General features: G+C 37.0%; 3 protein-coding genes across 8 annotated transcripts; 2 read left to right on the plus strand and 1 right to left on the minus strand.

The window, feature by feature from the left end:
- Window positions 1–12,739: 12,739 nt before the first annotated feature.
- On the plus strand, window positions 12,740–18,697 carry LOC115951748 (AP2-like ethylene-responsive transcription factor PLT2). Its single transcript, XM_031068899.1, has 8 exons — window positions 12,740–12,811; window positions 14,115–14,563; window positions 14,657–14,794; window positions 14,922–14,986; window positions 17,007–17,095; window positions 17,186–17,259; window positions 17,602–17,652; window positions 18,670–18,697. The coding sequence occupies exons 1-8, from the start codon at window positions 12,740–12,742 to the stop codon at window positions 18,695–18,697; spliced, it is 966 nt and encodes a 321-aa protein (XP_030924759.1).
- Window positions 18,698–24,546: 5,849 nt separating this feature from the next.
- On the plus strand, window positions 24,547–25,008 carry LOC115951749. The gene has a single exon (XM_031068900.1). The coding sequence runs from the start codon at window positions 24,547–24,549 to the stop codon at window positions 25,006–25,008; it is 462 nt and encodes a 153-aa protein (XP_030924760.1).
- Window positions 25,009–37,075: 12,067 nt separating this feature from the next.
- Window positions 37,076–43,405, minus strand: LOC115952689. Of its 6 annotated transcripts, none has more exons than XM_031069896.1 (10): window positions 43,237–43,404; window positions 41,823–41,899; window positions 41,507–41,714; window positions 40,626–41,426; window positions 40,239–40,530; window positions 39,775–39,984; window positions 39,415–39,588; window positions 38,475–38,675; window positions 38,260–38,373; window positions 37,076–37,654 (listed from the first exon to the last, which is right to left on the minus strand). In XM_031069896.1, exons 4-10 carry the CDS (start codon window positions 41,387–41,389, stop codon window positions 37,313–37,315), a joined length of 2,097 nt encoding a protein of 698 aa, XP_030925756.1. In that variant the 5' UTR covers window positions 41,390–41,426; window positions 41,507–41,714; window positions 41,823–41,899; window positions 43,237–43,404; the 3' UTR covers window positions 37,076–37,312. The 6 variants fall into 6 exon arrangements, with proteins under 6 accessions (XP_030925756.1, XP_030925755.1, XP_030925751.1 ...); XM_031069895.1 differs by lacking the exon at window positions 43,237–43,404 and adding an exon at window positions 42,967–43,212; XM_031069891.1 differs by having other exon boundaries at window positions 40,626–41,714; window positions 43,237–43,405.
- Window positions 43,406–72,089: the final 28,684 nt, after the last annotated feature.

Here is a 72,089-nt window from a genome sequence, read left to right on the forward strand (position 1 = left end):
GACTAATAAGGTTTTTTCGCACCTTTTATGTTACTTAATGTTTGCAGATTAATAACGTTTTTAGCGCCTTTTATGTAGTTTAAATGTTTTAGTCTATCATCTTGAGGTGAATTTATTCAATGCATCGGATGTTCAAAATGTTTGCACAATTACTATTACATAATCATGCAATTCTATATAATATAGATTCTGAATAGTCGTACTTAGGTGTTTGATTGATGTACAGTTGCAATGACATAATTTGGCATAAGAAGAGCCGAAGAGTGTGTTAGTTAAACTGGTTTTGTTCAATTATATTTGAAACAACTACTCATTAAAATACAAAAGAATTATCCTATTATGTCGAGTCGTCAAAAATTGAAGAATTAACTGCACCAAATTAGAAACGTATAAAATAACATTAGGGATGTTTGAACGTATCTTGATATTTGTGTTCCTTCAATAAGCTATTTTGGTATGTATACTTAGTTGGGATATTTTGGTATAAAAGGAAGTAAAATATTCAAATGAATCTGGGTTGTTTACCAATTTAATAGGTTGCCATCTTTAAGTGTGCCACATCTTTGTTGAAACTTGAAATTAGCATGTAGTAAAGGGAATTACAGAGATTTACAACATGTACACAACAGAAATTTACAAAAAATACCCATTTGCACGCAATTTCTGTAACATAATCCCTCAATCCTATGAACTGTAAAACTAAAAAATGTCGTAGAAATTGTGATGAATAAACTCTAACAAAAAAAGGCATACTTTATTTCCCCCCAATACAATTCCACTTTTCCTATTTCTGTCCAATTATATATGAAACTCATAGATAGTCAATAAAATTGGACATAGAAATATATAAATCGTTAGTAGTGCCACGCTTTTTACTAGATCCATTTAAAAACTGTTATTTCATAGCAAGAAACCTCAGTTCACAAGAAGTGACTCAAGTTAAGACTTGTGTGTGATGAAAGTACACACTACTCCAGATTATGAAATAACACTAGTTGTAGAAAAGAAGTTAGAACGGGTAGAAGGAAGCATCTCGATCTCAAGGTTTGGTTAATGTTTGGGTTTAGAAATTAATTACTTGATCGTATAAACAACCACTACTTGCATGCATAACTACTTTTCCTTATGTTAGAATATAAGTCCAATGAGCTATTGCACTGCATCTGCTTGTACTGTACTTCTATTACTTATACAACACACATATCTTGCCTACATAGAAAGATAGTCTCCTGTACAATGTTCAACAATAATACAATAAGTCCTCAGTCTTTGACATGATATCAAAGCCAAAGCTTTGAGCTTCCGGTTTTTTCACAAGTAGGCTTGTCTATTGTCACTATTCTTTAGCTGCCCTAGCCTTCTCTTGTTCGCCTCCATAGCCATCATAAGAAGTGACCCACTATCGTCAACCAAAGCTACTTTCATTCTCAAATCCACTCCAATCGTACATTAACTCGAGCAACCATACACGGAAGTTGCGAGATCAAGGAAGTTGGAATCACCCTGATATGACGTTGCATGCATCGGAGAAAGTTTTGGACTGCCTCACTACGTGTCCAAAACTTATGACCACTCGCCCATACACCCTTACAAAAAGCCTGACATACGTCCACACGTGTTAGTTCAGTATCACGCCATGTCAATCCTAAGTGCATTAGGGTGCCACACAATCATGTCACATCAGCACCTACCACGTTAGCCTGCCCTAACTCGACTTGAATTTATGCTAAACTGCAATCTTAGATTGTGTATGAATTGCAATTCCAAACTGAGATCTGGACTGGCTTGAATCGTGATCCCGAACCAGCCAGCCAGGGTTTGACCCTGACTAAGAGTTGAATTTCTCTATCTAGGTACTTTTTTACTATTTACTCGCATATTGATTTCTATATGGCTACATTTCTCTATCCTATATTTGTCCATTTTTGCATTTGAGATTTCTTTATGGCTTAAAATGAGATCTCTCACCACATTCATGTCATCCTTACAACTACTCTCAATGGGCTCAAGCTATGTGTAACTTCCACAAATGTTGCCAAATGTGGTTTTATGTGACTAGCCAACGCAAGGCCCCTCGCTCAAAAGAGGGAGAAGTTACTATTTCCTTTGTTCTTCATCATGAAGATTGAGATGGTGCCAATCATCAAATCATCACTTGGCTCCTCCATAACACCCCCTCTCCTTTAATCAGTATAGACTTTTTGACTTTGGAGACTATATAATCGCTAGGGATGTTTGGAATATGCTTACTTCTCGGTACTCTAGATCAGTTGGCGCTTGAGAGCATAATCATATGCTCACTCTATATCGGCTCCACAAGATCCAGGCGATCGCGTTTCTACCTTCCATAGCTACATGAGGTTTCTTTGTGTTGGGTTATAGATTGTCTCTGGTTAATTGATTCAATTACTCAAGTTGATCAATTAGGTTAAATTATATGCAAATCGTGAAGGCACAAACAAATCACCAAATATGCTAATATGTAGTGAAAAATAAATTGAAACAGTGATTTGTTGACGAATGAGAAAAACCTCTTACAAGGCAAAGCCCTCTGGTGATTTTCAGGTCACTATTCCAAAGAATCCACTAATTAAGAATCAAGTGGTTACAAGTATAAAGAATCTTAACGCTACCTAGACTATCTCAAAATATCAACCTACAGTTGAACCTTTACTCCAATTCCCAACTGAACTTGATCTTGTAGAGACTTCTTCCTGTATGCATGAATCCTAGTATGTTTCTAATTTCCCAGCAACTGATTGATTGTTGTTGGATGCAAAGTTCTTCACTTCAAAGCACGTTAAAGATCTGGAAGCACTGCTTGGTTACGAAATCCTAAGGTGCACAAAAACGCAGTGGCTTCTCACATAGTGTATGAGTTTTCTAAATTGAGTCTTTGTGTCTTTGATAACTTTAAAATAAAGTTTTTATATGCTCTAGAGGTTTAGTGAATGAAACCCTAGCAATCCAAGTCATCATGGACTGAAATTCTGATATCAGAATTTTGGATCTGTGTAGCTCAATATACACAAGAATGCAGTAGCTTCTCACAGAGTGTATGAGTTCTCTAAGTTGAGAGTTACTCATTAAGTCTCAATAGATGCTAGTGTCAAGACTAGTGTTGAGCTTTGCCAAATTAGCTTTTCTTCACTTGTTTCTTGATTCAATCTTCATGTTTTTAATGATACCACTTGTTTTATCTTATTAACACACTTCTTGATATCCTAAAACACATTTTAGATCTACCTAATTACAAGTAAAGTGAATTTTTTCAAAGAATATGTCAATACATAAAAAATATGACCCTAACACTTTAGGATCAATTAGAAGCAGCTGAACCTATTATCAAGACACCTTCTAAGACCTAATTTATCGATGTTCATTGTGAGAAAGTACGTCTAAGTTAGTTCTTGATGGGGTATTCATGAAGAGTTTGAATTCGTACTCAGCCAGCTGTTCTGTATATCTCACTCCACTACCCACTATTAAGTTTTCAGTGAATTATTCAATGAAAGGTCCATTGACGGTCTAATCACTCTCCCTGACTCCACTTCCTATGGTTCTTTCTACTCCAATCTTTGTCACTACTGCACCTATAAACCTTGCTCCATCACAGAGACATGACAAAAAAAAAAGGTTCAATTAGAAGCTTTCCATTCGCAACTTCTATAAGGCTAAGGGGCACACCATGGACCATTGCCACATTCATGTTTATATCCTTTATAATTTTGCAACCTTGGCTAACTTTGAGCTAGTTCCACCATCGGTTGCATTATCACCTAGCCATGTTGAGTTTGCCTCTTCAACTGCCCCTACCTTTGTTATAGTGGATCTATAAGCTGTTCCCAACTAGGTCATTTCTAAACCTTCTAGTTATGCTTTTTTATGATACCAGCTAAATAATCTTTGTCGGACCATGAGCTGTACCATTCTACCTCAAAACCAATTGGTGATGAGAAAGATACACTCAAATCTTTTATGGCGTTTGACATCATACCACATGGGCCTGTTTATAGAGAGGTTGTAGGGAGTCAAATTGTGATCCCCCTTGAGGTGGTTGCTGCCATGTCTGAGTGCATCCCTTTTCCTAATTCAGTGGTAGAGGTTGAAGCAATGGTGTGCAAATGAGCGGTGAAGTTTACGTCTGAAGTTGGCATTCAATAAGCTATTTTTGAGGGTGATTTGTTGACAGTGATCCAAGCTTTAAACAATGGTGGTGCAAGTGAGGCCTCATATGGCAATCTGATTGACGACATTATATTTCTTGCCTCTCATCTTTCTAAAGTTGAATTTAGTCATATTAAACGGTCTTGTAATAGGGTAGCGGATGCTTCAGCTAAAAAAGCCAAAATCGGAGATGTTTTTCAGGCATGGATTGAAGACCTGCCAACTGACATTGCTCCCTTGGCTAACTTTGATGTTCATTAAGTTATTTGTATTTCGGTTTATGTTTTTCCAATAAATGCCCAGACTTTGAGTTTGGTTTCTCATTAAAAAAAAAAAAAAAAAAAAAATTGTGGTCCCCCCAACAATCCCTCCCTCACAATGACACTCTTGTAACTCGAACCCATGACTATAGCTCTAATACCATTTGTCGGACTATGAGTTGTGCCATTCTACCTCAAAATCAATTGGTGATGAGGAAGATACACTTAAATCTTTTATGCCGTTCAACATCATATCACGCGAGCCTGTTTTGAGAGTGGCTATAAGGAGTCAAATTGTGGTCCTCCCAAAAATCTTGATGTTGTAATCATTTAAGTATGCGTTTGGCATGAATTATTTTTGCCACCTTATTTTACTATTTAGCTTATTTTTGCTCCTATTCATGAGTCTCACTGCACTTTTTGCTACTATTCAAGGGTCTTACTGTACTATTTTAGCTAACTTTTACCTTTATCTACGATACTTTCACCAAAAAGTTTTCAATTTCAATAATATAAGCAGATCCTAAATCTCAATTCTGCTATCATGGCCGCACACACCCCTATTATATTACCTACTATTCACACAACCGATGGTTCCACCATGACTATTAGTCAATTAGGTTCCATCTTTGCACCTTATTTTCTATCTCAATTGTCTTCCAAGTTCCCCAATTAATTTCTACAAGAACACAAATCCTTCATCTCGAAGTGTCGATCAAAAATCCACTTAAGATTTCGGATACCAAACACATCATTACTTGTAGTAATCATGTCATCAACCTATAACAAGATATAAAATCTAGAACTTTCTTTAAATAGAAGATCAAAGATTTTATTGAATCAGAAAAGAGTAATACAAGCAACTGATCTTAATACCCTATATATACACGACTGATATTGACTAACACCGTAATTACAGGAAATCAGTTACTAACTATGCTAACTGTACAACAGGCTTTCATTATTTACATGATAGTCTAATTATTATAAGCCACGTGTATCATAGTCTCCAAAACTATGTATGAAAACCTCATGATAAGGTACTGCCTCAATAGTCTCTAGTACGTTCTTGCAAGCTCACTGGTGCTCTATATTAGACATCTTTGTTGAATGGTTGCTGCACAATTGCTTAGAACAATTGCTGTGACTGACCTTGTCTACTAGTGATGATGCTGTTATGCTTGTATTAGCATCAGTAATGCTACAAACCATCTCTTTGCTCTGCTGGCCTGCACCACTGTTAGACTGTTGTCCTGCACTAGTCTTAGCAGATAAATCCTTAAGTCTTGAGCAAACTTCATTAGTTTTAACACCCCCCTCAAGAGCAAAGCTCTTGCAGTTTGTGTTTCTAATACAGTTTCTGGAAATTCAATACAAGCAACAAAGATGTTAATCAAACCCAACTTCTTGATCAATCTTAGGTAGTTGTCTACACCCAAAGCCTTAGTGAAAATATCAATTAGCTGATTTTTAGAAGCCACATGAAAAGTTTTAATTGTTCCATCTAGAACCTTGTTTCTAACAAGGTGGCAATCAGCTTCTATATGCTTTGATCTCTCATGGAATATTGGATTTGCAGCTATGTGTAGTGCTACCTGGTTGTCACAATACAATAAAACTGGTTTGTCATGTTTCACATGTAAGTCCTTCAATAGAAACAATAACCAAGTGACTTCACATGTTTTAGTTACCATGGATCTATATTTAGCTTCAGCTAAAGATCTTGAAACCAAATATTGTTTCTTTGAACTCCATGATATTAATGAATCCCTAAGGAAGACACAATACCCTGTAAGAGACTTTCTAGTGTTTGGACAACCTGCCCAGTTAGCATTACAATATGCCTTTAACTGTAAGTTTGAATTACAAGAAAAATACACTCCTTGACCTGGTGTTCCTTTGATATATTGCAGTATTCTATTGGCTACTTGCATGTGAGGTGCTTTGGGCTAAGCTAAAAACTGACTTAACCTATTCACAACATAGGTTATGTTAGGCCTACTCAAAGTCAAATACATCAGCTTCCCTATAAGCCTTTTATTCTGACTTGGGTTTGCTAGTAACTCTCCACTACTCTTTGACAACTTAAGTTGTTGTTCCATAGGTGACTTAACAGGCTTACAACCCATTACACCTGTTTCTTTTAGAATTTCAAGTGCAAATTTTCTCTGATTCAAGCTGATTCCCTTATTACTCCTTGCAATCTCAAGTCCCAAGAACTACTTAAGTGATCCAAGGTCTTTGACCCAAAATTTGGCATCCAAAACTGACTTCAAGGCTGCCACACAACTTGGATCATTCCCTATAATCACCATGTCATCCGCATATACTAACAATGCAGTAAACAAAGGACCCTTAGCATAAACAAATAAGAAATGATCAGCTTGAGATTGAACAAAACCAAGTTGCTGAATGGTTGAAGAAAGTTTAGTATACCATTGCCTAGATGCCTGCCTTAACCCATAAAGTGACTTAACAAGCCTGCAAACAATAGGTGTAGAAGTTGAAGTTGAACTTCTCCCCTTACTGTGAAAACTAGGAGGTAAAGTCATATAAACTTCCTCATCCAAGTCTCGATGCAAGAAGGCATTATTAATGTCTAATTGATGAAGTGACCATGATCTAGCTGCAGCCAATGCAATGAGGACTCTGACAAAAACTGTCTTGTCCACAGGTGAGAAGGTTTCAATAAAGTCAAGGCCCTCCCTTTGGATATAACCCTTAGCAACTAATCTTGCTTTGTACCTTTCAATAGTCCCAGTCCCATTTGATTTCAACTTGATTCTATACACCCATTTGCATCCAATGGGTGTTTTTCCTGGAGGTAAACTAGTAAGTTCCCAAGTGTGGTTTTGTTCAAGAGCTTGGATTTATTATCCATTGCTTCTTTCCAAAGTGGATCTTTGACTGCTTGGAAAAAGCTTTGAGACTCTTAAGGATTGGAACTAACTGCCAATACATAGGACTAATAGCTTGGCACTAAATGAGCATAAGTAAGGCAATGAGCTATGTCATAAGGACCATCAGAAGCAGGGAGACCAGCAGAAGCACAAGAATAATCCTACAAGTAACTTGAAGGTTTTGAAGGCCTAGCTAACTCTTTAGTAGGTGCAGGTGGTTCTTCTGTTGCTGATGTAGAAGCCTGTTCTGGTATGGCAGATGTAGGAACTAAGGGAAAATGAAAAGAAAGCATGGAATTAGTATTAGGTAAAACAGCAAGTGAGGAATCGGATGTCTCAAATGGTAGAGAGGAATCAATTGATTTAGGTACTGAATTAGAAACTGAAGTAGGAACTGAATTAGGCATAGAAGGAACAAAATTATTTGAGAAAGGACTTGTAGCATCTGGTATAATGGTAGGAGTAACAAAAGTATCAATACTTGAGCTGGTGGAAGCATTACCTTGAAGTTCAAAATCTGAAAGAAAAGGATTAGCAACGGCAGCAGTTTCACCAGCAAAAGGAAATATGTCCTTATGAAAAATTACATCCCTTGAGATAAAAACTGATTTGGTAGAGAGATCATACACTTTGTAACCTTTTACCCCAAAAATACACATTTTTTAGCTCTAGGGTCAAACTTTGATCTGTTATGAGAGAGAGTAGATGCATAACATAGACATCTAAACACTCTCAAATGATCATAAGTTGACACATGACCAAAAAGGACTTCATAAGGTGTTTTATGGGACAATGGTGAACTAGGTATTCTATTAATCAAGTATACAGCAGTCAAGATACTAGGTCCCCACAAATATAAAGGCAATTTGGATTGAAACATAAGAGATCTTGCAACATTTAAGATGTGTTGGTGCTTCCTCTCAACAATGGCATTTTGTTGAGGGGTCTCAACATAACTTAATTGATGCAAAATACCCTTTTCTGCAAAGATTTTTTCATTATAAACCCAGTCCCATTATCTGTCCTCACAACCTTGACCCTTTTAGCAAATTGAGTTTCTACCATATTACAAAATTGCTCTAAAATTGATTGTGTTTCTGACTTGTGTTTTAACAAATAAACCCAAGTAGACCTAGAACAATCATCTACAATAGTTAAGAAGTATTTGCAATTATCAATATAGAAACTAAAAGGGACCCCACAAATCACAATGCAACAAATTAAAGCAATTTTCAGAAACATGAGAACTTGTATTGAATGGTAATCTTTTCTGTTTTGCAATAGGAAAAATGTCACAATGAAAATTATCAACAAAATCATGAAGAGGCACTTTATTATACTTCATCAAAGCCAATTTGGCATTTGACAAATGCCCCAATCTGAAATGCCAAACATGTGGCTGAACTTTATTGACTGAAAACACTACGAAAACTGAAGAGGAAATGGACTTGCTCTCTTCCAGCAGGTAAAGGCCATTGTACTCTCTACCCAGACCAATTGTGCTCAAATGAGCAAGGTCCTTGATGAAACAAAAAGTTCCAAGAAAAATGAGGCAACAAAGAACTGATTTTGCCAATTGACTCACTGATATAAGATTGAAGCTAAATGAAGTAACACAGAGAACATCATAGAGACTAAATGTTTCTATGATTTTGATAGTCCCTATGTGAGTAACTAAAGCAATTTCACCATTTGACAATTTCACATGAGTATTTAGAGGAGAGGTTATAGTAGTGAAACAAGAAATAGAATGCACCATGTGGTCAGTAGCCCCTATGTCTATGACCCGATCAGTGGTTGTAAACATTTCTTTATTGACTAATTTGGCAAAGAAAACAAAATTCTTCAAGTTGGGAATGAAAGGAAAACTAGAAGCCATACTTGCCATAGTCTCAAGATAGGAATTGGAAGCTGAGGGCTATGAAGTGGTGGCTGCCACACTAGCACTAGCAGGAACACCAACAGAAGAAGCAACACTAGCAACAACAGTCATCAGGCTAGGCACTCCATCACCATTGCTTATAGTAGTAGCTTGATGCTTGTCACTAGAACCAAAACTAGTGTTGAGGTAAGCCAACAATGGCTCACATTGAGCTTTTGAAATTGGACATTGAACTGATCCGGATGAAGGATTCTCAACCAAAGTTCCTTGATCATAAGATACTTGATTAGCATTTGATTTTCCTTTCTGCTTGTGTTCGGGTGGATATCCATGAAGCTTATGGAACTTATCAATGGTGTGCCCAAGCATATTACAGTGTGTACATAAAGGCCTTTCCTTTTTATTGTTTCCCTTGCTCCAATTAGCATTGCTAGCATTATTGCCCTTTGAATTCACATACATGGCAACTGAATCTGGTTTAGCTGCAAAGGATCCTCCATGTCCAATGTTCTTATGAGACTCCTCTTGAAGAACTAAGGGCCAAAATTGGAAATTAACACTATTTTCCAAACAATATAATTAGTAGGCACTGTTTTCAAACTATATATATTACTAACATCTCGAGTTTAAAAGACTCGATTTAGAGCCTATAAATCGAGTTTAAAAGACTCGATTTACAGCCTATAAATCGAGTCTCAAAGACTTAATTTTCATGGTCTAATTACGTCTGATCTGGCGTTTTTTCCACGTGGTGTCCACCTGGAAATCGAGTCTCTAAGACTCGATTTATAAGCTGACCATTTAAAAAGAACACCATTCTATGTTTAGGGGGAAAAAAAGAAGAAGATAAGATTAAAAACATCTCTTGCCCTCTCTCTTCTCTCGTCCCTCTGCTTCTCTCACATTAACAACCAACGATGACCGCAACCATCGCAAAAACACCAACAACCACCGCATCCACACAAAACAAAACAACCACCAATCTCAATGCTACCATAAGCAACCCACAAACTCACTGATTGCAGCCCACGAAAACCCATTCACTGCCAAGACACCAACAACCACCGTGACAGAAAAACCCCAAAATCCAACCCACCATGACCGCCGCACATATCCCAAACACCCATATATACTGTCGACCTAAAACACCCAACTCCCAGACCCACAGTTGTGAACCCACAACTGACTAACTAGCAACCAAAATCAACTACCGCTGCCTCTACAACAACCCCACCACCACCAAACCGATGAATCGAGTCGACTCAATGGCTAGGTTTCTGCAGTTTGTAGTCGAAACCACCACCTATCCACGTTGTCTCTGCCACCTAGCAACCTAGCATCTTTGGTATATGCTCCTGAAAGAAAAGAGAGTAGACATAGTGAAAGAAGGGAGAGAGGACTGAGGTGAGGAGAGATGTCTGAATGATTGGGAGAAAAGAGACATAACTGTGCATTGATTTGTGATGTATAGCTTGCTAGCACTGATAATGTTTGAATAATATATACATTTTTTTTTACTAAAAAGGTAGAATTTGAATTAAAATAATGAAATAAAAGTACAAAGGTGTAAGTAAGGGTCCTGATGTGCTCCAGGGCTATACATACTAGCCTGAAACCCAGGAAAAAGAAAAAAATAAGAAAAGATGTGTCACTAATGTTTGATATTCATGCAGAAATGATGTAGCCTCACAAAGGATAGCTTCTGGTCTAGGCTGGAAGTCCTTAAATGTAAAGTGTTTTGTTTTGTTTGCTAGCACATTCAAATCGATGCTTAAAGAGTCGGCTTATAAATCGAGTCTTAAAGACTCGATTTCCAGGTGGATGCTATGTAGAAAAAATGTCACATCAGATGTGATCAGACCATGGAAACCGAGCCTTTGAGACTCGATTTATAGGCCTAAATCGAGTCTTTGAGACTCGAGATGTTAGTAATATATATAGTTTGAAAACAGTACCTACTAATTATATTGTTTGACAAACAGTGTTAATTTCCAATTTTGGCCAAGAACTAAGGCATATACTTTGCTCATTGAGGGAAAAGGCTCATACATCAGAATTTAAGATCTTATAGTCTCAAAATTTTCATTCAATCCCATCAAAAACATCATCATACAGGCTTTATCATGACTAGCACTTAGGGTTTTCATTGCTCCACAACTACATTTTGGTAATGGCTCAAGATTCAACAATTGATCCCATAATCTCTTAAATTTTGTGAAATATTCAGTTACTGTCAACTGATTTGAGAGATGTGAGAAATCTCCCTTTGAAGATTATAGATTTTAGGACCATTGCCTTGTGAAAACAAGTTTTTCAATTCAATCCATATATCTCTAGCAGTTTCACAATAGATTATACTACTAGATACATCAACATGCATTGAATTGATGAGCCAAGAAAGTACCATTGTGTTGCAGCTTTTCCAGTCTTTATAGAGAGGAGATTCTGGATCAGGCATAGGAATTTTGCCATTGATGAACCCTATCTTCTTCTTGGCAGTGAGAGCCAAAATCATAGCCCTTGACCAAGAATGATAATTTCTCATTCCAAGCAATGGCTATGTTACCAAAACACTACCTGGATTCTCACTTGAATTGAGAAAGTATGGATTTGGAGGAATTGATTGATTGTTTGTGGTTGAAATTGGCTGAGAAGTATGGTTGTTGACTAGATCAGATTGGTTGCTTGAATCAGGGGACGCCATTGTTGAACCTTTGTGCTCTGATACCATATAAAATCTAGAACTTTCTCTAAATAGAAGATCAGAGATTTTATTGGATCAGAAAAAGAGTAATACAAGCAACTGATCTTAATACATAAAAGCTACCCTATATATACACGACTGATATTGACTAACACCATAATTACAGGAAATCAGTTACTAAGTATGCTAATTGTACAATAGGCTCTCATTATTTACATGACAGTCTAATTATTATAAGCCACGTGTATCATAGTCTCCAAAACTATGTATGAAAATCTCATGATAATGTACTACCTCAATACTCTCTAGTACATCCTTGCAAGCCCACTGGTGCTCTGTATCAGACATCTCTTTTGAATGGTTGCTACACAATTGCTCAAAACTATTGCTGTGACTGACCTTGTCTACTAGTGATGATGCTGCTATGCTTGTACTAGCATTAGTAGTGCTACAAACCATCTCTTTGCTTTGTTGGCCTGCACCACTATTAGACTGCTGTCCTGCACTAGTCTTAGTAGATAAATCCTTAAGTCTTGAGCGAACTTCATCAGTTTTAACATAAGAGAATGTTGATAAATAATCTAAGCATCAAAAGAACTGAGCCGAGTAGATGGAACTAGTCAACAAACCATGTTGGGAGATGTTAGAGCTAATCTTGGCAAACCATTCTCATAGAGCTTGCTTGAATCCGTCGAGTACTCGACGTAGTTAACACACTTTATGAGAGAACCTTGGAGGATGAAAGCATCCTGGAGGGAATTGCATGTAGGCTTCCATTATGCTTTCTCCATTAAGGAAGGCTTTTTTTTCACATCCATATAAAATAATGGCCATTTATCAGAGGCAAATACCCCAAATAAGTGTGCAAACAGAGGAAAGACCAGTAACTAAGGCTAATGTAATGTCTCTTCATAGTTAATTCCGTACTCCTAAGTGAATCTCTTGGCCACTAGATAGCCTTATAATGATCAACAGTGTCATTCGAACGAGTCTTGATCATATACACCCATCTGCAATCTAGAACATATTTGCCAACTAGAGGTTAACATATCCCAAGTCCCTATTTTAGGTAGTGAATCCAAATTTTCTTTTATAGCTTTCTGTCATAGTAGGTTAGAGAAAGCCTCACAGGAGGTGTGAGGTTCTTGAAGAGAAGCAAGGGCAAAAAAACAATGAAAGTAACAAAGGTGAGAAGGAAGAGTTCTTACTTGATGAGAGTGATGAGGCTTAAGAATAGGAGTGTTGGCAGGATCCTTAGTTGGGGAAGAGGAAGATGATTCGTCAAAGAGTTGTTTAGATTGCCACAATGACATCTTCCACGGGTGTACCAAGCATATTGGCATTAATTGTCACTCCATTCGTCACCATCTAATTCTAGATACATCACCGCATACCCTTGGTGCAATGGTCACTCCAAAAGTATAAGTGCTTGTGGGGTGTGGGGGATAAGGGCCGGGGTTCAAGTCTCCAGAAATGAGCTTTACACACATATACACTTAGATTAAGATAGAGTAGAAGTTCTATCTTGTAAAAAAAAAAAAAATCTAGATACAATACAACTGTAGTTTGTCTCCTCACAAGGTTAGTTAGCTGATATCTTCACCAAGCCTCCTCTATCAAGATGTTTTCGTGAGTTGGCTTCCAAAATCAAGTTGATCTCACCTCATCCAACATAAGTTTGAGGAGGTTGTTAGAATTTATGCCCAATAAGCTTAGGCCCAAGTGTACCATTGTACTGCATTTTTATTACTTTTACAATACACATATATTACCTATATAAATGACAGTATAAGGCTTCAGCCTTTAACACTAACAAACAAAATTAATGGTTATTTTTTATATTATAAATATCTCTATTGCATATTGTTCTAACAATCAAGACAGTAAAATTGGAAGACACCAGACATTTACGAACATTCATGCAAGACGCCTTCTCATATAGCAAATGACAAGTGGCTTGACCAGTTTTTAATTTGTTGATATGTAAGCCTGTCCATATGATAACGAAACATATATTATCAAATGGTTTGGCTTCATTTTGGAGAAAAGTCAACTGTAAAAATTTATTGCTTTTCTTTTACTTTTTTTTTTTATTTCTAACATTGGCTCGAAATGTCATTAGCACAGCAAGACAGAAAGAGTGTGAGATTGAATAATTTATCACAAAATGCTCTTTTAGTTATTGAACTTCTTTTTTGCAGGTATTTATTATGGGATCGTTACACACAGATGATGATGACTACTATTTTGCCCACAGTCCGGCTTCTTGTTCTTTGTCAGCTTTTTCAACAGCTTCTCAATTTGGGGATTCAACCCTAGGGAACTTGTATGACATTATTAGTGACTCAAGCCAAATCCATTGTTCATCTCCATCCATGCAGTCAAATTCTACTGCCGAGGCTCCTAAGAGTTTTGATTTTCTCAGCAACTTTCCTAATGAAAATCAACTTCCAGCTGCATTATCCGAGTATCTCTTACCAGCTGCAGAAATGTCACCAACACCTCAGAATTCCTCCATGGATGTTCATTGTAGCAACTACCAAGAACTCTCTAACTATTCACAATCATCACTATTGCCTGTGGGAAGTGAAAATAATTGGAGCAATGAAGTTAATGACGGTCTTAGTAATGTTGAAGTGAACCAAACAAGGTTATCACTTTTTGATGCATGATTTATCTTATCTTTTTTTTTTTTTTTGGGTCTTTTTTTCATGTAGTGAATTAACAATTGTTTTGCTAGCAGTTTCAATGATATTAGTGGAGAGAATGGCTATCAAAATGGCAAAAAAATTCCTCAAGGACAAGGAGGTCGCAGAGGACATCGTAGAAGACCTAATCGCTCACTAAGTGAGAGAGGCTCAATCTACCGAGGAGTTAGTAGGTGCGTTTGTCTAACCCTAAATTTTTTGGATAAAAACTCACGTTAAATATTACAAGTTAATTTTGTTTACAGTATTATATATGCAATTAAAATAAAAATAGAAAAGATAACAATGAATATGATACAGGTATACTGCACGTTTTGAAGCATTTCTATGGGATAATACTGATCCAGAAGAGAAATCAAAAACAGGTTGCCAAGAAGATATAATTATCATTCTCTTGTGTTTATTTAGTAACATCTATTGCTACATGTACGATTCATTCTCTAAATTACTGATCTTTTTTTCTTTTGCTCTCCTGCTTTTTCCTCCGACTCTTGAAGTTTATGTTGGTAAGTAAATCTTTCAAATAATTTTTTAGTTCTACATCTCAAAATAAATAAAATAGTATTCCAATGTCCTTTACTTTATATCTATCCTTTTGGAAAGAAAAAGTAGAAAAAAAAAATTAAATTAAAAAAAAAAGAGAGAAAAAATACCATATATAGAATTGTAGATATGCAAGTAGACTTCTGGAAGCATAGAGGTGTATCCAAGTGTATACATCGGTATTAGAATTTTATTTATCGATAGTGGAAGGTAACATAATATATTTTTCTCCTTTTTGTTTTTTTTAAATATAAAATTTGATAATTATTAATATGTATTTATTATTATTTTATATTCACATATTAAACTATATATTTAGTATTATGCAATTATTATGTTACTTTTAACATTTAAAGAAAATATGATATACCAAGATTTTAATGCAGAGTTTAAATATAGAATATGATTTAAATATGTATTAAAATAATGAAGTGTAAAATTATGAGGTCTTAAAAGTTTATGTAACATGATATTATAAGGTGAACTAAAAGTCAAATATTTTCAGTTTTATATATATTATAGATATATTTCTTTTTAGTAAAAAATAATAATTGAATCTATTAACCCACACAAAAAATGGGTAGTAGGAAGACAAGCTCATGTTATACTCAGTTTCTAATTTTGACCTAACCAAACCTATTTACCAAGGTTCTATCATAAACATTAATTTTTTTTTTTTATTGACTCATTTTTAATATATATTTAAATTTTAAAGTTATATTATATTTTCTCTTTATCAAATATGTTATATTTTGATCTAAAAATATATATAAGTGAGAGTTTGAATGAGCTTAATTCTTTTAGCTTTTTAATTTAACAACTTTTAAAGCCTTCTAATTTTTAAATACTATACTTTTGCCAAATTTCATCAAATAAATAAATAAGTTTATAGCAAAAACCTAATCTAAATGCACATATAATTATTTTTATAGGTAATTTTGATTTATCATGTTTCATGTGTAAATTTATACATGTTTTCTTTTCTTTCCTTTTTTTTTTTTTTTGGATTTTTGGTGTGAGTGTGTGAAATTATTAGACTAGTAGACTATTATAATTAATTACGTGACTATTAACCTAATGACTTATATATTATTCAACTATTATATTTCAGTTTTTTCTTTATTTGTTTTATTTCTTTGTTAAAATAAATGTAAAAATAAAAAATAAAATAAAAAAGAGGTTCCACTATGTTAAGGTTTTTCTTGTATAAATGAGAGAAAATAGGGGCCATACATACCAGGTTGACCCAACCTACGAGAGGAGAAAGTATGCAATGTTTTGGTAATACCAACTCAATATTTGTTTTGGTATTTCCTATCCAATAAATGAGTGACACTTGTTTCAAAAAACCACATCAGACTACTCCAATAAATTAATCACAATCTTCTATACTATCAGGAAGATAAATTAATCATTTATTGGAGTAGTCTGATGTGATTTTTTTGAAACAAGTATCACTCATTTATTGGGTAGAAAATACCAAAACAGATGCTGAGTTGGTATTACCGAAACATGATATACTTTCTCCTACAAGAGACCAATAGTAAACATTATAGGAATAGAAACACATTTTAGTTTGATAAGTTTCCAATCATAGGAATACTTGATTTGATATGTACCCAATTAGGTCAAATCAAAACCTATCCAAATTTGGAAATAAATGGAAGTGCGATTCCATCCAAAAAAAAAAAAAAGCGTCATAGAAGTTGTCTCAAAACTTACTAACACCTAACCTACTTACTGCCTAGCATGTGCACACAAATTTCTCAAAAAAGTAAAAAAATAATAATAATGTTGTATATCAATTTAAAAAGTTTCTCAATTCTTCATTATGTTTCACAGGTGGATTTGACAACGAAGAGGATGCAGCTAGGGCTTATGATTTGGCTGCTCTTAAGTTATGGGGCAAGACTGCACCAATAAATTTTCCTGTATGTATTTCATCAAAGGATCGAAACTAAAATTTACATTTCATCTTTGAGATTTTTCTTTTAATAGTTTTGCTATATATATTATTGTAGTTGAGTGACTACAAGAAGGATTTGGAGGAGATGCAGTCCATGACAAAGAATGAATATTTGCAAAACCTTAGAAGGTGAGAGTTGTAAGTAATGTGTGTTTCTAATGGAAGTATATAAATGACTTGATGTCCCTAGAAGGAATCATAAAAAGAAAAAAACCTATGTTTATAATTTTTTCTTCCCTTCTATCCCCCCTTTTTCCAAACATATCTATTTTATAAGTTGGATTCAGCCGCTTTATAAAAGCAAAATGACATGCATTTTAAATTAATTGGGACAAATCTGTTCACTGGTGCCAAACTTAGAATTAAGATCAAAGACATTCTTTTCTCATTACAACACTTGGGCATGTTAATTAGTAACTTTGACTTCTTCTTTTTTTTTGCATGATGGTTATTAAACATGACAAATTTCAGGAAGAGTAGAGGCTTCGCGAAGGGAACATCAATTTTCCGTGGAGTTTCAAGGTATCAAAACTCTCCCTCCCCACCCCCCCCCTCTCTCTCTCTCTCTCTCTCTCACGGCTATACTTTGAAACAGGAACTCTGACAATAAAAAATGGCAAGCCAAGTTGGGGAAAGGAAAAGGAGTGAAAGGCTTATATATAGGAACATTTGGTAAGTCCTATTACTATTGAATCACTCATTTGATTATATCATGATTAGATGCTCAAAAATAACATCTTTGTCAATGAAAATGATAGCTTTTGTAATAGTATTTTTTTCACCTTAAACTTGCTATTAATATTACGGAGAAATACATGTTGCCTCGAGATTAAGCCTACCATCAATTTACCTCAAATTTTTGATATGTTACAATTAAGTAATACACCACCTCACGTCAGCATTGCCGCTCGCCCTATCTTCTTAACTTTTCTTTTTTCTTACAATGCTTCCATCCCTTCCCTTTCTCATCCACCAATATGTCTATTTCTTTACAATTACACCACATAATGGCCAGATTAGCTACTATTACGGTACACAAACCACAAAATAGCCACACAAACTAAATTCCAGCCACCATCCAATCTAAAACCTTTACATGAATTCCAAAAAGCTATCAACTTCAAAATTACAATAAAAACATTCTAGAGAATCATCATGAAATCTGACTACCACCCAATCTAAACATGAAATATCCAAGATCAAAAAACCCAGCAAAACCCTAAAATTCTCAATAAAAAAACATCCGGCAAGCCCTAGCACCATATATTGTGAATAAATTCATTGTGCCATCCTGGGGTGACTTTTTCTCTCTGTTTATATTTTCTTGGATTTTTTAATCAAGTTATGATGGTTCATAGTTGATAGGCATTATGGTAGGTGTATTTATGTGTTATGAAATATATTTGAGTCAACTATGGGTGTGCATGTGCATTTGGGTGACATTGATTGGTTGCCAATTGTTAGCTTAAATGTTTAAATTCATTGTTTCCTAAGACTTTAAAATTTTGGTATAATCAATATTAAATGTCATGGTTTTAGGGCTCAAGGTGGCATTTGGGGTGTTTAATTGTAGTCGAGAACCATTGATTTTCTAGGGTTTTTGTGTGGTGGGTTCTTTGATTTGTTAGTAGTAATTAGGTGTTGGGTGTTTCTATAAGTATGTTCAATAATGATTTGGACACCAATGGTCAATGGTCAAAAGGGAGTTTTAGGTTTGGTTATTGCAGATTTGCAGGGTATTTAGGTGTGAGTTTGTTTGGGTTTTTTTAGTGGTTTTGTGTGGGTAGGAGTGTTAGGTGGTGGTGATGTGGTGGTGGAGGTGCTATTGCGTGGTGAACTTAGGTTGGACAAATTTGGGAGGTTGGTGGTATTATCCACTTATCCTAAAGAGAGAGATAAAGAAAGAAGAAATATAGCAAATAAATGGGAAATGGCTATTTCCACCTTTTACATAATTTTCGGTCATTTTGGTAAAAATATAATATATATATATATATATATATATATATGGTTGGGTTCAAATTACACCTAGTGTAACTCTAAATAATGTTACACCACCCAATAACTTGTTAATGAATTTATATTTTGAAAATTCCGCCGTTGGATTACATATTCTATATGTTTTAAACATATATGCCAATTTTCATACCAATTGGATATTATTTACTATTTAATCCATAAACTCATATTTTATGTATTATTTTAAACTACAAAAACTCGAATTTATACAATTGATAGATGACATGACTATTAATCTTTGATCATCTTGAAATTTTGCAAGCATGGTGAATATACAAAAATAATGTAATCCAACAGTTGATTTGTCAAAATTCACATCCAATTAAAAATTATTGATTGGTGTAATATTGCTTAGAGTTATACTAGGTGTAACTTGAACTCAATCCATATATATATATATATATATTGTTTTTTTCATATATAATGTTTTAGTTTAATGTACAAGAGGGTTTAGTGTAACATGTCAAAAGTTTATCATACATTTTTTTAATCTAAGAACTAGTTACCTCATATTTAATGGCCTAACCAAAACTATGACTGATATATCTTGCTATATGTACAAAAAATTAGATACTGAAGAAGAAGCAGCTAAAGCCTATGATGTTGCAAGCATAAGATTGAAAGGAGTGAGAGCAGTTACCAATTTTGATTTGAGCAACTACAATGTCAAAGACATAACTGAAAGTGCAAGGCTTCCAATTGGCAAGGGTGCTTCGAAGTTGATAAAGAAGACTCCAGTTAAGGACGTTCTTTTGAAGAAAACAAATACTAGAAATACCCCCAGATACTACCTACAGTTTGGAAGTTCAAGTAGCTCTCAACCCAACTCAATGAAGAAACCATTTGAACTGCTTCAATCCTTTACAGCCAGAAAGAACCATCTTGTTGAGTTTCCGCAGAACTACAACACCACCAACCAAGTCCTGCATCAGAACCCTAGCTCCTCCTATCTTAATGCTACTCATGGATTACCTAGAATTGGTAAAGAGGATGGAACCCATGAAAATTTAAGTGTGGGCAATAATTTCGAATTGCCCATTAATGGTGTTTCAGATGGGCACTTGGCATGGAGGGATACTAATAAACATATTAATCAGGTTCAATTTCAAAGCCCTAATTTCCCCCCCAATGTCTACCAAAATCCTAACTATCAAAACCCTAATTTCCTTCATGAGTCAATGAATGTTGAAAGTGGCTTAGAGAGTGATGGATTCATAAGTGGTTACCTTAATGGAGAATTTCCAATGACTGAGGTCTTCGATGGAAATGCAATGTTGACAAAAACTGTTGATAGTGCTATTGGCTATGGGGGGTTTCAACAGATGGAGTCATTACAAAATTTTCAATTTCATCAAGACAGAAATGTTACCAACCATTGCCAGAATCAAAACTCAATCTCTTTCCCTCTTGGTGGAATCCAAAACCTTGAGTCTCAAACATTAATTCCTGACTTTGGTCATGATTTTACTGGTGTTCAAGGGGACAACAATGCAAATTATTGTACCATTGTAGGGGAACTTCCAAGTAGTGGGATTTCAAGGGGGAGTTTGGCAGTGATGGGGACTAACAAGAATTATACAAATGATAGCATTGGTGGATTTCTAGTTGAAGGACCAATTTTGGAGCACAACTCGACACAACAAGGTATTGAAAATGGTGAATTGGGTGAAGACTCTGGGCAGGACAATCAAGAATTTGAAATTCCTTCAAGCTGGATGGATGGAGATTTTCTAGATGAGTTCCCTCTCTTCTAATGCATGATAGGACTAACTATGCCAGGATTAAAAAAAAAAAATCTAGTTCATAAAGTAAATTCTAAATATAAACATTCATAACTTGAAATAGATTTTAGTGTTTTGCTGGGAGACTTATATGATTTAGAGTAATCTAATCAAAGGTTGCTTGATGAACGAAGCAAACAAAGTTTTATAAACAATATGACCATGGAAAAAGGTGGTTGCTTTTATATATTATGTTTTTCTGTCTTCTATTTATTATTCTATGTCTTTGTTGTAACTTGGAAATGGAGCCGTCGAAAACGTTGTCAAATACCATGTTGGTGCTGCCTGAAACACCGCACTGCTTTTGAAAGATGCAATTGATTTAGAAAGAGGAAACCAAATTCCTTCATTTAGTGAGGAATGCTTTGGTTGCTTTACACGCACCATTTTTTCCCTTTACAAATAGAAAGAAAAATTGGATGATTAAGGATTAAAAAACAAAAAGAAGTGCATTAAAAAAAAAGGATCTTTAGGCAAAGATCAATCTCAAAATTTCTATATTTCAAAACAGTATTTTTAATATCTAAAACTAATAGAGGATTTTCCTGTTTCAACTGGACTTTTATGTGATTAAAAAATACCATCATTTTGAAGATTTAAGAATTAATGGTAATGATCTGTTTTCCAATTTGAAATTTTCTCTAAATGAATTTGTTTTTATATTTCTCTTTCTAAGTAGTCCACGCACAAAGCAAATGTGAAATGGCTCTAAAGGCCAGAATGTTCGGAGCTATTTTTCACATCTTTGTTTGGTCATTTGATAGTCTTGAAATAATAAACAATGGCTTAGTGAGTAATATCTACTGTCTTACAGCAATTAAAGATTCACTTGAGCGTCTTCGATGATGTTTTCTGCAGCATCGACTGAGTCTCCGACTGCATCTCAAACCAACAGTGAGTTTGGATTTGAATATATAAATATATATATATATATATATATATTTGATGGTATTGTGCGTGAATATTTTGATCACATTATAAAGAAAAATTCTTAGCTTATATTTTAGTAGCAATATAAACTTATATATTAGTAGACACACAAAAAATGCACAATGTTATATATTTTTGCAAAAAGTTTACAATATTGTATAATATTTGCAAATGTGTACAACATTATACACATTTTGTATGTCAAAAATGTAAGTTTACATTACAATTGAGAGCTACCTACCCTTGGTGGATGGAGGTGCCCTTTAACTCAAGGGCAAGGGGCAAGCTAAGATGGACTCCCCATATACTAGAGTAGCAAGACCCTATGTCATTTGGGACAAACCAACAACCAACTCTCCTACCTAGCCAGTTCCAATATTATATTAAACGACTTTAATGCCCCAACTTAGTAGAGTGTAAACCTAATATAAATAGGGTATTAATGAGAGTGATTATGTGTAGTAGTTTCTATTTAGAAGAGGGTGATGACCATCACATATCCTTGGTGTGATGGTCACTTCACATATATAAGTGTTTGTGGGGTACAGGAAATAAGGGCTAATTTTTAAGTTCCCATGAAAGAGCTTCACACATATCCATTTAAATTAGGTTAAAGTAGATAGAAGTTAAAGTAGAATTTCTATCTGGTATCAAAACAGAAAAGGATGATGAGCTGGGTTTTTGAAAATTTGCTTGGCCATTATCTCGTTTTTTGGTACAATGGGCTTTGAAGGCTTACTTTGTCCAACCAAACCATTTATCTTGCTTCAAAATAGATGTGGATTTCAAGTATCTACGAACCCATTGACTAGTTTTTTTGTAAAAAAGAGGTACGGAATTAGGTGTTGTCCTGATAACAAGCCCACTTGCTTCTTTGTCTTGCAAATAAACAATCTCTTTGGCATTTTCTACTTAATTACACAATTTGTGTATAAAAGGAAAATGATTGTGAGATCCAACCAGTGAGGAGAGAGAGAGACCATGAAATCATCATAAAGTCCTATTGGTATATAGTAAAAATTCATTGGATGTACAAGTACAACCTGAGTAATTGCAGGTCATAAACCTTGACTTGCAAGTCATATTTGATTTACAAATTCATGAAATTTGATTTTATTAAGGATCATAAACTCAAGCTTGTGAAATCAAATATTAGGCTCGCCAATTAGCCTATTTTATGTAGGAGAAAAATTTGCCAGAGTAATTATTAAGTGCTTTCAGAGTATAATATGACACTTATACCTTTCACATTCATGATAAATCTCACTAATTAAATTTATGATAAGGTCTACCATAAATGTAAAAAGATTGAGCACCATTCTCACTGTACTCTTGGAGTAACTAATAAATTTTAATATGTACTTGTGGGGACGCGAGCCCAAATATATATTGGGCCTTGGGCCTTGTTCGAGGAGGCATAGTGATCCGAAAATAGATCAATAGTGAGGAAGAAGTAAGACTTTGAACTTCACAAACAAGCTACGACTGTAAAGGCTAGGAGGGATGGGCCAAGGAGGAATATCCCCTCAGCTAGGCGAAACAAAGATCAAAATGTGTGTCCTATCATCTAGGGTGACATTCCAGGAGGTTCTATTGAGAAGGACATGCATTATGAACGTATAGAAGGAATGGGAGCTGGGAAATATCTAAGAGAAAGCTGTTGTCACCCCATTAAATGCTATGCAGCTAACTTTTTGACCGCATTAATGAGGAAGTGATGCCTGAATAGTAGTTTCCAGTCTTACAGCTATTTTCCAGAGACTTCAAGAAGGTGCTGATGTGACAAGGATGAGCACCAACAATCTAACCTACAAGTGGAGGACAGAGATGAAGGCAAAGTGGGAGTATAAAATAGGAAGAAGGCAATAAAGAAAAGGAATCGAGAAATTAAGAGAAGGACACTGTAGTAATCAAGGACTGAACTTATAATCAATCTTGAGAGAAATATATAAGAGCTGATCTCCTCGGACGATTTTATTTAGAATAAACTAGTCTATCTTCATTTTCATGTCATCCGAATCCATTTTACTTGTTGTTTGATTCATTAAAACCTAGTTTTTCAACCCACTCTCTACAAATTCATTGTGTAGGGCTTTTTGGGCCTAAGTTCATTTATACTTTGGGCTAGGGACTCAAGTCGCGTCAATACAATTGGCGCCATTTATGGGGATTTCTGGTGCGGTAGTGAGTTTTACTTCCAACTATGGTAGTTTTAGGTCCGAATCTAGAGGAATCTGTTGGGTCCCAACATCAAGATCATTTCGTTAATCTTGAACGCAGGAGGGATCGGGAGGTTAGTGTGCATACCACCCATACTAGCAGGAGCCAGCCTCGAGGCGGGAGTCACCTTTCTAAGGAGAAAAATACCAAAGCCATGTAGCTGGAGATTGATCACTTAATGAGGAAGTTGCACCACGAATGGCGAAGGTGAACTTCCTCTGATTCTGACTTCTCTTATGATAATGAAGAGGATGGTAGTTATAGGTACAGATCAAGGACCCCTCTTAGTGAGTCTTTCTCGTATGATGAGGACTACCATAATGAATGCAGAAACAGTAATTCATCTTCCAAAGGCTTGGGAAATGATGCGATGAGCAAAGCGCTCAACTAAATTTCTAGATCACCTTTCACGTGTAGAATTGAGGGAGGGAGACTTCCTTGGCGATTCACCCAGCCCATGTTCACCATGTACAATGGTCGAACAGACTCTGTGGAGCACGTAAGCCACTTCAACCAGAGAATGGTTGTGCACTCCAAGAATGAGGCCTTGATGTGCAAGATGTTTCCCTCTAGTTTAGGGCCTATGGCGATGAGGTGGTTTAATGGCCTAGGTGCAGGTTCCGTTGATTCCTTCAAGGAGCTCACCCGAGCGTTTGGATCTCATTTTATCACATGCAGTAGGGTTTCTTGGGCCTTGGATTCCCTATTATCCATGTCCATGCAAGAAGGGGAGATCTTGAAAACATACTCGAACAGATACCGGGAGATGTTCAATGAGATCGAAGGGGATTTCAATGACATCAATATAAGGACATTTAAGGTCGGCCTGCTTGCCGAGCATGATTTGAGAAAGTACTTGACCAAGAAGTCGTTAAGGAGTATGCGTCGGCTTATGGATCGTATTGATGAATACAAGCGGGTCGAGTAAGACTAGCAGCAAGGGAAGGGAAAGGCAAAGGTTGTCCCTCAAGAGATAAGGGATTTTAGGTCGAACTGCTACAAAAATAACAGACCCCAAAGGGATTTTGCTAGGCAATCTGGGTCTATATCTCTTTAGATGGTTAACACGGTGTTCTGAGAACCAGTACATCAGGTCTTGGAAAAGATCAAGAATGAGTCATACTTCAAATGGCCAAACAAGATAAGAGGAGACCCTATGAGGCACAACCAAAGTCTTCACTACCTAAGACCAAGGACACACCACTGAGGGATCATCTGGATTAGCTGGTCCGGGAAGGAAGGTTGAAACAATTCTTGTATCATCCCAACGGGCAAATGGGCCAGGCTGGACCGGAACTTCGGAAAGATGCTTCTTTGAGAGCCCCTTTGGGCACAATTAATGTCATCCTCGCTACACCAGGGAGGACTAGTTCTCATCTTTCTAGGGTTATGTTCGTGGCTCGACTACCTGCCGAGGACCCTGAACATGAACCAAAAAGGGCTAGGGTGGAGATCTGACCAACGTTGAACTTCTCGGACGATGATAATGCTGGAACCATACAACCACATGATGACGCCCTAGTGGTCACCCTCAGGATAGGGGGTATGATATGAAGAGGGTGCTGGTGGATCAGGGTAGTGGGGATGAGATTATGTATCCTGATTTGTATAAGGAGCTGAACCTGAAACTGGAGGATTTGACAAGTTATGATTCACCTTTGGTGGGCTTTGATGGGAAAGTTGTTGTTTCGATGGGTCAGATTAGACTACCAGTACAGGCAGGCTCAGAGGTGGTTGAGGTAGATTTCATTGTGGTGGATGCTTATTCTCCCTACACAACCATTGTAGCACGACCTTGGCTTCATGCCTTTGGGGCTGTTTTTTTCACCATCCACTTGAAAGTGAAGTATCCGTCCGGGGATCAGATTGAGGAATTGGTTAGGAGCTAGTTTGTGGCTAGACAATGCTTGGTAGTCGCAATTATGCATTAACTTGAGATTGGGTCTTCGGCCTCTACTGATAAGGATTTATAACAATCAAGGACTCCGATGTCGCCTTCGAATGGGACAGCTGAGGGGGTAAAGTGTGAGGATTTAGAGAAAATTATTGTAGGTGATGATCTAGAGAAGTTTTTTCAAGTCGGGGCTCAGCTGCCTCCTCAGGAGAAGGAAGAGCTGATAGAGTTTCTTAGAAGGAACGTTGACGTGTTCGTGTAGAGTGCTTACAAAGCTCCGGGGGTGGATTCAAGCTTCATTTTTCATCATTTGAATGTCAATCCATTTGTCACCCCCAAAAAGAAACCACCTCGACGCTCATCTAAAGACCATTCTAATGCTATCAAAGACGAGGTGATGAAAGTTAAGCAGGTTGGGGCTATTAAGGAGGTATTTTACCCTGAGTGGCTGGCCAATACTGTAGTGGTGAAGAAGAAAAATGGGTAGTGGCGAGTGTGTATGGACTTCACATATTTAAATAAGGCCTGTCCAAAAGACCATTTCCCTATGCCTCGGATAGACTAGCTCATAAAAGGAACTGTAGGCCATCCTTAGATGAGATTTTTAGATACCTTTTAAGGACACCATCAAATACCACTAGCCTTGGGTGATCAGGAGAAGATAGCTTTTGTCACTCCTACTGGAAATTACTACTATAAGGTGATGCCTTTTGGTTTGAAGAATGCAGGGTCTACCTATCAGAGGATGATAACTAGAATGTTTGAACCACAATTGGGCAAGAATATTGAGGTCTATATAAATGATATGGTGATAAAGATTAAGGTGGTATCTGAGCATGTGGGAGACCTCGGGGATATTTTTAAAATATTGAGGAGACACAAGCTGCGCTTTAATGCTTCCAAGTGCTCCTTTGGTGTGGGATCAGGTAAATTTCTGGGCTATATGATCATTTATCACGGAATTGAGGTCAACCCTAATCAAGTTAAGGCAATTAACGGTCTACAACCACCTCGGAATTCTAAAGAGGTACAAAAGCTAACAGGAATGACTGCCACCTTAAACCGATTCATCTCTCGATCAATGGACAGATGCAGACCCTTCTTCCAATTGTTAAATAAGTGGAAGGGATTTGAGTGGATCGAGGAGTGTGCCTCGGCCTTCCAACATCTTAAGGAGTTCCTTTCTCGACCACCTGTCATGTCTAGCTCCGAGGTGGACGAGGTCTTGTTTGCTTACATTATTGTAGCTTTTCATGTTGTAAGCTTGGTGCTGGTGTGAGTTGACAATGGTGTGCAAAGGCCAATTTACTAAGTAAGTAAGTCGTTGCATGAAGTAGAGGTTCGTTATCTACCATTGGAGAAAGCCATTTTGGCAATGGTACATGCTACACGTAAACTCCCCCACTATTTCCAATCCCACACGATTGTTATTTTAACCCAACTTCCACTTCGATCACTACTCTGGAATGCTGACTTCACAGGAAGGATTGCCAAATGGGGTACAATCCTTGACGCTTTCGACATCAAGTACATGCCTCAAACCTTTGTCAAGGGTCAAATCATCACTGATTTGGTGGCCAAGTTCGCTGAATCCCCATTAGAAGAGAAAGTGGAAAAAAAAGGGCATGGATGGAAAATCAGTTGGCATGGTCTCTCTACAAAGGCCTTTATCCTGGAGGGTATATGTTGATGGAGTAGCAAACCAAAGGGGATCCGAAGTAGGGTTAGTTCTGGTATCACCTGAGAATATCACTATTGAGAAATCCTTAAAATTGGGCTTCTTGGCTGCAAACAACGAGGCTGAGTATGAAACTCTATTGGTAGGGATAGCCATGGTTCAAAAAATGGGTAGAAAGGTAGTGGAGATATATTCGAATTCAAGATTAGTCGTAGGCCAAGTGAGAAGGGAGTTAGAAGCCAGGGATGTGAGGATGCAAGAAAATTTGAATCAGGTTAGGCACTTGCAGTCAGGATTTGAGTCTTTCAGCTTGTTGCATATCCCTAGGAACATGCATGTTAACTCTCTAGCCACTCTTACAACCTCCTCAACACAGGGTTTACCTCGAGTCATCCTTGTTGAAGACTTGTGTAAGCATACTAAGGTGAAGGGAGAAATGGTTCATATCCATCAAATTAGGGTGGGGCCTAGCTGGATGGACCCTATAGTACTATTCCTCAAGGAAGATATCTTGCTCGAGGAGAAATCAGAAGCTAACAAGGTGCGAAGAAAAGCTCATCGATTTTGGCTATCCGAGGACCAAATATTGTACAAACGCTCTTTTTTTGGGGCTATACTTACTGTGCATACACCCAGAAGCATTAAAGTTACTCCTTGAGGAGTTACATGAAGGGATTTGTGAAAGTCACACAAGAGGCATGTCTTTGTCTCACAGATAGTGACCGAATATGCAGAATGAAGCATAAGAATATGTGAAAAAGTGTGACCAATGCCAAAGATTTACACCAAATATTCATCAGTAGGGGGGAGTCTTTAATCCCCTGTCCAACCCTTGGCCATTTGCTCAATAGGGCTTGGACATTGTAGGTCCTTTCCCTAGGGCAGTAGGGAATAAGAGATACTTGCTAGTCGACACAGATTACTTCACCAAGTAGGTTGAAGCTGAACCATTAGCAAATATCAGGGACATGAATGCCAAGAGATTTGTTTGGAAAAATATTGTCACTCGATTCGGGATCCCTTAAACCTTCATCTTGGACAATGGTCTTTAATTTAATAGCAAAGTCTTCAGGAGGTACTGTTGTGACCTGTGAATTATGATAGGTATTCCACCTCAGCTTATCCATAAGGGAATAGATAGGCCAAGGCTGTCAACAAGGTCATAGTGAATGGACTCAATAAGAGATTGGACGATGCAAAGGGAAAATAGGTGGAAGAGTTGTCACAAGTCCTTTGGACATATCAAACCGCACCTCGTAGGTTAATAGGGGAGACACCATTTTCAATGATTTATGGTGCCGAGGTTGTTATCCTTCTGGAGACTAGGTTCCCAACGCTGAGAACGTGTTCTTTCAATCTGAGCAACAATGATGGGTTGTTAGGGAAGAGCTTAGACTTAGTTGAAGAGCGAAGAGAAAATGCTGTGGTCCAGATGGCATATTATCAACACAAGCTCAAGAAAGGATATGATGGCAACATGAAACTAAGGCCGTTAGCACTTGGAGACTTGGTGTTAAGAAAGGTTTTGGGTACTGCAACAAACCCAGTATGGGGAAAGTTAAGGCCTAACTAGGAAGGGCCATATCGCATTACATTGGTGGCAAGAATAGGTGCATATTATCTAGATGAAAATGCTGTATCACGCCCCTAGAATGTAAACAACCTCAGAATGTCTTATTATTAATGAAGACATTCCTTGTCATATTCTCGTTTATTATGTTATGCGTTGTATTCCCTATTATTTATTTGGATATCAAACAGAACTTTGGTCATATCTAGCTCTTCGGACCATATACCTTGGGTAAATTAATATTTTAATGGCATCTTTCTAAATTTTAAACAGAACCTTAGTCATGCTTGGCTCCTTGGATCACATGCTTTGAGTAAATTAACATTTTGTGACATCCTTCTAAGTATTAAACAGAATCTTAGTTATGCTTGGCTCCCCGAAACACATGTTTTGGGTAAATTAATATTTAATAATATCTTTCTAAGTGTTAAACAAAACTTTAGTCATGCCTGACTCCTCGGACCACATGCTTTGAGTAAATTAACACTTTGTGACATCCTTCTAAGTATTAAACAAAAATTTAGTCATGTCTGGCTCCCCGGACCAAATGTTTTAGGTAAATTAATACTTAATGACATATTTCTAAGTGTTAAACAGAACCTTAGTCATGCCTGACTCTTCAGACCACATGCTTTGGGTAAATTAACACTCTGTGACATCCTTCTAAGTATTAAATAGAACATTAGTCGTGCCTGGCTCCTCGGACCATATGTTTTGGGTAAATTAATACTTAATAACATCTTTCTAAGTGTTAAACAAAACCTTAGTCATGTCTGGCTCCTCGAACCACGTGCTTTAGGTAAATTAACGCTCTGTGACATCCTTGTAAGTATTAAACAGAACCTTAGTCATGCCTGGCTCTCCAGACCATATGTTTCGGGTAAATTAATACTTAATGACATCTTTCTAAGTGTTAAACAAAATCTTAGTCATGTCTGGTTTCTCGGGCCATATGTTTTGGGTAAATTAACACTTTGTGACATCATTCTAAGTATTAAATAGAACCTTAGTCATGCCTAGCTCCTTGGACCACATGTTTTGGGTAAATTAATACTTAATGATATCTTTTTAAGTGTTAAACAAAACCTTAGTCATGCCTGACTCTTCGGACCACATGCTTTGGGTAAATTAACACTTTGTGACATCCTTCTAAGTATTAAGCAGAACCTTAGTCATGCTTGGCTCCCCGGACTACATGCTTTGGGTAAATTAATATTTAATGACATCTTTCTAAGTGTTAAACAAAACCTTAGTTATGCTTGGTCCCTCAGACCACATACTTTGGGTAAATTAATGCTTCTTGACACCTTTCTAAGTGTTGAACAGAACATTAGTTATGCCTAACTCTTCGAACCATATACCTTGGGTAAATTAATACTCTCTATTTATTTTTCTAAGTGTTAAAACAGACCCCAGGTTATTCCTGGCTCCTCGGATCACTTGCCCTGGGTAAGTTAGTGTTCTTGGTTATTTGCCTAGATATTGGGCAAAACAAGGGCTATGTCTGGCTCCTCAAATCACACCCCTCGGACAAGTCAATATCTGTTTATTTTCTACTAAGTGTTTTGCTCATCTCTATAAAGATTTAGCCTTCTCTATTGGTTGCACAATTCTCAGTACAAGCACATGGTCATTTTCCTTATTATTTAAACAAGTTTAAATCGTCTAAGTTAGCAGTAATGCACTACTGTTGGCTTTGGTAAAGTCAGGGTGGCAATAATTCGCTACTGTCAACAACATCATCAGTTTTAAGTCCCATTGGAGAGAAAAATGACAACTACACCAATCATAAAATAAATATTACAGAGAAAGGAAAGATTCATAAAGTGAAAAGTGTAGCCCTTTTTCATTAAATAAAGGAAAGGTACATTATACATAATGACAAACTTCCACTACAAAAGAAGAAGATCAAGATGATGAAGAAGAAGAGGAATCACTTGTTGGACCCCTTTTTCTTCTAGCTACAAGATGTTTTGCTATCAAGGCTGAAAAATAGGAGGCTAATCTATCCTTGTTCTTGTTAATTTGCTTGATCAATCTTGGATTGTTTTTACATTTGTGCACACATGATATATGTTGCTGAGTGAAACCTAAACTTTGTCGCACCAAAAATTTGATGCTATCTGCACTAGCTAGGCCTTGGCTGGAGGAGGAGGAGGGTCATCTTTCTTACTTGGCTGAGAGGTAGGAGCACCTTTGGCCTTAGGGTCAGCCTCTTTGGATTTGTCCTCAGGCTCCTTTGCTTTGACTATAGCATCCTTGGCCTCGGCGGCATCCTTGGCCTCGACGGCATCCTTGGCTTCGACGGCATCCTTGGCCTTGGCCTTAGCAGCATCCTTAGCCTCTGAGGGAGGCTTAACCTCCTTTCCCTTGCCTTTATCCTTGGCCACCTCGGCTCCTTAGCCTTGATCACTAGCTTGGCTGGATCCTTTAGAAGCCTTAGAGGGGGGAAGAATGGCCTGAACAGTCAGGGGTTGCTCGAAGGATTCTAGGGCAAGGGCAGAGGGAGATGGGAGGGCAACTAGGACCTTGCGGATGTCGGGAGAATAGTAAACACTCTTAGCCTGCCTCCACTCTGAGGCAGAAGGGACCCCTGCAAGGTTGAGGGCCTCCATCCAGGTCTCCTTGCAGTAGTCCCTACATATCTCGGCTAGCTCCTCAGCCAGTCAGATCTCAGTTTCTTCTACCCCGAGGTTGTAAAATGCTTGCCTTGAGGCCTCAGTAACTTCCTTGGTCATCCAAGCGACAACTTTGGCTTTCTCAAGTTCAGCTTTGAGGTCTAGGACTAGTTGCTTCTGTGTGGCCAGCTCTATCTCAGTAAGATAGAGCTTTCTGCGTTGATCTTCAGCCTGGTCCTAGACATTCTTCAATCCAACCTCAGCGCTCCTCCTCGCCCTCTCCTCAGCAGTCAGTTTGGTGGCCAGCTCTTGATTTTCTTGCTTCATGGCTCGCAAAGACTTGTTAGCCTCAGCCTAGAGGATGACCTCAACCCTGGCCTCTTTCAAAGTGTCCTTGACCCATTCCTCAGCTACGAAAACCTCTTGGACAGCCTGTACAAAAACAACAAAGGAATCCCATGTAAAAAAAATAAAAAATAAATAAATAAAAGAAAAGGAGGAGAGAATTGAAAGGGCACCTTAACATTTAACTAAAAGATATGATGGTGAACTTACCATGGCAAGATCCTTCTTTAGGGACATAAAGAGGTCTGGCTGCCTCATACACTTTAGAGCCTCCATGTCTTTCGGTAGGAGTAGGGGCTACTCTAAGGCTTTAGCAATGTAGGAGGAGTGCCCTTTCTAGAACTCCCTCATGGAGGAGTTCCATGGGATGGTAGCACCATCTAGCTCCAATCGAAGAGCCCAAGTATGTTGTTGTTGGCGCACCTCGGCCATATTTGGGTCCTCCCTACTGTCCACAGAGGAGGCACGCTTGTCTTTGGTTGTCTTCTGGTGCTTGGCCTCCTTCTGAGGGACCACCTCACCTTCCTCCAATTCCTACTCCTTCCTTTTCTTCTTCAAGTTAGGGTAGGGGAGCAGGCCAATTGTGGTTATAGGAGAAGGAGGGGGAGGGGGGAGAGTAAGGGGAAGTTGTGACTTAAGGGCCTTCTTGGATGACGATCCCTTATTCCGCCCAGCCATAAGATCCCTTAAGCCCTTTCTCAGATTCAGAACCATTGAGTCTTCCTCCTCGGAACTGCTATCTACCTCGGCGATTATCAATAGAGGGGGAGCAAGCTATTGAGGATCTGTCAAACTCACCCTCAAAATCTAGGATCTCCACGGGATCTACTTGCACCTCTTCTTTTTCCTCGAGTCGAAATTGATCTATTTCCTCCTTGAGTGATAAGCGTGAGGAAGCAGTCTATTCCCTTGGAACTGCTGCTTTAGGGAAGGCACATTGAGATGGCAGCTCAACTGGCAAAATGTCCTCATAGGCCAGGAACCCAGGAATAGAGACATCTATTCGACATAACCGGGGGTTGCCTGCCCTGATCGCGTGGCCCACTTTCTGGAAGTTGTCTGAGATTGGTTCAAAGTCCAAGATGAGGTGGACCGCTCTTAGCTGCCTATCCTCACTCACAAACACCTCGGATCTGAGGACTTTGTTGAGGTAAGCGACGTTGACCAAGTTGAGGCGGGGCGCTACGTGACTTTTGTCTGCAAAAACAGCCGAGGAACAAATCATGGTCAAACCAACAAAACCCATCATCAAAGGAAAATAAAATATTAAAGGGAAGGATGGCAAAGCTAAAAGAACTAAATCCCGTGCTAAGGGACCTAACCCTAGGGTATCCCACCTGGCTTTCCCTCCCGAGTTGGGCAGTGAAGACCGTCGTACCATTCCCCAAAGGCGATTAAGTAGTCGTCCTTCATGCCCTTATTGGACTTGGAAAGACACGATACGAGCCTAACTATGTTGGACCTGGACTTAAGGTAATACCCCGAGTCAGCAAGTGAGTGGCACTCGTACATATGGACGACATCGTGCCAGGTTAGTCTCAAACCCATCTTCTCGTTAAGAGCATCGACGCTACCCAGGATCCTAAAAGGTTGGGCGCACACTGGTGAGGACACAGCCTATGGTTGATTAGGTAGTCTCAAGTCACTTTACCTATAGGAAGCGTCATTCCTCCTTCTATGAAAGCAATCATAGGAATGACAACCTCCCCTTCGTTTCTATTTATAACTATTCGGTCTGGAGTACAATACCGCAGGGCTACTCCCTACAGAATGTGGTACTTGGCCCTGAAGCCCTCCATACAGGTGGGAGAGTCTACAAGGTGCTTAAATCTACCCATCTAGGCAAGTTAAAAGGATGTGAAAGAAGTTTTCAAAGAAATGAAACAAAGAATAGAAGGCTGAGGAGAAAAGAACCCAAAGAAGAAGAAACTTACGAGAATAAGCACGTGTGTTGATCCCTGAACTTTTTAAAGATTTAAAAAAAAATTAGTAAGAGGACTTGGAAGATTTAGAAACTTGGAAAGCTTTAAAGGTTTGAGAGTTAGGAACTTCTGGAGAGCTTGAAAATTTGTAAAATGGGGAGAAATAACTCCCCCTAGGCGCCTTATATAGGAGGCAAAATTAAGTGGGAGTTATCTTGCTCAAAATTCAAGGGGAAATGTCAGCCATAGGATCCACATCTCACCATAGGACACAGGGAACATAGTGCTGCCTAGAGCATTTAATGAGATATCACGGGCTCCGAAGTGTCAGGAACAGTTATGGGACACGCGAAATGACATTCTCACATGTGGAAATCAAAGGAACATGTGGGATTTATTATTCAAACATCAAAACCCCATTTTTCTCCTCGGATAGGAAGAGAAAACCGGAATTTTGAAGGGCTATTGTGGGGACGTCGGCCCAAATATATATTGGGCCTTGGGCCTTGTCTGAGAAGGCATAGTGGTCCGAGAATAGATCAATAGTGAGGAAGAAGTAAGACTTTAAAATTCACGAGCAAGCTACGACTGTAAAGGTTGGTAGGAAATGATGCCTGAACAATAGTTTTCAGCCTTATAGCTACTCTCTAGAGACTTCAGGAAGGTGCTGATGTGACAGGGATGAGCACCAACAATCTAACCTACAAGTGGAGGGCAGAAATGAAGGCAAAGTAGGAGTATAAAATAGAAAGAAGGCAATAAGGAAAAGGGATTGAGATATTAAGAGAAGGACACTGTAGTGATCAAGGACTAAACTTGTAATCAATTTTGAGAGAAATATATAAGAGCTGATCTTCTCAGACTGTGCTGAGAATGATTTTATTTAGAATAAACCAGTCTATCTTTATTTTCTTGTTATCTGAATCCATTTTACTTGTTTTCTGATTCATTAAAATCCAGTTTTCTAACCCACTCTCTACAAATTTATTGTGTTGGGTTTTTTGGGCCTAAGTTCATTTATACTTTGGGTTAGGAACTCAAATTGCGTCAATACAGTACTCATTCCAATGTTGATTATGTTTGAATTCTTGACTTTAGCTTTGCCAAATGTTTTAAACCAAATTTTTGCCTGAAAACACTCTAAGCCCTCAAAGAGGATAGTTAAAAAGCACTCTAACACTAACCCAATTTTTGTATAAATCTTACCCAAATTTTTGTCTCAAAACACTATAAGCCCATATTGTTGCACCAAGCTTCACTCGAGTACTTTTTATTGCGTAAGTTTTCTACAAAAATTATCATTTATCTCAACTTCAATATAATGTATTTGCAGCCTTAAAAGGATCTCACTAACAATTATAGGATAAGATATCTTAAAGGACCTCTCTCTTTCATTAGAATCCGTACATTTTGTGAGACAAATCTTATAAAACCATCTCATAAGATAACTTTTCTATTTTAAAAGTAAAATGGCTCGAGCTTAACCAGTTTCTGTCACCAAATTTATAGTTGACCCAATGACTTAAGACCTAGCTGTTCGGTCTTTCTATTTTCTTTTTCCTTTTTGGATGAGTAAAACATTTCATTAAGAGATTCGGGGGCGGGGGGCAGGGGTAGACATGGCAAAACGGGTCAGAATTTTCTGACCCAACCCGACCTGACCCAAAAAATACCCGACCCAAACCCGATTTTTTTGACCCGAAACAAGAACTGGTTGACCCGTGACCCGACCCGTGTTTTGTGCGGGTCAACCCGACCCGACCCGAACCCGAACCATTTTTTTAAAACTTTGTTTTTTTTTTTTTGGGTAAAAAAAATAGTGAAATTAAGACAATATTGGTTTAATTGTTTATTGTAAGTTTTAAGGAAACAATTGATACATTTACATAACTGCATGCAAATTAATTGAAAAATAAATGGTTGAGCATTCTGTAATGAGTAAAGATTTTTAGATATCAAATAGTAAAGTACATGCCAAGATAATCTGGTTACAGTAAAGTTAAAAACAGATTTAAAATTGTAGATATGTGTGAGACACATTCACAAGTGTGAAAATAGTAAAGCCAAAGTATCAAATTAGCATAAATTATGAATGCTTAGATCTATTTTTTAACAATTTATGTTCAAAATAAACGGCTTTTCAAAATAAATTATGATATTTCCTAGAGTGTGTGCTGTTTAACAATGATATGATCTTCATAAAAGAGACTAGGTATAAATAAGTAAGCAATCAAACTTTAATATATATCTCAAATTGAAATAGAGTGTCAACCACAATTGATAATAGATTATAAAATTAAGTTTTAAAATTGTAACTTTCTTATATGTTTTTATTCTTTTTCAAATGAGTTATCCAATAAGTCATTTGTAATTTTTTTTTTTTGGAATGTTGATATTGTGTAAAAATAAAATTTGTATATTTGTTTTACTTATCTTTGTGTTGTTTTGTTTTAGATAGCAATGTTAGGATTTGTATAATTTTAAAATTATTGAATAAATATTAATAAGTTTAACTGAGTTTATTCTTGATATAAGTAGTGAATGCAAAATAATGCATTTTACATCAAGTAATATGTTGCATAACTATCCAAATGGCAAATACATATTGTTTTCTTTATAAAAAAAATAAAAAATAAAAAATTTCATGTGAAAATACGGGTCAACCCGACCCGACCTACAACCCGAACCCGATTTCAACCCGCTTAAAATGACCCGTGACCCGATTGACCCGACCCGACCCGCCCGTTTTGCCATGTCTAGGCAGGGGCACAACGTAGTATACGAGAGTTTACAAGAGGAAGAGCCCAAAAATAAACTCTAGCATCCAAGCTTCAAATCGGTCAAGGCACTTAAAATTATAATTTTAGTAAGTCATTTATTCATTAGTTTTGTAGTTAAGAATTGGTATGTTTTTGTTTGCTTGATGAACCACGAGCTAATCAAACACCAGGGAACAATTTTTCAAATAGGATGAAATCTATAATTAAACTATATATGGTTATGATCTATGATCATTGTTTAATGTACAAGAAAGTTGATGGCTTGGGTTTTGGCCGAATGCAAGAATTCCCAAAGACATCAGATCAACTGGATTTTTTTTTTTTTTGGCCCTTTATTTTTCACAAATTTTTGTCTCTATTTCCTTCCTCTCTTTTCCTTTCATACAAAAAACAATAAATTTACATATAGAAGTCACTCTTAATATTTACATGGACCAGACCTCCCGAAGGAGTTCATACCTTGCATTTGTGCCAGTATTACCGGCATGCTCCTCGTGTTTACCATTTCCATTTACTGCGATCATTGGTGAAGAAGGCATTTTGTCAATGATGGATGTAAGAGGAGAATCCAGTTCCTCTAGTTCTTCATCACTGGTATACCCCTTCCTTTGTACAACAGACACATTCCTAGCCAATGCAGATATTTCTCCTGCCTCTGCAACTTTCTCTGCCACATCAGCTGAGGAAGGAGGGCTGTAGACAACAGGGGCAACTGTATAAGGGAAGCTTCTAGCTGAGTCTCCGGACAATCTCCGCTCCACAATACTCTAATCAAAGGAAAGAACCATATATGGTCATTTTCCAGCAAAAATCTCTTTTTAGTAGACCACACAAAACTTTAAGGTCTTAAAAATTTTTAAAAAGAAAAAGAAAAAAAAAAAAAGGAAGAATAAGAAGAAGAGACAGAGAGAGAGAGAGAGTAAAATGATCTATAGGCCAAAATGATGCTTCCATCTGTGAGGAATTGGACATACATATTCATTTTTTTTTTTTTTTTTTGGGACATAATCAAACATATGGATCAGTTACCAATTTTGTTTCGATTAAACACTAAGACTCAAAACATAAAATATTAAACTTTAAATGTATATCATTAGCAACACCAAATGATAAGTGTTGAATGAAGATAATCATTAAGCAAATTATTCTCACATAGGAGACCTCCAATAGAAACAATATGGCCTCTATATATAAGCAGCCTTTTTCCCCCCACAGTTTGAAAGTAACTTCTGGTACTGGATCTATTTAGTGTTCCAAAATCTATCTATCATAGTTGCACAATCAACTAACAGTGGAGCTTGAGAGACCAAAAAGATACTTTTAAGACAACCATGAGAATGTATGGGATGATTGGTGTAAAGAAAACTCAAACCTCAGCATTCAGTGCCTCCAATACAGCCCCTGGGACAGGATCAGGACAGAACTCATCTGGAGTGAAGTTGCAGACTATTCGTTTAATCAGTGGAAGACTAATTGATGGGCACACCTAGAAAACATGAGACCACAAAGTTTGATCAACTTAAAAGATATGGAACACAAAATAGAATAAGAAAGTAATACAATTTCAACATTAATGCTGAAATAAACCTCTTGTCTAATTGTTCGGTCCATGAGCATGTCTTTTGGAAGCATCAGAAGATCACTCAAATCATTGAGGAGGAGGAAAGATTTAGGTTCACTGTCTCCACCCCTCCCATCATCATCTTCACTGCCATGCTGATCTTCTTTCAGAGAATCATCAGCATCTATGCCAAACATATCAGTAAGCCATCTAGACCAATTGCCGATCTGCATGAAGAATAGCCTCATATCAACAAATGGAATGACAACTCATCAAAATATAAATACAGAGGATGTTTAACACAATGCGATAAGTCACATCATTTAAAGAGATATTGGACACCCGCTTTTTTCCGTTTTCCATTTTTTTCCAATACATATGTAACTATGATTACATGGAATTATGGAAATTAGATCATTCTGCTATATAGCAACGTATTTGAAGGGTCCACTCAGTACAGCACAACTCAAAAATGTATTTGGTTAAGTAAGAACTCCATTCTTAAACATGAAATTGTATATTCAAATTTTATATGAAATGAACAGAGAAGAATGTTCAGCTTAATCATGAATTTGTATTTTCAAATTTTGTATGAAATGAAAAAAGAAGAATGTTCAGCTTAATCATGAATTTGTAAATTCAAATTATATATGAAATGAACAAAGAAGAATGTTCATCTCCACTGGACAGTTATGTTTCTGCAGGTTGGGCTCCTTATTTTGAATATAAATTATGATCAACCATGTAGTGCCTTCCATCAAAGGCCCACTAGTCACACTGGTAATCAACAGAAAATATTTAGACTACCTCGTTAAAATAAAAATAAAATAAAAAACAGAAAATCTTTTCATTTTCTCAGCAACACCTAGATTATTCCCATTAATAATATGTTTTTCCCGAATCTTTTCATTTTTATAATTTTATGTAAAATATGCAAACCACATAAAAGTGTAAAATGGTACATACAGAATTTTTGAGCTGGGCACCAGATCCGAAACTCAAATCTCCAGCAGGAATGGGCAAAACCTTCGAATCAACAATGGGATCTGATATAGGATCAGTTGGAATCTCATGGGCTGACTCACGCAGAATAGCATTAAACATGGCAACATCAAGTCTGGCAACACATTGTTCCATAACCTGGTCAAAGAAATCATATCTAATTAACCCTCCAAAGCAAGGGGAACGTAAAAAGCTAGAGGTTGGAGTTTGCTAAAATTTCAAGGAAGATGACAAAATTTGGTATCCTGATATTATATTTCAAGATCTGTGACAAGGTAATTCAAGTTCCAAAGAAAATCCAAACAGGTGTTAAAAACCTCATACCATTCTTGCCAACACAGGTAAGCAACCACATTCATGTCCCCCTGCTCGAACAGGACAGAGTCGTTGAAAAGCATCTTGAAAAGCTTTCTTCCATAGGTTGATAGAAAAGCTGCCTTGCTGCTGGTCACCCAAAGCTGGTCCCAACAACCTTCCACCGTTTTTATTGGTTGACATATTCTCAGATGGTGACTGCATATACGGAGTTAAAGCCTGAAAACATAATATGCAGTCAGCATGAAGGAGGAAGGTGTCTAAGCCACTTATAATAATGCAAATAAAAGAGCAGTGTTTGTTATACACACACTGTTTAAGACATTTGTATATGCACAAAATGCACTGAAATCAGGACTTGAAATTTTGTACATCTATAAATTTGTAAAACAGTGTGTGTAACAGCATTCAGCCTTGTTATAATATCTAGATTAATTCATAATACTTCATTGCGCAGTCCCTTAGATTATTACCTGCCACCATACTGACTCAACTATCCGAGAGAAAATCCAAGATTCAACTTTTTCCAATGCGGCCATGAAGGTTCCTGTCTCCTGCCAATCAGCAACAAACTGCATAAAACCATTAGCTTGTTTACTAACAGAGCTACCCTTCCATTTCAAAACTGGAGACTTCCCATCACTTCTCTTGCCATTCCCATTTGACTCAGTAAGCATAGTCATAGAACTGGACTGACGTGAACTGCCAAATGCTTGTGAGATGATCTCCCTCAGCACAACAGTGTTGGACATCCAGAAGGTTAGCCTTAAAACATAAAGGGAAAAAGATACCTGTTAGCTTCACATTACACAAAAATGGACAAAGCATTTTATAACACTCTTATGACTAAGAATATATACCTCGGGACATCATTACCGCAGGACTTGGCAATCAAAACAAGCCCTGATACAGTGTTTTTAGCAATTGTGGCTCGCTTGTCTAGAGTCCAATGTTTGCAAGCATGAATGTAAATTCTAGAAAGGCGCCTAGCAGGTGTGTGAACCTTATGTGCTGAGCTCCCATGCTCCGGTACCACAGAATAGAGTGAAATTTCAAGAGCAGCAACTTCTCTCAGCTCCTCTTCTAGTTTTTCAATCCTCGACTCCATTTCTTCAATCTTTTGCTCCAAAGCTGCCTCATCCTTGTGTTCATCACTTTCTTCAGCATCAATTGTTTCATCATCACTTCCAAAACTCTGAGCAGCATTTGAGGTCCCATCCAAGTCATCTACTTCTTTTACCTCTTTAACAGGCTTATCATCAACTCCTTCAGAAGATTCTGATGACGGTTTGGAAGGAAATTTCATATTTTGGGAGTCAGCCTTGGAAGAACTTCTGGCAACAACTCTAGAAGGCCCTTTTATTGAACCTATGGATTTCTTAGGAGTGTTATGTATTGCTTTAGATTGTGATTTGTTTCTTTGGTGATCCTCTGAGGAATTATTTTTAACACTTGAAGGTCTTTCTACTTTGTCATCATCAGCTGTCAGCGAATCCCCTTGAGATGATACTGAATCTTTTATTGTCTCTGAATCTGACACTTCTTCCTTACCCATGCTAGATTCTGTCTCCAAATCAGTAGAATGATTATCTAGAACATCATCCTTGTTCTCTTTGCCAATCATTGCATTTGCTTTCAAATCTTGAGGTGCCGCCTCAAACCTGTTAGCATCATCCACATAATGTATAACCATGTTTCTGTAAACTTCGGAGGGCTCTGTGCCCGCGTTTGAATCACTTACTGAAATACTTGACTGTGCTGTAGGAGACGAAGCTTTAGAACGAGTTTCTTTTGCTTTTAAATTTTTGCTGACATTCGCTTGATGCAGTTTATGGTCTCTCCTATCAGTTCTTCCTGAGCGCTTTGTCTGGTTGTTATTTGAAATTTTCTTTCTTTCTATCTCTTTCATACTTTCTTAAATCTTCTCCAATTGCAAACAAACGAAGATCCTAAGAAGGGAGACAAGATTTTTTTTAAAAAAATTCAATATACCTAGGCAGGCTACTAATGTAATGAAAAGGTCAATCTAGATTTATAAAGCAAATAATTACACTTACTTTTATCGAATTGTCTTCCTCCGCATCTAAAATGTAAAGAAAACTTCTTGTACCACTTATGTCATTCTTCAGTAAGTCTACAACAAGACACCAGTTTTTATATTCAGCAAAACACACCAAACATTGAAGAAAAAATGGAATACCAAAGTGCCAGGTATATACTAAATGTCAACCAATGGTCAAGAATAATACGGATAAAACATAATCTCAACTTGAGTGAGCCCTGGCTAACAATCAAAAAGGCAACAGCAATTGCACTTCAGAGATACAGGGATGAAAAAAAAAAACAGAGAGCCAGAAACAGAACAGGAGACAAATTTTCAAACCATTCAACAAGCTACAACTGAAAAAGCGGGTATAAATTATCAGAGTCTTCACAACAATAACTAATACAAACTACAGAGTTAGATGCTACCAACAAGGTTTATTGTTTCCTGAACCTGAAGAATAAATGGCAAGAATACATCAAAATTATACTCCTCTAGTCCGCCTCAGAACAGAGTACAAGCCCATAGGTGTTGTACTCTCAGAACTGCAGAGGGTGTTCACCCATTTGGACATTAGCTTGAATTTATCACACAAAGACATGAATTAATGTCAATTATCTAAAAATAATAATAAATCCAAGACTTCTCAACCTTGCTGGAATCCATTCACTTGATAATAAGCCATGTCCGTCTGTCTTCAACTTATTTCATGTTGCAATCACCGACAAGTTAGTACAATAATAATAAGGTCTATAAAAAGATCTTAGATGCATGACTGAAGCGACACCGTTTTCAGCAACTGGATTCGGTTCTAATCATAATTAACCACAAAGAGTTGGAAAACTTGAACCGCACAAAGTGACAACCAGCGCACTCACAAAACACAACAGTCACAACTATCTTTCGGTAACCGTATGGTTACTCACTTTACAGTTACATAATTTCTAATTGGACATTATTCGAAATTTCCCACCTTAAAGAACTACAGTAAATTCTAACTCTCTCGAATTAAAAGTCAAATGAAGAGCCTCAAAAAAACCTGATCATGTGTCTCCCCCATTTTCACACTCACCGACAAAACTACAACCAGATCCAAACATCAAAAACAAACAAACAAACGCAGAAAATACCAAAATTTTCAAAGATTTAGAACTTACGAATTATTCAGCCATTTCCATGTTTCCAAACAGAACAAACCTCAAAGTTCAGCAAAAACAGAAACGAAAGTGAAATTACACAGAACTCGACAAACACCAAATCATCAAAAGCTTCAGATCAGAGATTTATTTAGGAAGCTCGAGGTAATGCATGTTTCCCGTGTGGTCAATTTCCGCAGTACATGACCGACAAACATAGCAAAACGACGACGGAACAGTAAAAAGTTAGAGAGAGAGAGAGAGAGTAAAGAACAGAAAAATGGAACTCACGGTTATAGAAGCCAGGCTTTTGTTGCTCTGTGTCTGGGCCTCGCAAAACGCTAGCAGACAAACTTCGGGATTATCACGTTCACGTGGAGCAGAGCAAAAAAAGTTTTCTCTGTCAGAATATAATAAATATAAATATTCTATGTGTGGTCTGAGTCTGACTTCATTAAATGTGGGCAGTTTTTTTTTTTTTTTTTTTTTTCTAAACAAAAGCCAAGTATTGGAGAATTCTATTTCTGGTGAGAATTGAGTGCGGGAAGGGTTGGAATTTAAAAGGGAGGAAGTGGCGAAGTGGGGTATGATGAGTGAGTGAGTGAGGGTGTACGGAATGGTGTTGGGTGACCGGGAGATATTGTCGGTGGAGGGGAATGCGACCGGATTTTACCGGTTACGCTACGCGTTATTTGCAAGTTTTTTTTGGTATACCTAAACTGCCATCATTGTCTTCGTTGAATTACCGGCCGGTATTGTCATTGTCTAAGAGTACAGGGTAAAAAGACTAGAGATGGAGACTCCGTAAATATTGTAAAAATATTTACAATATTTTTATAACAAATCTAAAGTAGATAGTTATTTTTTGTTCAAATTTAAAACTAACGTTAAGATTATTTTTTTGCCCCAATAATAATAATTAGTAACAACTTGTTACTTAGAATTTATTGTAAAAATATTATAAACATATCATTTCTCGATGTATAAACTATTTAGCATTTTACTAGCCCAGTCACAGCACATCGCGTTTTTTTTTTTTTTTTTAAGAAAAAAATTGTGTTTTTATTTATGTATATAATTTTTATTTTGAGAATTTAATTTATAAGTTAATAAAGTAATTTAAAAATCAATAAGAGAGTGACAATATTTTTTAGGCAATGTTTTAGTAAAAATTAGAGTTGTATTTTTACCAGATTGTCATTTAATTTTGTTTCTATTTAAACATAAGGGAATAGGCCCTTTTGGGCCATTTTTGAATTAAAAAAAAATGAGGATATCGAATAGGAGAAGTCTCTTAAATAGTAATACAGATAAGATGTTTTACACATTACTAACCTTATTATTGGTGGAGGCAAATTGCAAAATGCTAAATTTATCAACTAAATATAACAAAAGTAGGCTGCATCGATGGAAAAGCAAAAAAATTTGGTTGTTGTGTGCCCCATAGGTCTGATGTTAAACAAAAAGAAAAAAAAAAATTTATTAGTTCTCCACTGTAGCTTAGATTATTAAATGATTTCTTTTTCTCTTGCTGTTCTCCTCTCTCTTCTTATCATTGTACCTCAGATTATTAAATGATTATTATGCTGTTTATATTATTTTATTGTATTATTTATATTATTTTATTGTGTTGAATACTAAAATAAAATCACTGATGTTGGATGTTTTGTAAAATGATGTGATAAAATAGATAAAGTAGTTTTTTTGTAGTGCCAAATTACTAAATTCTACCACCACCAATGTTGATGCTCAAGTGATTTAGTGGCAAATGAAAAATTGATGTTAGTGGTCGGCTTACATTAAGAATTAGCCACATCAACAATTTGTAAAACTGTTATAAAATAGTTTGTGGTTTCAATGGTGACTCTAGGATTTTTTTTTTTTTTTTTTAGGAGCCAATAAAAACATGAGTCCTGGATAGGAGATGAATCTCGCAAATTACATACTTTTCTTATTACAAATTTGTCCACATATTTTTTTTCTTTGCTGGTTCGGGTTTCATTTGAACTTTGGGCTAAACCTAGCGCTGTCCGTATGATTGTAGCATTACTCCTCTACATTGAATATTGTATATAATCTTTCTTTTGCCACAATTAAATAGTGGCAAATAATTTTTGAGATTGTGACAAATTTTTCTTGAGAAAGTTTAATGTGGCAAATTGAAAGTAACAAGAAGAAAAAATATATATATAGTTTATGTAAAAGTGACAAAAATTAATCATGATCTATCACCTGCCTTAAGATAATTCTTTTATTTTATCACTATTACATAAACTGTTTGGAGGGGAATGGGATAGGAAGGGGGATTCAGTCGGTCCTACATTTGTTTTGAGTTTTGACTAATTGGATAATATCGTCTATTCATGGCCCCCAAGGAAGGTGTACTTTAATTTTCTAAACTAAACATTTTCCTTCTTTGTTTGAATATGGTAGAGTGAAGTTCAATCTCTCTCTCTCTCTCTAACTAGTAGGGGTACGTTTGGTAGATTGTAATAGACACTGTAATCTAATACTTATTCTTATGATTTATTTATTCAGTAGTTTGGTTATGTTTTTATTACAAGGAATAGTTATTCCTTATAAATAACTATTCTTTAAAATGATGAATAACTATTCATCTCTAAAAGAAATGTAATAGTTATTTCTTAATATGTGTATTAGTTTCTAAAATTAATATATTTCCAAATAAACAAACTTTTTATATGCATATAACAATTATAAAAATATTAAAAAATCATAAAAAATAACTAATCTCTCTTTCAAATTAAAAAAAAAAATTATTATTTTTAGGAAATATGACTATATGAGTAAGATATTTCCTAAAATATATCTTAAGTTTGTTTTAAAATGCTGTCATTCCATTTTCTTCAGGATTCTATTATTGTGTTGTTATCAAACATATGAATAGTAATAAGCATTACATTTCAACGTCTCATATTCCTTGTGATACATATTTCTATTTCTATGTAATTATCGTTATAATCTACTAAAGGTGTCCTTATTTATATTTGTCAATTGTTATCAAATACTAAAAAACCGGATACTATCAGAGAGTTGGTGATTGCCTTTTTTTTTTTTTTCTCTCTCTCTCTCTCTCTCTCTCCACAATTAATTCCCTTTCTATTTTTGGTTGGTTATGGGGAAGGATGGTGGGGGGGGCGGGGGCGGGAGAGATTGGAATTACATGTATATAAATATAACCACTTGTTTGGGTGAGTAATTTAATAGTAAGATTTTTTATAGGATTTACTATTAAAATTTGGGTGCATCATAAAAGTTATAGTATATTCTCTCATTAAAAGTTACTTGTTAAGCGAATTCTCACCTTTTTATATATATATATATATATATATAGAGAGAGAGAGAGAGAGAGAGAGAGAGAGAGAGAGAGAGAGAGAGAGAGAGAGAGAGAGAGGTTCAAGTTACACCTGGTGTAACTTCAAACAAGTTACACCTGGTGTAACTCCAAACAAGTTATACATTTTTTAGACTATTGATTTTTATGAGATCTAATGGTTAAAAATAGTCAACTACCACATCAGCAAAATTTATTAAAGGGTATTTTTCTTTCTCTCACCCTATTTATTACAACAATTGATTTCTCTCTCCATATTTCTTTCTTTCTTTCTCTCACCCTTTTTATTACAACATGAGTACATTTTTTTTTCTCCAGAATAATCCAATATAATTTTCTTTTATTCCACCCTTCTTGCTATAGAGACTTGTGGGGAAAATTATTGTATACTCCCAAAATATCATAAATACGTACTCCCTCCTCTCACATGAATGGTGGGTCCCACTAATTAAATTCATGATGAACCCACCATTTATGTGAGAGGGAGAAGTATGCATTTATGGTATTCTAGGAGTATATACCTAATAATTTTCCGACTTGTGGCATAATATCACAGTGCTCCATCCCGTCACTTACATTGCATATAGCCGTACGTAAATATATATATGTTACTGGGATTTATTTAAAGCAAGGGGTAGGCGGGCAGGGGTTTTGGTGTCATCATCTAAAACTTTTCATGAAGATTTATTGTCTCTAACATTTAATAGTTGTTGTGGGGCCAGAGAATTTGTGGTCCCGGTCCACTTTCCATTATGGCCCAAAGCCCGCGCCGAGGAGAATAGTTACCGAGGACAAGTATTAAAATACCAAATAGCCTAGGAATGCAGCCGAGGATGACCATGTCCTCGGCATCCCAAGGCCTAAAAGGGAAGAACGACACGTCATCGAAGGTAACCTCCAAAGCGCTCCTAGAAGAAAATGCGAGTAGAATGGGACACGCACGGGGGTACAGTGTGGGATTGGTTCAACGAGAACACGTCACCTCCGCATTGAATGCGCCAACAAACGTCCTAGCCACATTAATGGGAAAAGACTCCTGAATAGTGTGGTTTCAGTTATTGCAATTAACATAAAGTAGGGGGAGGCGGCTGATGGGACAGGTACTCAAGTAGTTACCTGCCTGATTAACAGATAGAAGGTCAAGATCATCCGAGAAGGGCTATATAATGTAAAGGCTTATGCGCCAAAAAAGGGGGGCCTGAAACCAGGGTACCCAAAAAAAAGGGGAAAGGAAGAATAAGAACATTAAGCTTCATAGACAAGATCCACGGACAACCTTAACTCACCTCTATGCGTCCACCATGAATACCATGACTAACCACTGTCTGATGACCAAGGCCTAGCCTTTCAGCCCACGCTCTACAAATTTTATTGTTTGGGCCTTTAACGTACGAACCCAATACCAGTTTGGGATCGTTACAAATTGAGTCCTTACAATTGGTGCCTTTTGTGGGAAAGGCTTGTGCGTTAGCACAAGCGGTGGATCGAGCCCCTCCATCACTTCCAGCAACCCGTTGTTTTTGCCCTAATATAAAGTTCCACTAGGAGCTATGCTTTGAAGCGCCAGTGGCACGGACAGTTCTAGGGGCTTCCAACGTCATGTCAACGCCCCACACCTTGGCCGGGGGGCTAATCCCCCAAACTACTTAAAGAAAATTCTAAGTTTTGGACAGAACCAAGGTATTGCATGGTCGTCGGACTCAAACCTATGGGGAAACGAACTACTTCTAGCAAAAATCTAAGCTTTGGACAAAACCAAGGTATTGCATGGTCCTCGGACTCAAACCTATGGGGAAACCAACTACTTAAAGAAAATTCTAAGTTTTGGATAGAACCAAGGTATTGCATGGTCCTCGGACTCAAACCTATGGGGAAACCAACTACTTAAAGAAAAATCTAAGGTTTGGACAAAACCAAGGTATTGCATGGTCCTTGGATTCAAACCTATGGAGAAACCAACTACTCAAATCTAAGTACAAGGCTCGGCCTAACAACACACTCGGCCCCTCGGATGATACCTTTGGCTCCCCAGAAGTATGGTCAGATACAAGTTCAACGCCCTATGGGCATGGGTAAGTTAGAATTCTGGGATGTAATCCCAAATAAAACATATGCACAGCCATTCATACATGTTAAAATAACTAGTTCAAAAACCATGAGATTCGCAACAATAGTAAATATCAGCAAGGGTAACGAACATGTAATTTAAAGGAAAAAGAAAGAAAAGAATTTCGTATAAGTGGTCAAAGAGTACCACTACAAGCAAACTCTAAAGTCCTCAAAACAAAAGCGAAACTAGTTAACAGTTAAACTAGAAACAAATACAAAAATTGGTCAAGGCCTCTACTTCTTCGATCTCGTTTTGGCCACATCCTGGGAAGGCCGAGCAGGATTAGCTTCGGGGCCCTGGGAGACATCCCCTTCTTGGGAAGGTTGAGCAGGATCAATTTTGGTGCTCTTGGGGACATCAGTAAGGGGAATGGACTGTAGGGGCTGAACAAAGATGGCTGGCTCCTCGGCACCAGAGATTTGAGCACTGACCGTAGGCTTGGCATCCTCTTTAGGCATCTTGGGATTCAGACCTCCAGGTGCTTCTGTCGCATCATGAGGCTCTCCTCCTTCAGTCGACTCACCAGGAGTGACGATGATCTGAGTAGCTTCTGTCTGAGCAGTCTCAGCCTCCTGTGAAGCGCTCATAGCCTCGGAGTTGGCGGAGGCGGTCTCACGGATGATTGGAGGATAAAATACGCTTTCCGCCTTCCACAAGTCGGACGAGGCTTCCACCCCAGCTCGTTTGAGGGCCTCTTCCCAAACCTGGGAGCAGTATAGCCTGCATACTCCAGGGATTTGAGCTTTAAGGGAGACCTGGGTTTCAGCCACCCCCGCCTCGTAACCCTCCTTCTTGGCCTTATCCCTAGTAGCTTCGGCCTCAGTTCTGGCAAACTCAGCCTCCTGCTTGGACCTCACTGCTTTGTCCTTGGCAAATTCCGCCACACCCTTAGCATTGTCTGCCTCGATCAGTTTTTTCTTTAAATCACTGATCTGCTCCTTAGCAATCTGCAATTGCTCCTCGGCAGCGAGTAGGCTCTTTGTCTGTTCCTCGGCCTATTTTTGGGCACCAATCAAACCTGCCGCGGCACTATCCCTGGCTCAGGTAACCTCTTTTAAGTCCTCTCTAGCCTTTGTGAGGTCAGTCTCGAAAGTTTTGAGGGTCCACGCAGCATCTATTCGTTTATTGCGCTCAAGCTCGGTGGTCTTACTCTGTCCCTTAACTTCTTCCTCCATCTTATAGGTAGCCTGGATAGCCTGTCAATTGAAATAAACACATTATGAATGAGAATCTAGGAGCAAGAATCGACGGAGTTATAAATTTTAGGAGCCTTACCATACCCAGGTACCTCTTCGCGTTGAGGAAAACCTCATGCATCCTCATATTCTTCAACTCTTCCATATCAGTAGGAAGCAGCATGGTTCTCCCTAACGCATCGGCCACATAACCGCCATCGCCGTCTCTAAGGTTCCTCATGGACGCGTTTTCCAACAATGGCTCCCTGTGGAGCATTGGGGCGGGGAGCCAAGCACTCGGCGCGGATTGGGCTTCGATCCCTTTCCCCTTACTTTGGTGCCCAATCTTTAACTATTTTTGAGCTCGCGGGGTTTCGTCCCTCTCCTGAGAGGATTGGGATTTCCTCTCATCCATGGGTTCCTTACCCTTGGGACTCCTCTTCCTCTTTGAGTCAGCGGGCTCCGACCGAGGAGGCAGAGCTGATTAAGGAGGAGCAGGAAGTTTGGGGCAAGGAGATTGTGGCTACGACTTAGTAGACGAGAACCTAGTCTGGACGGGTTAGGGCTGAGACGGGGGAGTTGGAGCACTGGATTGTGGTTTTCCCTGTGCACCCTTCCCTAGTTGACCCTCAATGAGGTCGAATAAGCTGGTCAGGAGCTTTCTCTTAAGACCCATCTCGGCTCAGGAGGATGTTCCCACTGACAACAGTTCCGCTTCGGACAAGTCAAGGTCACCCAGATCACCAGAAGGATTCTCGGATGGGTTAGCTTGGTCAAATGCCCCAAATCCCTCCTCGGACAGACCCAAATCACCTTCGTCCTCCGCTGCTTGATGGGACGGGGAGGAGTCCACCAATGGGATGCCTTCTGGGACACGAGATCCTTCGGAGATCAGAAACCCTTGTTCGACTACGGTGATTTTCGGAAGTCGAGGATTGTTAGCGCTGATCGCGTGCTTTGGGTTAGCAAATGAATTCTAGATGGGATCGTACCCTAAGATTTTGTGAGCGGCTCTGACTTGACTATCCTCGTCATTTACAAAAACCGCCGCTTGAAGAACAGTCTCCAAATCAACCCGGTTAATCAGATGAAAGTGTCGGTGAAAGGTGTTTGGATCTGCAAAAAGAGGCATGTATGTGGTTAGTAACCGAATCACACAAAATTAAAACGGCGCAAAGGATTGACACCCTCCTACTCTCTATACCCCACCTGGTTCTCCCTCCACCATTGGGTAAGGAAGGCCATCATGCCATTCCCCAGATACGATAAGAAAGTCCTTATTCAACCCCTTGTTGAAGTTAGGGAGACATTGGATTAGCCGAACCCTATCGTCTCTCGTCTTCATGTAGTAGGATTTGCCCTTCAAATTTTGGAGATTGTAGCACCAATTTACGTCATGATGGGTTAGTCTTAGCCCCATTTTTTCGTTTAAGGCATCCACACAACCCAGAATCCTAAACATATTAGCAGTATACTGGGTGGGAGCTAATCGAAAATGCCTAAGGTAACTCCTCATTACCGGCCCCATGGGGATTCTCATACCCCCCTCTACGAAGGCAAGAATGGGAATTACCACCTCACCCGTCCTTCTCAGAAGATGCCACTCCCCCACCTTGCAGTGCCTCAAACTTACGTTGGGGGGAATTCTATAGTCGGCGATAAAATTTTCCATCGTCTCTTCAGTCTCAACCAATTTTCTCAATTTAACCATCTCTAAGAACTACTAAACAAACTCAGAGGATGACGGGAGAAGGAGAGGAACAAGAGAAAAATAAACCCAGAAAAGAAAAAGCACGAGTTAGTGAAAGCAGAGAAGTTACAGAAAAGAGGAAAGGTTCCTCGGACAGGCTTTTTGTGCTGGAGATAGACTTGAATTTGGATGAAAGTTTGGCTGAACCCAGAATATGTGTCCTAGAACTCTTAAGTGCAAAAGTGAAGAGACAAATCAGTTCCAAAAACTATTTATACCTCCCATCGAAAGTAACTGCACGAATTTTCCCGCCCATAAAGGTAAGGAAATCTCCACCGTTAGATTACCATCACGCCGTTGAACGTGGGAAGCATAGAGCCGCCCGCATTTAATGAAGACACGTTTCACCTTCCAAGGCTCTAAGAACGTGTCTCGGGCAGACGAAGAGCCTGTGGAACTGATAGATGACAAGGATTGACAACCTTTGACAGAGGCCTGATGTCATCAAAACCCTCCTCTCCGTCCGAGAATCTGGACAGCAGGATTTTGAGGGGCTATTGTGGGGCCAGAGAATTTGTGGTCCCGGTCCACTTTCCATTAGGGCCCAAAGCCCGTACCGAGGAGAATAGTTGCCAAGGACAAGTATTAAAATACCAAATAGCCTAGGAATGCAGCTGAGAATGACCATGTCCTCGGCATCCCAAGGCCTAAAAAGGAAGAACGACACGTCATCGAAAGCAGCGTCCAAAGCACTCCTAGAAGAAAAGGCGAGTAGAATGGGACACGCACGGGGGTACAATGTGGGATTGGTTCAAGGAGAAGACGTCACCTCCGCATTGAATGCGCCAACAAACGTCCTAACCACATTGATGGGAAAAGACTCCTGAACAGTGTGGCTTCGGTTATTGCAATTAACAGAAAGTAGGGGGAGGCAACTGATGGGACAGGTACTTGAGTAGTTACCTGCTTGATTAACAGATAGAAGGTCAAGATCAACCGAGAAGGGCTATATAATGTAAAGGCTTATACGCCAAGAAAGGGGGGCCTGAAACCAGGGTACCCAAAAAAAAGGGGAAAGGAAGAATAAGAACATTAAGCTTCATGGACAAGATCCACGGATAACCTTAGCTCACCTTTATGAGTCCACCATGAGTACCATGACTAACCACTGTCCGGTGACCAAGGCCTAGCCTTTCAGCCCACGCTCTACAAGTTTTATTGTTTGGGCCTTTAACGTACGAACCCAATACCAGTTTGGGATCGTTACAAATTGAGTCCTTATAGTTGTCATTCAAGAGTTTGAAAGATCTGATTTGGATGTCAAAATTCAAAGCAATGGGTTAATGAATAAATAAGCAAATTATTGATGATGTCTTGATTTTACAATTAGGGTAATATAACCACAATCCAAGAGAAATATATTTTGGCTACTTTGTTTATGAAGTATTTCCTTCAACAAATTATGCTATAAAATAAACTGCAACTCCTACTTTTGTTGGTCTTGACAAAATATATTTCCCCTCTATTTTGTGGAAAAATGCTTTTAAATTTATCACTACAAGAAAAAATATATTTCCACTTTATTTTGTTGAAGATGCTTTTAAATTTATCACAGCAAGGTAAAATAAAAATAAGAATACTTGAAAATTGAAGTGGATGAGGTCTACATACAATTACAACTTTGAAAAGGATGGAAAAATTATGCATAGTGAACTGCATACACATACTATGTATATTGTCAAAAAAATTTCTCATGTTGACAACATGAATAAATAAATAAGGAGAGAGAAATCAATGGTTGTAATAAATAAGGTGAGAGAAAAAAAACCATAAAATAAATTTTGCTGATATGGTAATTGACTATTTTTAACCATTAGATCTTATAGAAATCAATGGTCTTAAAAAGATGTAACTTCTTTGGAGTTACATCAGGTGTAACTTCTTTGGAGTTACATCAGGTGTAACTTGAATCTATTTCATATATATATAAATATATATATATATATATATATATATTTATATATAAGATTTTATTAATTGAAAAAAAAAAAAAAAGTTTCCCTGTCGCTAGGAAAGCTCTAGCTTATTGTCAAACTTCTCCTGGGCTGTGGAATTCCAATCCCTTCTCTGTAAGGCTTGTTTGTTCCTTGTGATAACACTGTTACCACTAGGGCTAGTGGGATGTTCTATTTTTCAATGTCCTAGAATACAGTTTCACCTCCTTTCTCTTTATCTCTTCTTTTCTTTTCTTCTCTCATCTGCTTTTCCATCTTTTTTCTCTTGCACTCGTTAATTTTTTTTTCCTACCTATTATACTATGGAAGATCTATCAAAACAGTGGACTAGACTCTCTTTGTTGGATGGGGAGGGTGATAGGATCATTATTGGGAAAAGCAAATGTTCCCAAGAATACATCATTGTAGTCAAGTTTCTAACTAGGAGGGCATTGAATGTATATGCAATGGGCGAACTTTCAAACCACTATGGCGTTCACTTAATGGGTTTAGAATCAAGAAGCTTGGCGACCATATGCTATTATTTATTTTTGATAATCCAGATGATGTTAACAAGGTGTTACTCAGTGAGCCTTAGAGCTTTGACAAGCATTTGGTGGTGGTTCAGAATTACAATATCAACATCCCACTCTAGGATGTATGTTTCGACAAAGCCTCTTTTTGGGTTCAAGTGCATGATATCCTAATTAGGTATATGACAAAGGAAGTGGCTGAGGATATCTATGGTAGTCTTGGTGAAGTCAATCAATCCAGGAAACATCCAACGGAGGAAGGTGGGATTTTTATGAGGGTGCGAGTTACAGTGAATGTCACAAACCTCTTTGTCGAGGGAGAGTGATGCATCTTGAAGAGGGGGGGGGGGAGTTTGGGTGTCCTTCAAATATGAGAGGTTGCACAATTTATGTTACTGGTGTGGTTGCCTTGACAATGATAACAGGGAATGTGTGCTATGGATTGAGAGCAAAGGAACGTTGCCTGTGATTGCAAAACAGTTCGAATCATTTATGAGAGCTAACCAAGTTTTCACTCTAAAAAACAGTGTGGTGCACATCTCTGGTTACTTCGATGATAGGAAAGATAAGCACCCCAACACTCATTACAAGCCTGAAGTGAGAACTCAGGCATCTACGACTAAAGTTCTGGTGACTGGATCCTTTGCTACAGTGACCACAGTGAATTGCCTTGATTTGGAAACCCCAAGATTTGCAGAGGTCGTTATTATTCTCCCAAATTCAAATTCTAATAAGCCCATAGTGGGTACATTTCAAATTACTCTTAATTCTTCGAGTTAAACAAATCTCACTAATATAGATTAAGGTTTGCAAAAATTTGGGGATTATGGGAATCAAAGTGATGGAAATTCAAGACTCACATCTACGAAGATATGAGAAGAGATTCTATCAAAATAGCCAAGTTGCCCTAAGTTTGCCTCACATGCCCCTAGCCTACAGACTCCTTCCTAATGCAAAACTCAACTTGTACTCTCAAATATCACATATTCCTTAGGGTCTGAGAACCTAGTTGCCCCTAAGTCAACTACATGGAAACGAATTACTCGCACCGCGGGCTCCAACCCAATTTGACCTTCATAGGAGAATGTTTGCATTAAACGTCACTCATCAACACTTGGTGAACATGTGGATCTACCTAACAAAAAATTGGTGGTTCTTTGGGAACCTACAGACAGTTCAAGAGCTTGGTGATTTAATCCGGGCACAAGATCATGCAGTGGTGTTTTTAGTCGAAACATGGATAGATGAAGCTAGGCTAAATGGTTTGTGTGACACTTTAAACTTGAAGAATTTCTGTGGAGTAGAGTTACTCGTGGAGGGAGTTTGGCTCTTTTTTGGAGACATGATTTTGATCTCCGAGTAGTGAACTTGTCTTTAAATTTCATTGATGCAATCATAAACTATTGTAAGGATGATGGGTGGCGCTTCACAGGCTTCGATGGAGCCCTTGAAACTTTGAGGTGTCCTGAATCTTAGAATGTTTTGAGAGTGCTCCAAACTCTATATTCACTCCCTTGGCTCTGTGCTGGGGATTTCAACGCTAAGTCCAATGAAAAATTGGGTGGTCATATTTGCCCTAACAAACAAGAGCAAGATTTTTGAGATGTGATTGATGAATGTGGCTTTCGAGATCTTGGCTATGTGGGTAATAAATTTACTTAGGCCAAACACTATTTGGATGGAACAGTCATTTAGGAATGTCTAGACAGAGCATTTGGTACTGAAGATTGGATTAGCTTGTTTCCTGCTTTTCAAGTGGTTCACCTGGAATGTGGGATGTTTGATCACAAACTGGTCCATATCCATCCTTTTGGGATTACGGTAAGGAGGCAAAAGCCATGGCACTTCAAACAGGTGTGGTTATTTTAGGAAGGCTACCATGACACTGTAAGAACAACATGGGAGGCAAATTTGGATTGCTTTACAATGGTATAGGTTGGTGAAAAAATCAAGAGATGTCAGAATGGCTTATAGTGGTGGAGTAAACACCCTTTTTGCAACATCTCTCGCTCCCTCACTGGAAAAAAAAAAAAAAAAAACCCTCTCTCAAGAATGCAAAAAAAAAAAAAGCCCAGATTGGAGGTAATTATGAACTTGTTTTTGCCATCAAAAAGGAAAATTTTGAGTTACTACTCCTTGAGGAATAGATTTGGAATCAACAATCCCATGTTCATTGGCTAAAATCGAGTGATAAGAATTCAAAATTCTTTCATAGCAAAGCTTCACAGAGACTCTATAGAAAAAGAATTTTTGGCATTAAAAATAACAATGGTGTCCTATGCACATGTGAGGTAGAATTTTCGGGTTTGTTGGTATCCTATTATCAACAGTTGTTCACTCCTCTCAACCAACAGACTTTAAAGTGACACTGCAAGTTGTCCCATGAGTTGTCACTGATGAAATGAACAACACTCTGATTGGTGAATTTACACGAATTGAGGTTGATATGGCTTTGAAGCAAATGGCACCTCAAAAGGCACCGGATCCTGACGACATGCCTCCTATCTTTTTACCAATATTATTGGCAACATATTGGTAATGACATTTCACAAGCAGTTTTGTCTTGTTTGAATTTTAGGAAAATACCATGTGATTTAAATTATACTTATCTAACACTTATTCCCAAAGTGAAGAGCCCTGAAAAGGTTACTGAGTTTTGGCCTATTGCTCTTTGCAATGTATTATATAAATTGGTGTCAAAGGTCTAAGCAAACCCATTAAAAATAATTCTCCCTCATATTAAATCTGATTCACAAAATGCTTTCCAATCAGATAAATCAATCTCAAACAACATCTCGATGGCCTTTGAAACACTCCATCACTTGAAAACTAAGAAATTAGGAAAGAGGGGCTTTGTAGCCATGAAGCTAGATATGAGCAAGACATATGACAGAGTGGAGTGGGTATATGTTTTAAAAATTATGGATGAAATGGGTTTTGACAAAAAAATGGATCCAACTTATTTCTGAATGTATTAGTACAGTTTCTTATTCACTCTTGGTGAACGGAGAACCATCAGGTGTTATTAAACCAACAAGAGGAATCAGACAAGGGGATCCACTCTCCCTCTATTTGTTTCTTTTATGTTTGGAAGGCTTAACACAACTTATTAAACAATTTGTGTAGGTTTATAAGATAAGAGGTCACTCTCTTTGCATGAATGGACCTAAAATTTCACAGTTATTTTTTTGTAGATGACAATTTATTGTTCTATAGAGATCAACTGAGGGATGTTAAAACTATCCAAACTCTTCTTGGTATCTACAAAAAAAGCCTCGGGATAGCAAATTAATAAATAGAAGACAAATCTCTTCTTTAGTAGGTTGGTGTCCGATGGAGATAAAAAAGCTATTAAAACTGTGCTTGGTGTGGCAGAGATAGAGGAGTATGAAAAGTATTTGGGGTTACTTGCAGTAGATGGGAAGAATAAACGGGCTAGTTTGAATTATATCAAGGAAAGAGTGTGGGGAAAGCTTTAGGGTTGGAAGGAGAAGATTCTATTTCAAGAGGGTAAAGAAATCTTATTCAAAGCTGTGGTTCAAGCCATCCTGACCTTTGCTATGAGTTGCTTTAAATTACCATTAGGTCTATGCAAAGACATTGAGGTCATGATCCAGAAATTTTGGTAGGGCCAGCGGGGTGATCGTAGGAAGGTGCATTGGAATAATTGGGATACTTTGTGTAAACCAAAAGATGAAGAGGGGTTGGGTTTCAGAGATTTAAGCAAATTCAATGAGGCAATGTTGGCAAAACAAGTTTGCTGACTAATTCAGGATGAGCATTCTCTATTTTTCAAAGTTTTCAAAGCCAAATATATTCCAAATTCCTCTATATTTGAAGCACACTTGAAGGGCGGCTCATATGCTTGGAAAAATATACTTAAAGCCAGAAAAGTCATCAGTATGGGAGCTAAGTGGCGAGCTGGTAATGGGAAAAAAATTTAGGTCTATGGTGAGCAGTGGTTACCAGGTGATGGTGATGGTAGAGTGATTTCCCCAGTCTCAAGCCTACTTACTGATGTTGTTGTTGCAGACTTATAGACCTTATAGACCTAGTGTCTAGTCGATGGAATTCTCACACAATTGATCCAAACTTTCTGCCTTTTGAAGGTGTTAGAATCAAAGCCATACCAATCTATGTTGTAGCTCAAGAAGACACCCTTATTTGGCCGAAGAGCAAGGACGGTCCTTACTCTGTCAAGACAAGCTACAAACTGTTAAGCGATGAGTAGGTCAGGGATAATGCCTCGAGTTCTTCTTTAGGTGCTGCATAAAGATTTTTGGCCAGGTTTGTGGAAGCTACGGGTCCTAGGGAAAATCAAGCATTTCCTATGGCGAGCCTATTTAGAATCTCTCCCAACTAAACACAATTTGTGAAAGCATAGAATAATCTTTAACGAGGTTTGTGAATTCTGTCACTCTCAACCTAAAACAGTCCTGCATGTTTTGTGGAACTGTAAAGCTAGCAAATCTGTTTGGAATTGGGATTTTGATTGGATAGATAGAAGGAAGGCTGACCGAGGGAGTTTTGCAGACTTATGGAACATGGTTTGCACCAAACCTCAGAAACTTCAGTTATTTGCCATCACGGTGTGGATAATCTGGACTAGGTGAAAGAAAACTCAACTAAAGCAGGTTGTTCCACTGTTAGCTAAGGTCCCAACTGAAGAATGCCAATACCTCTCCGAGTTCAGGAAATATAATGCCATGCTGGTGAAGGTGAAGCCTCTCAAAATGTTGAAATGGAAGCCACTGAACAGCAACTGTTATAAGACAAACTTCGATGGCGTAGTCTTTGCAGACTCAAGAGAAGCTGGGATTGGGGTGGTGGTCAGGAATGCATGAGGGGTCAGGTCTTGGCTTCACTCTTTGAAAAAATCCCAAATCCTAGTGTGTCTTGGAGCTTTTGGTAGCCAGGCGTGCTGTGTCATTCGTTAAGAAGATTGGCTTGGACAACTCTATTCTGGAAGGTGACTCGAAAATCACCATCAATGCTCTAAAAAATGGCGATGTGTTCCACTCCACATATGGACATTTGCTCTTGGAAACCCTGTCACTCTTAAACTCTTTAAAGAGCTAGTCACTCTCTCATACACTTAGGCTAGGCAATGCTGTAACAGGTGCTTTAGCTAGGAGAGCTAAATTTTGTTTTCTGCTTTCTATCTGGTTGGAGTCTGTTCCCCCAGATATAATCAATTTTGTTAATTCTGACTTACCAGCTTCTTGAATAAATATATCCAGTTGGAATGTTTCAAAAAATAAAAAATAAAAAAAATAACCGACACTTTAAGGATATTTATTTAAAAAATACTTTTAAAACCTTTTTATGGAAAAGGCAAAAGACAACTATTTTTTTTATAGTTTTTTATATTTTATATAAAAGTAGTATCAAAATTTTCTTAAAATTATTTATTAACAAATGCTCTCATGACACACATCTAGAATTTGAGGGTCAATGTGCAAATTATTCCTTTATTAGAGCATTCCCATTAGTTTCTTCATATGCATTTTGCTAAGGCAATAAATAACCTAATGGAGTGTGTTTTTAATGTTTTTTTTTGTTAATAGTGTAATGCATTTGCATTACTCAATGGGAATGCTCGAAGTGTTATTTTCAAAATTCTCTCAAATGCCTACTAAATTTAGAAGAATGCCCCTCAATGTAGTTGTCCTTAATTGCATTGCACCTTCTTCCAAACCTTTGCTCACCTCCACTTCCTTTATAATGTTTTCATCCACACTTTCCTTCCCCATCTCTTCTTACCAATGCCAAAATGATGAACTAAATAAAAAATTTTCTTGCCTTCCAAATTTTCTCCAATACATCTACAATGACAAGATCAAAAGACCTCCTCGAGTTGTCATCTCACTACCCAATATGAACACCTAAGAAAATAGGAGAATTAAACAAGTTTTTCACTTAGGACAAAGCTTGGGTACAAACATAATTGTAAACTTAGGCTACAACCACTACAAAAAAATTGGTCTACGACTGCATTTTTTTGTAGTGAACCAAAAATGGAAAGATGCCATGTGTCTCTATCATGTGCATGCATATAACTTACAAAACCACACTTAAGTGATTTCATACAATTATTTTAAGCGAGTCAAAAGAAAATCATTCAAGAGTCTTTAGCAATGACAGAGTCAGAATTTCAGTTAGGAAGATCATCTAAAAGGAAATATTATTAAAAAAATTGCATATAAAAATATAAATTGATATTAAAAATAAATAAATAATAATGGTAAATGTAGGGATAAGAGCCTAAGATCATATATTGGGTCTTGGGTTTTGTCCGAGGATATTGGTAGGTCCGAGGAAGAATAAACAGCTATTAGGAGTTCCCAGTTAAAGTCTCATAGGCAGGGGACGAGTGGAGGATGATCCAAGGAGGAACTCCTCCTCGGATATGATGAATGCAACCCAGATATGTATTCCGACAATTAAAGTGACCCTCCAAGAAGCTCTCAGGATAGGAATGTGCCTTACGATCACACTAGAAAGAAGGAATTTCAAAAATATCTAAGGGAAAACTGCTACCACCGCATTAAATGCACTGCAGCTACTTTTTTAGCCTCATTTATGGGGAGAAGACCTCCGAACAGTACTGTCTTGGCCACCACAACTCACAGAAAGTTAGAGATGGTGTCTAATGGGACGGGTACTCAAGTAGGGGATCAGATGATCAACAAGTGTAAGACCAAGATGACCTAAAAGGGGCTATATAATATGAGAGACCCTCCATGAGAAAGGATCGAAAAAATAGAGAAAAACACTGTAGCAATTTAAATTATCTTTGTATCCATCTGTGATTAATCTATGAAAAGGGGGACCTCTTTGGACTGAAAATATATTAAGATCAAATCTCTTATTTGTGTTTGATAGTCATTCAAATTAAACCTATCTGTTGTTCAATTCATTAGGGCCTAGTTCTTCAACCCACTCTCTACAAATTTATTGTACTGGGCTTATTGGGCCAACATCTCATACGTTTTGGGCTTGGACTGTAAATCGAGTCACTACAGTAAACAACAGTAATTGTTATATAAAGTCTAATATGAAACCAAAGCAAGAGATGGAGTAGAGAAAAAGATAGTTAAGTCTTTAGACTGTAGAGAAAAAAGATAGCTGGGAGCTTGGGACATTGATTTTTTTTTTCTTTCCCTTCTTGTGTAAAATATGAAATCCACAAGTTGAGTTGTTGTGAGAACCAAAAAAGAAGAAGAAAAAGTAGGAAAAAAAGAGCTATTGTGAATAGGGGTGAAAATGTGTGATAGATTTACTAATTTAACTATAAAAAATGAAATAATTTGGTGTTTTGATTTTTGGGTGTCAGATTGGAAGTAATTTGCTTAGATTGAGAGACGTTCTTAATTTGTTTTAAACTGGTAGTTTTTGTGCCTCTTTTTCATTCAGTTTGGGTTGTTCAAAAGTGGGACAATTTTGCTTGTTTTTTCTAAATGTCAAGGGCTGATTTATTGAAAATGGGACTTGAGAATTGCTTTTTGGTTTTCTTCTTACATCAAAGTCTGGAGGGGGCATAGACTTTAAGTCTAAGAGTATAAGTATAGATGCAAGCAAATTGCTAAAATTCTAAATTTACCAACTAAATATAACAAAATGCTCCTACATCAGTGGAGGAAAAGCCATAATTTTTTTGCTATTGAGCTATAGTGCACAGCCATCTTTGCATGTGCACTATAGCTCATGAGATGTTAAACAAATAACACTATTATATTAGGTCCTCCTTTATGCACAGTCATCTTTGTGTAGTTAATATTATTTTATTGTATTGAATGTTAAAATAAAATTAATAATGTTGGGTGTTTTGTAAAGTGAGATGGTTGTGGTGGGCCTTTTGCATTTTGGGCTTGATTTCTCCTGCTGTACCACGGCTCGTGATTTTGAGGTAGAAGAGTTAGGACTGGTCTAACTGAAACACACCTTAGGCTAGTTTGTGCACAAGTTGGGTCATCCCCATGTAGATGCGTCTTGATAGGAGCCTCGAATGTACAACGTGCTCATGGCAAGCTAACTAAAACACCTCTACAAATAATAATAACACATAAATAACATAACAAGGAAGAATAACGAAGTCTTGGCAGAGCAATACAATCACGAATAACAAAATTGCAGCAAATAGTTCAGTAATAAGGTAATACGTCAGCCAAAAACAAGATTCGTCTGCCAAAGAAAAAGGGCTTAGCTATTCAGCAGAAATAAGTCCAAAAAAGGAGCCGATCTCCAATGTGGGTAACCTCAAAGGAGGCTTCTACTGTAGAGATTACACACTTTGGAAAAAGGACCTAGATGGCTTGAACTTGAATTCTTAGCTAATCAAAGAGTGGGTCTATTGAGAGGAAGAGAAATGGGTAGCCTACTGATGCATGCCTCTATTCCTATCACTCATGTTTTCTTTGGGATTTCTGTATCTTTCCTTCTTCTTATTTTTTTTTTCTTTTTTTTAATATGCTTTTCTTTTCTTCATTCTACCTCTGTTTCTTGCCGTTGTTTCCCCTCCCCCTATCCATTGTTTACGACTATGGCCTTTTATACTGCTTACCATGACAGAATTTACCATTTTTACCCTTTAACCGCTTTTGGCTCGTTGTGGGCATCCTTCCAAGACTGCCCACTGGCCTGCTAGCTACCCAGCCACTACCATTATAATGTGTTGGTTGCATCACGCCTCATTCCCAAACAAAAGTGGTTTTGTTTTGTCTCATACCTCTCTTTGTTTTCAATACTCTTATTCGGTTAAGGGTTAAACCTCTCCTTTACCTCCTCTATGTCATGCATCTAGTAGTTTCAACTCATGTTTACTTCTTTTTGGTGAGATGTCGTTCCAACATGACATTTCTCCCCAAAGAAGTTTGAGCGGGAACCCCAAAATAGGCTTCCCCCTTCTTCCCACCGCTAGACCACATACTCTCTCATACCCTTGACCGACCCACCTCCCTATATTGGCTGGGTACAGGTAGGTGGTGCCTAGGCCCTGTGTGCAAGCTCTATTTCCGTCTGAATCCATTACTTTTCTAGCCTTCATGCATTTGTCATTGCCTCCACATTTGTCTAATTTTGCTGTACGTTCTGGTAGCTATTTAACTCTTTCGGTGTGAAAGATACATGGGTCTTTGGGCTTGCGCTCTCTATATTCTTTGGACTGGGCATTGCTTGGGTGCAGGTCCTTTCCTTCCTGCCTAGCCTATGCCCTATTCTTTCTTGTGTTCGTGGGCTTGGCTAATGATCTTGCCATGCCACTGCACTGCTCCTACTATGATATCACTTTTCTTTTACTTCGTTATTACCCCTGGGCTTACGGGTTGAGGCTCCTGCTAGTCCATTTCCTACATTCTTTCTACTTTTGGGCTTCACTGGCTAACATTCCTATTGGGCTAGCCCACTTTCCACATCCTTACTTCTTTTGGGCTTTTATTGGGTCACATTCTTGCTATGTCAGCCCATCCTAATCCTTGGGCTTCCTGGGCCCATTTTTTTTTCTTTACCTCTTTTACTCCTATGGGCTTTTGCTAAATCCTTTGAGCTTCTCCGGCCTAATTACCACATCCTTACCTCTTATTACCTTTCGGGCTTATTGGCCTTTATGCCAACACTATGAATTTACTAATTCATTTATTGGGCTTCCCTGGCCCATTTACTTCTTCTTTACCTCTTATTATTTCCATGGATTTACTACTTCATTTCTTGGGCTTCCTCAGCCTATTTGCTTCTTCTTTGCTAGTTATTATTTTTTTTGTAGGCCTGTTGACCATTATTCTTGCTGTTTCGGCCTGCAAGTCTTTGCTTCACTATTTTCTCTTCCTATCTTCTTCATATTATTGGGCATCTTCTGCCATTGGGCCTTTTGTCAAAAGTGGGCATCAACAATGGTAAAATAGATAAAGTAACTTTTTGTGGTGCCAAATTGCTAAAGTTTTGCCACCACCAATGTTAATGCTCTTAACCTACTTAAAAAACCTTTTAGGAGTTAAGTGTTTCGATTTGATAGAATTAAATTGAAAGTATTATTTTCACATCAATTTGTTTAGTTTTTCCATTTCACTAAAATAAAATGTATTTTTAGCGACGAAAATTAGTGAGAAAATATTTTTCATCACTAAAAATATAGCTTTAGTGACGAAATATGAATTTCATCACTAATAATGAAAAGAATTATAACATTTAGCGATGAAAAATAAATTTCGTTGTTATTGTGATCTGAAAAATGGGCGCCAATGGAGGGAAACTTTGGTGCGAGTTTAATTAATCTATAGCGACGAAATATTTCGTCGCTAAAAGTTGAAATTTTTAGTGACGAAATATTTCGTCACTGTAGGTATTGCTATGAATAGTATTAGTGACGAAAATCCTTTCATTGCTATAAGGAAGAATTAGCGACAAAAACAATTTGTCACTAAAAATAATAATAGTTTTGCACTTACATGTTTTTAGTGACGAAATCACAATTCGTCACTAAAAGTATGCTTTAGCGACAAAATATGAATTTCGTCTCTAAAAATCTTAACAAAGCCTGGGTTCTTTAGTGAGGAAAATCCTTTCGTCGCTATAAGGAAGAATTAGCGACGAAAAATATTCATCACTAAAAATAAAAATAGTTTTGCACTTATATGTTTTTAGTGACGAAATCACAATTCGTCACTAAAAGTATGCTTTAGCAATGAAATATGAATTTTGTCTCTAAAAATCTTAACAAAGCTTGGGTTCTTTAGTGACGAAATGGACATTCGTCGCTAAAAACTTAAAAACCATATACCTTTTGCGACGACAAAGTAGGCATTGGCAATGGAAAATTTTCGTCGCTAAAGACCTGAGTATTTAATACCTATTCGTCTCTTTTATTTTAGCCAAAAGCCATTTTATTTCAGTGTCGAACCATTTGTTGTTGCTCTCAACCCATTCGTCGACGATTCAAACCCCATTCTCGACGATTCAAACTCCATTCTCAACAGTTCTCGACCCATTCTCGACGGTTTTGAAGTGTTGTTTCAGCTCCTAACCCATCCGTCGCCGATTTTCAACCCATTCGTCGCCGATTCTCGAACCCATTCTCGATAATTCAAACCCCATTCTTGACGATTCAAACTCCATTCTCAACGATTCTCGACCCATTCTCGACAGTTTTAGTTTTCAACTCCTGACCCATTTGTCGTCGATTTTCGACCCATTCGTCACCGATTCTTGACGATTCTCAATGGTTTTGAAGTGTTGTTTTAGCTCCTGACCCATTCGTCGCTGATTCTCGAGCTATTCGTTGCCAATTCTTGACGATTTGAACCCATTCGTCGCCGATTCGAACCCATTTGTCGCCGTTTTGGACCCTTTGCAACGAAGTCTCCACTGCCGATTTGGACCATTCACGACGATCTGGATTTGGTAAGGTTTTTATTTTTATTTTTTTGTTTGTCAATGATTAGTTTGGATTTATTTATTTCATATTCAATGAGTTTATTTTTTATTTATTGGGACTAAAGTTTGGTTGTTGTTGATGTTTGATTTTTTTATGCATTGAAGTGTGTCTAAATAAACTATTGTTTTATAGGCATTTGGAATTTTGTGTAGTTGTGTTATCTTTTAGGATATGAATGAAACTTTTTGGATTGGTATGGGTTTTAGTGTTAACTTGGTTGAGATGGCTGCTTGGAAAGAGCTTTTCTATGCATTTGCTATGGCTTGATTGTGATCAATGAGTTCCATTTTTTAGGTGTTGTTGGCTTTTAGGTGTGCACTAGCTTTGATCTTTATGCAGCTGAGTTTTGTTTTCACCTATTCTAGCTATCTATTAAAAATCAATGATCACTTGTATTTCTTTTGCTTTGGATTATGGTTCAAATTAAGTTACATAGGTGTTATCTTTTCTGGTTATAAATGATTTATGTCCAATGGGGTATATAGCTAGATAAACCATTTGTTAATTATTTATTAATTCATTCATTAATGTTAATTATTTATTAATATTCATTCATTAATTATTCATTAATATTCATTCATTAATATTCATTCTTATGAATCGGTCCATATGGGGAAGGCTGGAGGTGGATAGTTAGTGCAGGTAACTAATTTTGTGGCAGAGTTTGTCAACTCCAACGGTAAGAATACCTAAGCAGTGAAAGACTTCTTGATAGGGTAGTTTAACACCTTTATTTACTATAACATTGTGTTTCCTTCTTTTTCTCAATGCTGGTTGTGATTTACCTAATTCTAATGACTTTCTTTCAATTATCTACTTATTATTTATTATGTAAATCTTTGGTATTCTAGATTGAGAGTCATCTTTTTATTGAAATTGCATTGTCTCCATCAAGAGGTAAAGCTTCACTATTCTATGTGTTGCTGCATGTGAAATCCTATTGATACATAGAATGTGTTGATGACTGCAGCCATTAAATCATTGGGATTGTGAGGAACAAGGTGAAGAGCACAAGTTAACTTTGGATTTTTTTTTTTCTGAAAGTTGTAAACTTAGCTTGAGCAAAGTAAGTATATTCTAGATAAAAACTTATAAAACTCTATATATACTTGTGATATATATAGCAGTACGGATAATTGATGCTTTGGAGATGGTAAGATTGGATAGAATGAGGCAAAACCAAGAGATAATTGATGCTTTGAGATTGAAGCACATCTCAACTTCTCTAAAGGATTCTGCTCAGTCCAATTGTGCAAAAGGGAAAAGAAGTAGAGCTAATATTGTGATAGATGATGATTATGTACCACCTATTAGTGATGATGAGAATGATGTTGAGTCATCTAATTCTTTAATCCATAAGGTACAGTAGATGTTCCATAGGGTACAATAGATAATAACTTTGTTGTTCTATTATTTGTAATGACTTTGTTGTTCCATTATATGTATGTTTGTAAGTTACAAATGGCACCAGGATGACTTACACGCTTGCAAGGTGAGGCATCTATCTCGGTGATCCAATCTACGGTTCAATCTACGGAAACACCTCTTGAAGCAAATCCTTCTGCCTAAAGTTCTTTTAGTGCGGAGGCTACCGACGCATTAACTAGCATGACTGGTAATTACATAGAACATACTTAATTACAACTATACCCTATCTTTACTATTGAGATTATACTTAATGTAAATGGAATGTATAATTTTTAACATTGATAATGTTTAAATAGGATCTATTAGTAGAAATACTTGTGGAACAACACGTGGTATAGCAGTACGGGCACTTGTTGAAAAAAGTGGTAAACTGCCAATACGTATAGCTGCAGAGTATGATGCTCCTGTTGGGAAGAATGCGTGCAAGCTTGTCAATTAAATTGGCATACAAGTGTGAAGTAATTTGTCCAGTTATAACGTAAAAAATTGGAAAAGTGTTGATGCTGTTACTAGAGATGTGGTGCTTCAAAATATCGCGGTAAATTTACATTGATAACGTCTAACTTGTCTTTGTTGTCACTAAGTACATTAAATTCATATAATAATATTTTTATAATACACATACACTTCATTTTACAAGATCAATTTGAGTTAGAAGGAGATTCTAACTGGGTAACGAAAACAATAAATACAAAATGTGGAAGATTATTGAGTAGTGGCTCTAACAAGTTGTATCAGATTTATAAAAAGCTTGTACAATCTCATGGTGCTGATTATGCAAAAAGCCACCCACCAAAGAATGCCACACTTGAGCAGTGGACTGGACTCATTAAAGGGAAATGGACCAATAAGGACTGGCTGGTAAATTATTTATGCGTATATTATTATTATCCAATATTTACTATATTATGTTGTCAAATGGTTAGATTAATACCTAGATGAAGTAAATGTATACTATTTTATTCATGATCTAATAAATATCTTGAATGTTCTTTATTAGGAAAAATCAAGAAAGAACTTTGAAAATATGAACAAAACTTCAGGCAAACATAGATGCGGGACAAAGGCACTTACTGTTAGGGTTGATGAGGAGGTGTGAGTTTTTTCATTTTCTTAAACCTTAGTATAGTACATGTTGCAATTAATTAACTATATTTATCTAACACTCGAATGTTAATTAAACAAACAAATAATAATAGCGGTCAAGTTCCTGAATTGACAAAAATCTACAAAGATGTTCATTTCAATCCAAATACAAATAGGTGGATACACCATGAGGATGAAGCGACATATGTATGTGTATCATTCCATCCCTATCATTTCATTCTTATCATGTTTGTAAAGTTATAACATATGTAGTATTAATGTCGTGATTTTTTTTTTTCTCTTTCAAATGGTAGGAAACTATTCTCAAAGTGCAAGAGGATCATTGTCAAGATCCTAATGCAATTCCCCTTACATAAGAGGAGATCTCGAACTTAGTTTTTAAGAAGAAGTCTGGTATTGTAAAAGGACTTGGCATGAGACCTTCCTCTTCTCTAGTAACCACTGCCTCTTCTAGTTCCTCGGTGGAGTATATCCATCAGTTAGAAAATGAGATAATTGAGCTCAAAGAGGCAAGAGCTAGGGACGAAGAGGAGTGAGCTAGGGAGCAAGAGGCGCGAGCTAAGCAAGATGAGGTCCGAAACAATATACTTAATTTTTTGAGGAGCAAAGGTTATGATGATGTTTTTACCTATGGGGGTGGTTCATCTTCAAGTTAAATCACTTATTGTTTAGTACTTTATCTTCAAGTTAAAACACTTCATTTTTTATGTATCATTTGAAACTAATTGTATTATATTACATTTGAAAATTTATATTTGCTTTCTTATAACATAGTTAATGTTTTTACTTTATGATTTTAATGTAGTAGTGTTTTTATATTTGTGCAGATTTCTAATTGGTGGCTTTGGGGGATTTACTTTTGACATTATTTGAAGACATATGAGGACATCTTCCGTTGGTTCTAATTATATTATGCTACACTTTTTGTATTGTTATAAAACATATTAAGTTACTGTATGTGTTGCAAACAATTATTGTATGGAAAGAGTTTGAATTGGATACTTGTTTTATTTTTTACTTGTGGAATGTATGGATCGATTTTTTTATAAATCTGTTGTTGAAATAAATGTGTTAATCAAATGTGAGGTTTTAATAATGTAATAACATGTTACAGGTTAATATCAAAGCCATGAAAATAATCAAAACAGAAAATAAGTTTTAGCGACGAATTTTTTCGTCACAAATATAGCAACAAAAAATTGGTTTAGTGACGAAATATTTCGTTGCTAAATGTAGCAGAATTTTGTAAGAAATGGTTTTAGTGACGAAAATTTTCGTCACTATATGTGCTTGGATTTTCTTAAAAATAGTTTTAGTGACGACTTTTTTCGTCACCATATGTACCTGAAAATAGATTTAGTGACGAAATTGTTCATCACTAAATATGATTTAATAAAATGAAATGGTTTTAGTGACGAAATATTTTCGTCGCTAAATACTGTTTTTAGCAAAGAAAACATTTAGCGACGAAATGTTTTCATCGCTAAAAGTTTTTTCCTTTTTTAACAAATCATACTTTTAGCGACGAAATTTTTCGTTGCTAGGACTTTTAGCGATGGGGCTACAGTGACGAAATGAATTTCGTCGCTAAAAGTCCGATTTTGTCACTAAAAGTTCTTAGTGACGAAAAACTGGATTTTTAGTAACGAATTTTTTTGTCACTGAAAGTACATTTTGTTGTAATGTTTTATCGAAGTTATATTTTTCTTTGTCATATCCATTAATTCATCATTTTTGTTTTTATTATTATTATTATTATTATTATTATTTATTAATTAGTTTGGAATTAGGTATATACCAAACAAGATATGTTAATATAATCTTGTTTATACAAGAAAATTTAAGGTAGCCTCTAACTTAAGAGAAAGTTTTTTTTAGGAGGAATTTGAACTTTAGATGTATGTTTCGAGCTAGTTGAGTTACGTACAAAACTCTTGACATCTTTAAAGTTTGAAGTCGAGAAAATTGATGTATAATTTAATACATAGTCAATTATATATTGTCAAGTTGCATTTTCATAAATAATTAAGTTGAAATGCATTAAATTTTTTTTATTTTTCTCCTTTAATTTCTTTTATTTATATTTTGTTAACACATAATAGATACTAATTTTATTTTTTATGTATTAATTTAGTCTTGAATGTTTATAATAATTATTTTTCTTATATAGTAAAAACTAAAAAGTACTTTGATCCCCTAAGAAGAAATTATGGTTACATCCCTCGGCATAGTTAAGGTTGATTGGCCTGCTTGGTGCCTGTCCAATTACCTAGCCATAGATGCAAGAGTTTAGTGCTAGTGGTACAACGAGACAAGGGACCTCATATTAAGGGTTGGTTTGGATGCTGCTTATTACTGAAAATTGAAAATATTGTAGTGAAATAATTTTTTAAATGAGTGAATAGCGCCTTGGGACCCAATTTTAAAATTAAAATTTTCATTTTTCTGTATTTGTGGGTCCCATGAACAGTACATGAGATCCAACCAAAAAAAGGCAAACACACGGTCTGCCGCTATCCAAACCTAACCTAAAGCGAAAAGTGGACCATACCCAAATAAAAAATGGATTATTTGGATTACAACTTACAACTAATCTCATTTTGCGTAGGCCATCCGCCATTGATCCAAAATTTTGGTTAATTTTTATCTATTGAAAGTTTAAAGAAACCCTTGAAGATTAGTTCGCATGTACGTGACATTAACATGTTATCATTTTAATAAGGTAGGCATCTTGTCCAATCTTTGGAACATCGTATTAAAAAAGGTTAAAATATCCACATACCTTAATTGAAGAAAATTAACAACTTGCACAAGCTTGCGTTACAACTTACAGCTAATATGATGTTTAGTCAAGGAAGACTTGATCTGCATAAGTTAAGTAGGGCTTGACATTCATGTCAATTTTTTAGTATACTCAACCCTCAGATCCGATCGTGATTGAATTTTTACGATCCTGATTAGGTTAACGTGTGGTAACTAGCGCAAATCATAAGCACAACGTCATTCTTTTTTGGGTAAGTTTTCAACACTAAACCAGTGCATATGGTAAATGGGTAATTAAACAAATGTTGCACCTTATCTAAAGAGTTTTGGTAAGTAAATGATATCCTATTTAGAAGAAACACAAAGATCGGGTCTACTACTCTTCTATACTAGACTTGTTCTATACGCCTGGTTGGTAGGAGGATTTTTGTTTTTATTTTCAAAACAGTATAAATAAATTTTCAAAAAATTGAACTTGAAACTAGTTTTTAGATAATAATTTTTATATTATACATGTTTGGCTCCCACTTTTAAGAATAATTTTCAAAATACTAAAAACAAAAAATAATTATTTGGGAGACCATTTTTATTTTTAAGATTTAAAAAAAAATATATATATATATATTTATTAAAAGTAATGTGTAGAATCTGTAGTTACATTTTTTTTTTTAATGATAAGTTTCAAATTTGAAGTGTGAGAATTTTTTTTTAAATAAAAATAAATTTCTTAATTTAAAAGATATAAAAGTTTGGACATATATGTAGAGTCCACTGTTTTCAATTTATTTACACCTATGTCATTAAAAATATTTGATGTATCTTGAAAACACTCATTGACCGTTTTCAAAATTCTGTTCTAAATTCAAGTATCGTACCAACCGATTTATGGATTGTAAAACAAAAAATTATATTTAAATACTTTTACCAAATAGGCTCCCTAAACTCATTAAAATTATAACACATATTTATTATATTTTTACAAATTCAAGAATAATGGACCCAAGTAAAGTCCTTACTAAAAAAAAAAAAAAACGTAAGATTTGAACTACAACTTTCACTCAAAACATGAGTTGTCGGCATGATCAGTTGAATACTGAAATGAAAACAGCCCTTTATATATGCACCGTCAAAAGAGCATTTTGGTACGTACAATCCGCACCGACATTAATGTCTTCTATTGGAGGATGATGATTAGGGGAGATTGATGAAGTCGTAGAATCAAAAATAAATAGAGAGAGAGAGAGAGAGAGAGAGAGAGAGAAGTCCATTATTATCTCTGAGCACGACAAAGAATCTGCCTTTTTCTATAAATTGGTGTTGGTGGGGAACTTAATTTCCTGCTCAGCTAGCGAGAGAGTACGTGCTAAATAGGATTTTTCATGAAAGGGGGAAATATTCATGATGCTATCATCATCACATATTCACATTGTTACTTAATTTAGACTCCGTTTAGGTTTTATTACATATTTTCATATTTTAAACAATTTTATATATATTTTGATACATTTTTTCATCTATATGTATATAAAAAATATTCAAACAATATTACTCAAACTTCTCT

Source organism: Quercus lobata, chromosome 7 (assembly GCF_001633185.2).
Source record: "Quercus lobata isolate SW786 chromosome 7, ValleyOak3.0 Primary Assembly, whole genome shotgun sequence".
In the NCBI taxonomy this organism is placed as follows: Eukaryota; Viridiplantae; Streptophyta; class Magnoliopsida; order Fagales; family Fagaceae; genus Quercus; species Quercus lobata.

What these genes read in the sequence shown, in the direction of transcription:
- LOC115951748 (XM_031068899.1), top strand. Translation starts at nt 12,740, where the DNA reads ATGGCCATTTATCAGAGGCAAATACCCCAAATAAGTGTGCAAACAGAG. An exon ending in GACCAGTAACTAAGGCTAAT is followed by an intron (nt 12,812 to 14,114) that starts GTAATGTCTCTT and finishes TCTTTTTTGCAG; the next exon opens with GTATTTATTATGGGATCGTT. An exon ending in GTTGAAGTGAACCAAACAAG is followed by an intron (nt 14,564 to 14,656) that starts GTTATCACTTTT and finishes TTTTGCTAGCAG; the next exon opens with TTTCAATGATATTAGTGGAG.
- LOC115951749 (XM_031068900.1), top strand. Translation starts at nt 24,547, where the DNA reads ATGTACAATGGTCGAACAGACTCTGTGGAGCACGTAAGCCACTTCAAC.
- LOC115952689 (XM_031069891.1), bottom strand. Translation starts at nt 41,674, where the DNA reads ATGAAAGAGATAGAAAGAAAGAAAATTTCAAATAACAACCAGACAAAG. An exon ending in GTGCCCAGCTCAAAAATTCT is followed by an intron (nt 38,676 to 39,414) that starts GTATGTACCATT and finishes TTCTTCATGCAG; the next exon opens with ATCGGCAATTGGTCTAGATG. An exon ending in TGGAGGCACTGAATGCTGAG is followed by an intron (nt 37,655 to 38,259) that starts GTTTGAGTTTTC and finishes TCCTTTGATTAG; the next exon opens with AGTATTGTGGAGCGGAGATT.